The sequence below is a fragment of the Cydia pomonella genome, chromosome 14 (genome assembly GCF_033807575.1).
Source record: "Cydia pomonella isolate Wapato2018A chromosome 14, ilCydPomo1, whole genome shotgun sequence".
NCBI classification, from domain to species: Eukaryota; Metazoa; Arthropoda; class Insecta; order Lepidoptera; family Tortricidae; genus Cydia; species Cydia pomonella.
The window spans coordinates 9,077,895-9,149,983 of NC_084716.1; the positions used below are offsets into that span (position 1 = coordinate 9,077,895).

General features: G+C 37.8%; 6 protein-coding genes across 6 annotated transcripts; 2 read left to right on the top strand and 4 right to left on the bottom strand.

Moving 5' to 3' along the window:
- The first annotated feature begins 2,708 nt into the window (after nt 1-2,708).
- Nucleotides 2,709-7,752, top strand: LOC133524858 (uncharacterized). The gene is made up of 2 exons (XM_061861007.1): nt 2,709-7,320; nt 7,615-7,752. Exons 1-2 carry the CDS (start codon nt 2,788-2,790, stop codon nt 7,657-7,659), a joined length of 4,578 nt encoding a protein of 1,525 aa, XP_061716991.1. The 5' UTR covers nt 2,709-2,787; the 3' UTR covers nt 7,660-7,752.
- Nucleotides 7,753-15,350: 7,598 nt separating this feature from the next.
- On the bottom strand, nt 15,351-20,361 carry LOC133525205 (transcription factor Adf-1-like). The gene is made up of 2 exons (XM_061861495.1): nt 19,864-20,361; nt 15,351-16,102 (listed from the first exon to the last, which is right to left on the bottom strand). The coding sequence occupies exons 1-2, from the start codon at nt 19,994-19,996 to the stop codon at nt 15,351-15,353; spliced, it is 885 nt and encodes a 294-aa protein (XP_061717479.1). The 5' UTR covers nt 19,997-20,361.
- Nucleotides 20,362-20,934: 573 nt separating this feature from the next.
- Nucleotides 20,935-23,167, bottom strand: LOC133524860 (uncharacterized). Its single transcript, XM_061861008.1, has 2 exons — nt 22,580-23,167; nt 20,935-21,932 (listed from the first exon to the last, which is right to left on the bottom strand). Exons 1-2 carry the CDS (start codon nt 22,902-22,904, stop codon nt 21,889-21,891), a joined length of 369 nt encoding a protein of 122 aa, XP_061716992.1. The 5' UTR covers nt 22,905-23,167; the 3' UTR covers nt 20,935-21,888.
- Nucleotides 23,168-23,565: 398 nt separating this feature from the next.
- On the bottom strand, nt 23,566-25,162 carry LOC133525206 (piggyBac transposable element-derived protein 3-like). Its single transcript, XM_061861496.1, has one exon. The coding sequence runs from the start codon at nt 25,117-25,119 to the stop codon at nt 23,566-23,568; it is 1,554 nt and encodes a 517-aa protein (XP_061717480.1). The 5' UTR covers nt 25,120-25,162.
- A 25,915-nt stretch (nt 25,163-51,077) lies between these two features.
- LOC133524902 (uncharacterized) lies at nt 51,078-52,735 on the bottom strand. Its single transcript, XM_061861064.1, has one exon. The coding sequence runs from the start codon at nt 52,674-52,676 to the stop codon at nt 52,041-52,043; it is 636 nt and encodes a 211-aa protein (XP_061717048.1). The 5' UTR covers nt 52,677-52,735; the 3' UTR covers nt 51,078-52,040.
- A 7,193-nt stretch (nt 52,736-59,928) lies between these two features.
- On the top strand, nt 59,929-61,330 carry LOC133524898 (uncharacterized). The gene has a single exon (XM_061861058.1). It carries the CDS (start codon nt 60,278-60,280, stop codon nt 61,016-61,018), a length of 741 nt encoding a protein of 246 aa, XP_061717042.1. The 5' UTR covers nt 59,929-60,277; the 3' UTR covers nt 61,019-61,330.
- The last annotated feature ends 10,759 nt before the right edge of the window (nt 61,331-72,089 follow it).

Consider the following 72,089-nt stretch of genomic DNA (forward strand, 5'->3'; position numbering starts at 1 on the left):
TTGCCCTTTTTTTTCTACGTTTCCGACATGTTTATTTGTCTCCAAATGTCTTTTAATATTGCTTACCTTCGTTGGTATATCTTGATTACAGCAAGAGCAGTATACGTGTTTGTCACGTACCTCCAAAAATGGAAAATTGCCACAATATTCGAGTAAATATGACATTTTAGAGCGTTTTCTTATACATTAGTAAATATAAATTTTAGCTAAATATAATCGTGAAGATACAATAGCTAAACAATAACGAAGTCAATTTATTGTTCATCTGATTGACAATGTGTCAGTCAAAAACGTAGGTACTTACTCAATAAAGAGGTTAGAGGTAATAAAGAGGTTGATAAATGATAAGTGATAATTGTTTATGAAAATCAAAAATACTATTTGAAATCACCTATAAGTGGTTTGACGTCATCCGCACTTTTTGTACGACCCCTGCATAAGAATTAGGAGCATTTAAAATTTGAATGAAATCTGTTTGTTGGAACCCAAAACGGGACTCTATTACTAAGACTCCACTGTCCGTCTGTCTGTCTATCACCAGGGTGTATCTCATGAACCGTGATAGTTACATTGGGTTATTGCCACTAGTTACCACCAACTTGGTTTGGTCATTGTTGTCTAGTTCAGACGACGACGATGATAATGAATTTTGTAGTATAGTGGCAGCACCAATTCTAAAAAGACGAAAGAAAAAAGGAATAAATTGAACAGAAAAAAAAAACGTAGAATTTGGATGCAAAATGTTAATTACATAAGAAAACAAAACAGTGAATTCAGACTACTCAACGAGCTGCCAAATGACCAGTTTCGTACATATTTTAGGATGACAAGAAAAGAGTTTGAGTATTTGCATACTTTAATAGAAAATGACATTAAAAAGAAAAACACGAATTATAGAGAAGATATTAGTACAAAGGAGCGTCTTGTAGTAACATTAAAATAAGTCGTAAATCAATATGCTATAACACAGTAACAAAATGTAATTATCATTGAATTGGTGGTTTAAGTATCAGCGGTTTCTCGAGTGTTTTCGGCAGTCATTGAATCTTCTGGACCACGAGCTTACTCCAAACCAGAACCGCTGGGTTCAGGTGTGTGAATTGGGGCGTATTCAGAAGAATAATTTGTTTGATTAGTAGAAGGACGTGAGTTGTAAGCATTATTTGTGTAATAACCAGAAAACCAACTGTTTGTATTGGCTATATTATCTTCAGCATCCATTACCAATTGAAACAGCTTTCTTTTTATTGATGTTTGATAAAAATCTGCTTTGTACTTTGGTACATTGAATCGAAAAAGGCTTTCAATTAATCACCTGTTGTGAGTATTGTTAACGCGCCCCACTCGCGGACTCGCTGATCGGGTCCCCGCCTCCCGCGCTCGCTCCCCGCGGGCCGCCGCCGCCGGCCCGTCGCCTCATCGCGCGCCGGCAATTCATTCCTCCAGCGCTCTCGGCCAGAGCGCGCGCGCACACCGCTAATCAGTGCTCGCGATACACGTACCTATTTTTTATGTAATTTAATCGCTCAGACCAATATACAGTTTTAAAGTACAATTTGGTGTCGTCTTCATCATTTACGAACCTTCGTCAGCAAGTTTCGAGCCGGATTCGACGTAAAGCAACTTTAAAGACGCCGTTTCGACGAGGTCCATCAAACACAAAGAAGATAGCGCGCCTGGCCGAGACTACAATCGCCATTTATATAACATCGGAGTGAATCACCGCGAGCCAACCTAAGCTACAACTACTACAACAAAGCGAAATTTGTGAAGTCATCGTCCTGCCCGAGAATAAAGAAACAAGACATTCAAAACCAGAAAAGGGTTCCACAAACCAAGAACGGCTCCACATACCAGGAAAAGGGTTTGCAGTATTTATTTGTGAGTCGTTCCTATTTTATTTCTTATTGCGCAGGTATAATTTGACCACCTTTATTTGGTATTTATTTCTTTAATTTTCAATTTAATTCTCGTCTAGCTACTAAAATCACATTCCTGTTTCACGTCACCCAATTCTTAATCAGTTTACATCTTAGTTAAATCGTAATATTTTTTTAATATTCCTTTTTAATTTACAAGCTTTCTTATCAAGGTTAACATTCCCGTTCATATTTTGGATATTTTTATTACAGTTTTCGTAAAATTAGCTTAAAATTAGTAACCACATTTCAAGGCCTAATTAATTGTATTGCAACCATTTGTGCCAACCGTGTGCCATCATTGCTATATTTTAATATTTACTTGGAATATTCCAGAAATCTGCACGTGTTCGTATTTTTGTACCTACACGTAACCAAGCCGTGCCGGGGCCGGAGCTACGGCGTGCACGTGCACGTGTACACCTGCTTCCGTCAGTGTTCGCGCTTGCTTGCCTGCCTGCCTCCGCCACGCCACGCCACGCCATTGCCTCTCGCACGCGTGCTATTTGCAAAATTTCAAAATTTACGTATCGCTTCACACACTATATTATTTCACATTTTTTAATTTAAGCACTTGCTAATCACATTTTCCTATTGCAGCTGGAAATTTGAATTCTATCGCCATTTCTATAACTTTTAACTAAAATTTCACTTTCTATCACAAATCTTTTGTTTTCTCTAAAAACTTGAATTTTTAAATACTGCACGCATTGCCAAAATGGATTTAAAAAATCTTAAAAAAACACGTGCCTCTTTCAAATCAAAGCTCACCATATTTAAATCATATTAAGAGCCTCTTTTGTCATGCCATACGCTAAATAATTTGCAAAATCATGAGCTGAATACCAGATTCAATAAAATCCAAGATATGTACAATGATTTTGATTCAGTTCAAACTGACATAGAAAATTTGACGGAAATTCCAGGTGACGAGCACACAGAACGGGAAAATTTCGAGACAAGCTACTTCGGTGCCTTGGCTGCTGCGCAGGAACTGCTCAGCAGGCACACCGCGGCTGGTGCTGCTTCTGCGGCGCCTGAGGACAATCTGGTAACGGGTTCCAATGTCGTTACTGCACTCACAGGTGGGCCAAATATTAAATTACCTACAATTCATTTACCTACCTTTTCTGGGCGCTATCAGGACTGGTTAGAATACCATGATACCTACAAATCTCTCATACACGATAATCAATCAATTCCAATTATCCACAAATTTCATTATTTGCGAAGTTCATTGAAAGACGGTGCTTCACTCGTAATTAAATCACAAGAGTTCTCGTCTGATAACTATAAAGTCGCGTGGGATTTGCTTTGTGAACGTTACACAAACGATAGAATATTGGTAAATAATCACTTAAATGCATTATTTAACATAAACCCCGTGCTTCAAGAATCTTCAAGGGCCTTACGAAATACTATAGATTTAGTCAATAAAAATCTCAGGGCTTTGAAGACTCTTAATTTACCCACAGAGCACTGGGATATCCTCATAATCCACATGGTAACTAGCAAACTCGATTCAGCCACTTTGCGCGATTGGGAAACCGAGCGCAATAATATTAAAAAACTACCAACATTAACGGAATTTACCACTTTCTTAAGAAATCGCGCAGATTTGCTAGAAACCACGGAGGAGGCACAAACACTAAATAAACCACGTCGACACAGCGACATTACTCACAATCGTCCTAAATCATTTCTTGTAAACCATGCTCAAAATCAGACTCAGTATAAATATAAGTGTCCTGTTTGCAAAAATAATCACTCAATTTATCAATGTACTAAGTTTAAAACAATGCCAGTTGAATCCCGCATTAATAAAGTGAATCAATTGAATCTTTGCACAAATTGTTTGCGATCAGGACATGACGAACAACGTTGCAGGCTGAGCTCATGCCGGCTTTGCACACAAAGACACAATACCATGCTACATATAAACAATCAAGCAAAGGCAGACCCTAAGTCTTCCACATCCAAACCTAATGATTGTGTAGCATCACCAACTCTAAAAGAGCATACACAAGCTCCACAACAAATTACAAACAGTGCTGCTTTATGCTCCACGTTCGGTAGCCATCGTGTACCGTTATCTACAGCTGTCATCAACGTCAGCGACTATGATGGCCACACACACCAAGTTAGAGTTCTCTTGGACAACGGAAGTATATCTAGTTTCATTACCAAAGATCTTCAAGAAAAATTAAAATTACCTTCTTATTCCACTAGCATATCCGTCACAGGGTTAGAAAAGAAAAGATCAAGCATCACCGAACATTGTGATGTAACCATAACTTCACGTACGCAAGATTACACAGCAGAAGTCAATTGCTTCGTTGTCCAAGAGATCACTGATATGATTCCATTCACCAAACTAAATTGTGATTCGTTCACTATTCCCCCTCACATCCACCTAGCGGACCCGAACTTTCACGAGCCATCCGAGGTGCAGATGCTGCTGGGTCCAGAACTCTTTTGGGAGTGCCTTACATATAATCACATATCCCTGGGCAAGAAAAAACCCGTCCTAGTTGAAACAACACTCGGATGGCTTGTTGCAGGTTCTATACATACACAAAATTCTAAACAAAAGCAACCCTATACAGTCCATTGCAATCTAATCAACAACATTGAGCTCGATGCAAAACTAGACAAGTTTTTTGAACTAGAATCAGTTCCATCCACTCAACAAATCCACACTAAAGGTGAGAGTGAATGCGAACGCATATTTACACAAACAACAACCCGCCACCCAGATGGTAAGTTTGTTGTCACAATACCATTAAAAGAATCTCCTGAATGTTTGGGCGATTTTAAAACACAAGCATTACTTCGATTTCAAGCATTAGAGCGTAAATTCAAGCGCAATCCAGAATTCAAACAAAAATACATAGAATTTATTGACGAATACCTAAGATTAGGTCACATGTCAGAAAACACTGACATACATACCAACGAAACTTCATATTTTTTGCCACATCATGCAATTTGTCGCGAATCCAGTCTAACTTCTCGCTTGCGGACAGTTTTTGATGGTTCTGCAGTTTCTAGCTCAGGGAAATCATTTAATGACATACAATACGTTGGGCCGACTGTACAAGACGATTTGCTAAGCATATTAATTCGATTCCGACAGCATAAATTCGTAGTCACTTCAGATGTCCAAAAAATGTACAGACAAATCTATGTAACTGAAAGTCAAAGAAGTCTGCAGCAAATTCTGTGGCGCTCAGACACTTCACAACCAATCAAACAATATAAATTAAATACTGTCACTTATGGGACATCCAGTGCTCCATATCTTGCCACCAGATGTCTTGTACAGTTGGGTCAAGACTGCGCAGAAAAAAATGTAAGTGAAACAATCTTACACGATTTCTATGTAGATGACTACATCTCAGGAAATGATGACAAAGCCACTCTGTTAGAAACATGCAGAGGCGTCATTAAAACACTAGAAAGTGCTCATTTTCATTTAAGAAAGTGGCGTTCAAATGCACCATCATTACTAGATAATTTAGTTGCAGACAACAGTAGCGATGAACTATTTAAATTGGACACAGAAAATCACTCGAAAACCTTAGGTTTACTTTGGTCATGTCAATCTGATGAGCTGCTGTTCTCTGTAGCTGAAAATCTAAAACCCAAACCCACTAACAAACGCAGCATTCTATCCACCATTGCCACGATTTTTGATCCTTTGGGACTAATAAACCCATGTTTGCTACCAGCTAAACTAATTTTACAGTCCTTGTGGGCTAAAAATATTTCTTGGGAAGGTCAATTACCCGAGGACATCGAGGCTCAGTGGAACAATTTTGCTAAACAAATACCAGAAATAGTCGAAATTCGTATCCCGCGCAGAATAATATGTGATTTTTACGTCAAGGTCGAGCTACATGCTTTCAGCGATGCCAGTAATAAAGCTTATGCATCATGCATATACCTACGCTCAATTTCCAATACAGGACAGGTTAGTGTACATTTAGCATTAGCCAAAAGCAAAATTGCTCCACTGAAACAGAAATTAAGTACCCCACGCTTAGAATTACTAGGGGCCCTCTTATCGATACAACTAGCAAAAAAGGTAAAAAATTCACTGCGCTTGAATATCGATTCACAGCATTTTTGGTCTGATTCAACTATAGTTCTGTGCTGGATAAAAACATGTAAACAACAATTAAAACAATTTGTCTACAATAGAATCACAGAAATCAATAACAACTCTGACCCCACAGATTGGCACTATGTACCCACAACCTTGAACCCTGCCGACATAGGTAGTAGGGGTCAGAGCGCATCAAACCTGAAAAATTCACCTTTGTGGTGGGAAGGACCGCCCTTCCTTCATGAAACGGAAATACAATGGCCTACTCAACCTCAAAACTTACCTTTAGAAAATTTGCCTGAAGTCAAAATACAATGTCACGTTTCAACTGAACAATGCGAGGATAATTTTACCTCTAAATACTCAAACTTTTGTAAATTGCAACGTATTGTAGCATACATGAATAGATTCGTTCATAACTGTAAAAATATAACAAACAAGAATACAGGTCCATTAAAGGTGTCAGAGCTTAATCTGTCTTTACAAATGTTGTGCAAACAAGTGCAGACTGACAAATTTAGCGAGCAACTCTCGCGTTTGCTAAATAAGCGCCCACTTTCTCACAAAGATACTCTGTTGAAATTTAATCCATTTGTAGATACTTTCGGAATTATGCGAGTAGGCGGTAGACTTGCAAGTTCATATTACGATTATAACACAAAACACCCTATTTTATTACATGCATCGCATCACATCACTAAAATATTAGTACACCATTACCATCGAATGTTAATGCACACTGGACCACAGCTGATGCTAGCAACATTACGTCACAGGTACTGGATAATTAACGGCCGTAACCTTTGCAGACAGACTTCACAAAGCTGCATTACATGTTTAAGATATTCGGGTAAAACTCATCAGCCAATAATGGGCAACTTGCCACTGCAAAGGGTACAGTCCGAATATGTATTTGCTAACACATCCTGTGACTACGCTGGGCCAATCCTGATAGCGAGCAGAAAGGGTCGTGGTTGTCAAATGAAGAAAGCATATATAGTTGTTTTTGTTTGTTTGGCAGTGAGGGCCGTACACTTGGAGCTCGTCACTGATTTGACAGCCATGGGCTTTATTGCCGCTTTAAATAGATTCATAGCCCGCAGAGGCAAACCAGCCACCATTTTGTCAGATAATGGTACTTGTTTCATAGGGGCTTGTAACGAATTAGCAAAGTTCCTTAAAAATAATTCTGAAGAAATAACGTCATATTCAGCTTCAAAGGAAATAGAATTCAAATTTTGTCCTGCTTATAGCCCACATTTTAATGGTTTGGCGGAGGGCGCAGTTAAGCAGGTAAAACATCATTTAAAACGAGTTACCTCAATGGCTCACTTAGATTATTAAGAGATGGTTACATTTTTGGTTCAAGTTGAAGCTTTGCTTAATTCTAGGCCTTTAACCCCTATTTCATCTGATCCGTCAGATCTTACTCCTCTCACCCCTGCGCATTTTTGATAGGCCGAACGCTCACTATGATACCTGCTCCCTTGGTGCAAGACTCGCCGATACATACCCTAACGAGATATCAGAGAATAGAAGCACTAAAAGCGCATTTTTGGAATCGGTATTATAAGGAATTCATTTCAGAACTGCAGGTCCGAAACAAATGGCGCAGGGATGGAGGCCAGCTGAAGCTTGGCGAGATGGTTCTCGTCAAAGACGACCGCTTGCCCCCCAGCAGATGGCTGCTTGGGCGAGTCACCGCAGTCTACCCGGGCAACGACGGAGTCAGCCGCGTCGCTGACGTCACCACCACCACAGGGACGCTGAGAAGGGCCTACAACAGGCTCTGCCCGCTCCCACTGACATTGGACCAGGATGGTCCAAGGGGGCCAGCTTGTTAACGCGCCCCACTCGCGGACTCGCTGATCGGGTCCCCGCCTCCCGCGCTCGCTCCCCGCGGGCCGCCGCCGCCGGCCCGTCGCCTCATCGCGCGCCGGCAATTCATTCCTCCAGCGCTCTCGGCCAGAGCGCGCGCGCACACCGCTAATCAGTGCTCGCGATACACGTACCTATTTTTTATGTAATTTAATCGCTCAGACCAATATACAGTTTTAAAGTACAATTTGGTGTCGTCTTCATCATTTACGAACCTTCGTCAACAAGTATTTCTTTACGTAACTTGTCCCTCTGTGCCATTCGTTTCTCTCTGTTATCATCCACGTCTTTTAAGAATTTAATTAAGAAATCATCTTCATCGTTATTCACTGTTTCATCCTTCCTTTTTTTTGGTGCTGGTATGGAATCTGATCCTCTACTAACTTCAGCGTCTGCACTAGAGGTAGTTTCCTCCAAAACTGACGAAAAATCAGGAGTGGGTACAACATTTGTATCTCTTTCTGTATTAGTCATGTATGGAAGTAAAAATTCCATGTGACTCATGTACTTCCAAGGTTTAACTGCCTAACGAGTTTATCTTTCCCTTACCTAGCCTACATCCCTTATGCCACTTATCTTTTAAACCATTTTCGTAAAAAGAATAATCAGTGTTGCCAATTTGGCATAAAATATGCCAGATCTGGCATATTTTCACTCCCTTTGGCATCAATTTTTTACATTTGTCATCTGGCATATTTTTTAGCATATTTTGTCTAAGCCAAGTTTGCACCAACTTGGTAACAACAATATGCAACGCGGCGAATTTGTAAGGCGAAAAATCATCGCAATTGATTGAATCTTCTGCTGAATTGATAGTAGCTTGCTCACTATTTGATTGGGATTCATTACACGTGTTTTGACTTACTGGAATTGAATCTTCAGTATCTACTACTTTCTTGTTGTCTAAAAACTGCATACTGTCAAAAAATACATATTTATATATATTGCCACCTTTAGATCCTGACTTTGTATTCTTCAATGAAGTTTTGCACCTTACATATGCGTCTCGAGCAGTTTTCCAACGCTGTTGTACTTGCTTTTCTGTAAAATAATGAAATATTTTTATTTGTTTCAGATCCCTTGTGACTGCACAAAAATACACCGACCTTTATTTTAGCTACCGTCTTGGCACGGCAACTATTGGTGGGATCATAAAAGAAGTGTGTACAAGTATCTGGGAAGTACTTCCTGAAGAGTGCCTATCATTACCGAATACACAGGAAGAATGGCTTAAAGTCGCTGCTGGATTTCAAAACTCAAAACGTGGCAAACTTTCCTAATTGCATCGGCTGAATAGATGGGAGGCACGTTAGAATAATCTGCCCTGAACATAGCGGAAGTTTGTTTGCAAACTACAAAAAATATTATTCTGTTGTTTTATTGGCCATGTGTGATTCTAAATATCGCTTCACCTATATAAATGTAGGGCCATGTGGAACAGAATCCGATTCAAATGTGTTTAAAGAAAGCAGTTTATTTGCCAAATTACATAACGGGGAAATAATGTTACCAGCTCCGAAACCGTCATCATCGTCGCTGCTCATTAAGATGTCGGACAACATTGATTGAATATTATCTCTGGTAGACGTGGCAGCTTCATCTACTTCAAGTAATCTAGTTCTTTTCGCTGCCGGAGAACTAGTGCTGCCAGCTTCGTTAGAGTCACCAGACTCACCTGCATCACCCAACAAAGTTATAATTTCTGACTCTACCTTTTCTTTAGTAACTTCATTAAAAAAAATTGTTTTGGAACGCGGGTCCAGATAAGTAGCAATTGAATAATAGTTGTTAAGGTGAAGCTCTCCAAACCTTGAATTTAATTGGTCTATGGTAGATTTTATTAAGTTTTAGAAATTTTCATTTGTATCTGGTTTATTGTTTTCCATCTGTAACGTATGTTTCAGGGTGTGTATCAAAGGAATGACGGATGAAATGCTGGTATTACTGTCACTCATGTTTCTAGTAATTTCTTCAAAAGGTTGAAGTAAGGACACTATTTTTTTCAGCTGTAGCCATTCTTCAGGAGAAATTTGTGGAATGTTGTGTTTACCGGCATACAGGCACAGGGAATCTTGTATTTTGATCATCCGCTCCATCATATAAAATGTACTACTCCATCTGCAAATAAATAAATAAAAAATTAAAATATTTTGCGACATAATTTTATGGCATGTTGATATTGTCAATGATGTTAAGTAATAAATTTATCTATTTTAAAGCAGATATTAATAACAGTAAATAAATTCTAACCCGCTTTCACTCCTTTAATAAAATAAAAAAAACAATTGTGTTTCCTTTCTCAGGAGTCAATATGTCATCTATCTTTAATTCTAAATCAAAGACAGATACACAAAAAACAATTGCTTTAGATTTTATACTTAGTAATTGTAGGAACCGATTGCTGTACTTTAAAGTCTTTAAACTCTTCACTTAGTTATAAAAAAAAATATCTGCATTTCTATTTTTCAAGATATTATCAAAGACACATTACATAAGTAAGACATAGGTAATTAAAAAACTTCTTACCGTGTAGCACACTCCTGCAACAAGCATAAAGGTTGTTGGTTGAGTTGTTCTTGTTGTATTTTTTGCAGTTCACTTTGTGCAATTTGAGAGTGATTGAAGTGAGTGCAAATTCTTTTACATTTTGCTATTAAGTTCTTGACATCTTCGTCTGATTCTAACATATTACGCACACATATTTGTAATTGATGCACATTACAATTGATGTCAGGTATGTTGGCTAGTCGCATTGCTCTTACCATATTGGACCCGGCATCACGGATAAAGCAATGAATTTTGTCATAAATTATACCCCATTCCAGTAGCATTTCATTAACCCTTTACCAGGCTAAGGAAGATATATTTCCCACATACGGCACTTCAAACTTGTGTTCTATTTTCGATGAGTAAGACTGACATTCGATTTTCATTTTTGAACTGTCAGTCTGATAAAGGGTTAAATTTAACTTGGATCAAATCTCCTGTATGTCGGCCGTCGAATGACTGACATTTTAAAATTACTTTTATTCGTTTAAAATCTTCATCTATTCCGTGCGCGGTCAAACTCAACAGCGACACATTCGCACTTGGTTCACTCCATATATCAGTAGTAAATGATATTTTGTGAAACATTTTTAGCAATTTACTGATTTTTTCTGCAAGTTTTGGGTACAAGTCCTCACAAAGATATGTGGTAAAAAAACTGCCTGCCCCTTAATAGGTAATTTGGTGCGATGTATTGCATCAGCCTCTTAAATCCAATTCCCTCGACAAAATTAAAAGGAAGGTCTTGCAATGCAATCATTTCTGCAATTAATTTATCAATTTCCTGGGATTTTGGATTCGACGTACACCATTTTTGGTTCTTCGTTAAAGAATCCTTTAGTGTAAGTTGTTTTTTGGCCTGTTGTGAAGGCGTCGACGTCGAGGCGGTCGAAGACTGTACGGTATTCTTTAAATTGTCTAATCTCGAAAACTCTTCGTACTCATCTTCGTGAACCGATTTTAAATGACTTTTTAATGGAGTAGTCGTTCCGCCCTTTCTTGAGTATGTTTTCTCGCATATTTTACACTTTGCAGTGTTTGCGTCTACTTCAATAAAGTAGTTCCATATGGGACTTACTTGAGCCTTCATCCGCTTCACCGTCGAATGTTACTGTCACTGTCACACTAACTAACACTAACACTTTGAAAAAACACACTGCAGGCCGTGAACCAAAACAATAAACGAATGCACGGAGGCACACGCCGCGCGCCGCGGCTGCTGACTTTCGGCTCCGTTAAAACCTCCGCTTAAAATTAGACGAAACCGAAGCCGGAGCCGGAGGTGTTCGCTTCAAATTAGACGAAACCGAAGCCGAAGCCGGAGGTGCGAATTCAGCCGAAAGTTTCGGTATATCGGAGCCGAAGCCGAACCTCCGTAACATCCCTACTCTGTACCGTGGCAAGATGCTAGTATATTCTAATAAACTAGGTATACTTCCTCCGATTTATTATAGAATTTAGTAACTGGAGATCCAATGACAGCATTTTCTGTACAGTCGACGTCTCAGATATGTTTACACTTTTGTATCTTACTCCTTTGTAATAAGGTAAAATGTGTAAACATATCTTTGATGTCGACTGTACAATTCCTTAACTATTTTTATACCATGACTTAGAAATTGTGAAACAGGCCCCTACAGTTTTACTGACATTAATTTACAATAGTGACTAAATTTAAATGTTTTGTGTGAAAGGCATTTAAATGTTTTGTATGAAAAAAAAAACATAATAATAAAGAATTCGAAGTATACAAACAAAATAACGTTATTTTATTTACTTACCCGCAAGTTTCTTGTCTTTGTCAGGAAGATCGAAGAAGTTTGGAATTATTTCTTGACAAACTTCAAACCAAGCTTTTAATTTGGCATCACGGTCTTTGTATAGTTCACAAGAAAGGTCCCACAGTGGTGGACGAAGATGTACTTCAGTGATTAACCTTTCGGTATCGATACCGATATTCATTTTTTTGTAGGATGATACATACGCGCGTACGATCAGTCGCTCGGTCAGCGCTGCACTGAATGTATGTATATAGTCAAAGAGCATATAATCACTACGTTTTAAGAGACGGGACTTCCATACTAGCGAGTGGAATCCCTTTGTTTCGCAAATCATTACCAAAATGTACGACAAAGAACTGTCAAAGAACCATAGTACCAACATAAGCAATTTAAATAGTGTAGTACGCTACACGCTTGCGTTTCTTATCGATATCGATAAAATGGGGAGGGTTGAAATATAGACTCTCGTCTACAAATTTTGTACTCGAAATCAAGTTAGGATCGAGTCCACATTTAAGTTGTATGTTATATAGTGGATAGTTCTATGAGTGGACTAATACGTGGTCGAGCTTAATGTGGACTCGATTTTTTTTTTAGAACACCTTGTTGTTCTTCACCACTAGGAAGGATCAAAGTAGCACTTTTTTTCCCTACTAGGAGGGATCACTTTTTTCCTCTTTTTGCATACTTCTTAGGTTAAATTATTTAATTTAATTACCATTAATTAAATTTATTTACCATAATAATTTCCTCATAGGTGATGTGAAAAGCGGTATGTAAATTTATCACGTGGTAGCAAAAATATTTCCACCTTAGGGTGGTATTCCACCTATCCAATTTCTTGGTCCAATGTCATTGCGTTTCACTCTGTCATTAATCAAAATGTGAGACGCAATACACATTGGACAAAGAAATTGCATAGGTGGAATAACACCCATAGGCGTTAACAATTGAATCCCTCACTACGCTAGAATTCTATTTTAGAATACTTCGTTACACTCAGATTGTAATTATAAAATCCTTCACAATTTTTTTTTATTTTATTAAAAGCACTATTTTCAAAATGATCTGCAGATACATGTTTCAATAAATGTAACTTTTCTATGGGAAGATGTATCAGGTCTTCGTTCCCAACAAATTTAACCCACTGCCTGCATCTGAAAACATACAGCCTTGGTTATGTACAGTTTATATTCCAAGTGTTTGCTAATGAGATGATCAACTGATTATTTAGCGCTAATATGCATCTATAAATCAAATCAAATATGTTAAATAATGACCATTAATGCATAGATGATAGATAATTTTCCACTGAAAATCTTCGACGAATTAATTTTGTGTCATATTGCATGCAAGTTCTCAGGAAATTTCACATATTTTATTTAATTACTTACACTGATATACAAATAAACATACAATTATCGATAGTTTTAGTACATCCCTAGTTCACAACTAAAAATAATATATAATATCAAATTTTCGATGTGTTTAAAGCCTGCTGCACCAAAATAAGGTCAAAAGTATCTAAAGCAATACGTACCGGTCTTTATCCAAGGGAAATTTCGCCATAAAATCCCTTTTTTCGTGATTTTCTCGAGTGGCTCGCTTGCCACATATTTCACACTTAGTAAACCGTTTTCTCGGTGGCATTGTAACGAACTCGTTCTTTACTCTGATCACGGTTCACTATTTTCGATATTTTCACTAAATAATAAAGAAATTGCACGAAATACCCGAACAAAACATTGAAGCCTTCATAACAAACAAAACAATTAGGCTGACAGTTGACTTGATGTAAACTTGACAGAATAAATAGCACTGACGTTTTATTTTTCTTCGTTGGCAAAGATTTGCGAAACAAGTTCCATACAAAACTTATTTTGTTCCTAGTTGCGTCAGCCTGTATATAGTCACCACGCGCGTCAGTCAACCGACGTACGTCGGACCGACGAGCTCGACCGACGGTTGCCGAACGCGCGACGTAGCTGTTTATCAGCGCTGCACTGTATTTCGTCTTACATTTTCCTTGATATAGCTACGTCCAACCGATGTCAGCGCTGAGCGTCGGTCGAGCACTGTTTCCAGCCTTAGGCTTGATTTCCTCCTACACTGACGTCGGTCGCGTATGACATTTAAAAATTCCCGCAGTGCGAAACCGATCGCTGTGCGGAACAGTATCAGCCACAGTTGCCTGGTGAAACCCTTTTCCCATCGCCTGTGCCACGTACACGTGCGTACAGCGCAGCGGTTAGCTTCGCACTGAGCGCGCAATAGTGATCTATAACGCGTCAGCGCACCGACGTACGCGGCGCTGACGAGCGAGACCGACGCGTGCCATCAGCACTGCGTAGCAATAAATCTGCTGCGGACGTCCGCGTTGCAGTGCGGCGGCCCATTCATATTGTGGATATTCGTACGCGCGACCGACGTCATCGTAGGAGGAAATCAAGCCTTAAGGTCTCTGCCCACTATCCCGTAGCATACCATGACCGTGCTAGGAACGTATCCGGCACGGAAAGCAATCCGATACGCTCTATTTCGCCCACTGAAGCGGGCCGACAGCGTTCTGAACCCGTTTACAACCCGTATGTAACCCGTATTTAATCTGTATGATGCCCGTATGTAACAACGCAGAAATCCTTTCAATACACTCGTAAAGCATCGGTTCATTCTCGTACAAATATCAGTGTTGCGTAGACGCGTTAAAGTGGTGAAATATTGAAATAGTTATGGCTATAAGGAAACTAACGATTGAACAACTGGCAATGATTGCTATAATTTTGGATGAAGAGGAAGAGGAATGCCCAAAAAACACTCGACGCTACTGGATTCACAATTCTATAAAAAAACGCAAAACGGAAGGAGAATATTGGACATTATTCAGGCACTTAGTTGATGACGAAGAAAAGTTTTTTCAGTACTTCCGAATGTGTACATTCAAATTTAACGATTTGTTGAAAAAAATTGAAAATGACATTGTCAAAAAAAAACACAAACTTTAGAGAATGCCTGCTACTACCTAAAGAAAAGCTTGCTGTGTGTTTACGGTAAGTAAAAAACAATTTGTTTATTATGAATATTTAATCAAACTTTTGATCTAGTATTCATGGTAAAGATTTATGCTTGATTATTATTATTCCACTCGTCAGTGTTCCAAAACTCAGGAGACGGAGGCATAGGTGTAGCACTCGCTTGTACGCTCGAAGAAGTCGATGCTGGAGATGAAGCATAGGCATACGGTGGTGTAGCTGTAGCAAAGTTAGGTGGTGCGAGCTGCTGTAACTCCATTTCGGAAACTAAACTGAATATTTTGTTTTTTGCGATGGCTTGTAAGTAAGGAGAAAACTTCTTTACTGTATCTGATATGTGCAAAAAAAATCTGTCTAATTCATCGTCTTGTCGTGGAGATTTATTTTGCGCTTCTAACAATTTCGACATCAATACAGCGGATGCTGTTTGTGGTGGTTGAATTTTACCTCTCTTTATTGTCTTGGCCTTTTTTGCTTGACTGAGTCGTGGTTGTGAGGATTTGTTACTGGCAGTAATGTCATCTTCGTTCTGAATTTCGGTGGCCGTAATATTTTCTGCAGCAGCAATATCAACAGTATTATCGATCTCATTGTTGAAGTGATGGTTCTGAATTTCAGTTCCTGTATCGCTATTCGGCTGTGACTCTTCATCGTCACTTGTCAGCTCAACGGATTCTAAAGATTTTCTCTCGACAAAGAACGAAGCAACAAAAGCCATTTCATCTTCATACTTCCATTTCTTAATGTTTTTCGCTGCTTGTCCACTTTTGCCTTTTTTCTTATTTAGTGCTCGTCTGTATGCATCCCTTAGCCCTTGCCATCTTTGTTTGCAAGCTGCAGCTGTAAAAAATAATTACACGATTAATATTGATATTTTGTTTGCAGGTACTTAGCAACAGGCGATTCATTTACAACCATTGCTTTTAGTTATCGTTTGGGAATCAGTACTGTGAGACGTGCTGTGTTAGAAGTTTGTGATGCTATAATAAAAAATGTACTGCGAGAAAGTATCCCGTCGCCTGGCATCGAACAATGGGAAAAAAATATAGACGAATTTTGGAACAAATGGAATTTTCCTAATTGTGTAGCTGCTATACAGGGTGTCCCAGAAGTACCACGCCACACAAATCGGAGGTAGGTCAACTCCAGAGGAACACAACCAGCCTAACATGATCCCAGTAAAAGTTGCACCGTTTTCGAGTTATTAGCAAAATTCAGAATTTTGATAAATTTCCCGTTTTTTTACATTTTTAGTACCAGCATCGACTTAAAACGCTATTAAAAATAGTTTTTTTTATTTCTTTTAATAGCTGTTTAGTTAATTCAGAAGTGCAAAGTGCTATTTCGTCTATCACTAATGTAAAATGCTGAAAAAATCGATTAATCCTGATTTAAATAATCAAATAAACATGAATTTCAACTTTGACCGCCTACCATGGAAAAAAAATATTAGAAAGGAAACAAACAAATAAAAATACTAAATTAGGCATGTTATGCAGATTTAGAAATGGTATGACACTTGTACTTTCTGCGATAACATGAGGCATTCTTATCACATTAGCGATAACCCATCAAACGAACTTAAAACTGGAATTCCGAAAGCAGTCACTGTGTGGTACAAATAATGCTGCGTACAGCGATGGATCATCTGTTATTTGATCGAATTATTGTGCCTGGCTAAAATACCAACTGTTAACTTCTTATCTGGAGGCTAAAGAGTAATAAACTGCTGGATAAAACGTCGATGATAATAAAAAAAACTGTTGTGTCTTTTATTGATTTATTTGAACATTAAGTAGGTTAATAAGTATCACAGTAAATGTTCGAATTGTCTTCCGTGGACCCTAATGCATAACAAACATCTCCTCTTAAAACTTCGGCTTAATCTTCTTAAGTTGAATTCCGATATGGTACGGGCTGCGTCGAATACTCGTTGCCGCAATTCTGCTTCAGAGCGGATTGGTTTGGCGTAAACTTTGTCTTTCAAACACCCCCAATAAAAAAAATCAAGTGGGTTTAAATCCGGTGATCTTGGTGGCCATAAAATTCGTCCTAATCGCCCAATCCATCTCCTGGGGAATGTATCGCTGAGGTGCACGCGGACTAGCCGAGCGTAGTGTGCCGGGCAACCATCTTGTTGGAACCACATCTTACGTCTCAGTTCCAACGGCACATCTTCCAACAAACCAGGCAAGTCTTCTTGCAAAAATGCTAAATAATTTCTACCATTAAGAATAGGAGGCAGCTCGACCGGTCCTACAATTTGCCCATTAAGGATTCCACTCCACAAATTAATTTTAAATTGGTGCTGGGACCGATCTTCTCGTTCTTCATGTGGGTTTTCTGTCTGCCAACTATGGATGTTGTGCAAATTAAGATATCCATCTCTTTTGCAAGCCGATACGTCAGTCCACAATACTTCGTTGAAAAAATTCGGGTTTTGTCTACACATCTGTATCATTCTTCGGCAAAATTGGACACGGAGTGCGTAGTCGGCTGGAAGAAGTGTTTGGACTCGATGGATGTGGTAGGGGTGGTATTGATAACGCTTCAGAATTCTTTGTACCGAGGATTTTGAGATGCCAGTGCGGCGTTCCACAATCCGCACAGAAGTCCCTGGCTCCGCTCGTACTTCTTCCAATACCGCATCGTCGTCGACAGTCTGAGGTCTTCCTGCTCAGCCATTTCCTCCGGGTAGCCTTCCTTCTCGATATGCGTTGACAACTCTTAAAATAACTTCATGCGTCGGTCGATTACGATTTGGATATCGGTCTGCGTACAATGTTGCTGCCAATCTTGCGTTGTACGAAACATTGCCTTGATTTGAAACCCTCCTTGTTTCGCCATAAATCAAGTGCATGTCAGCGTATTCACTATGCAGGTACTGGTGATTCGCCATTGTTGTTAATCAGTGTCCAAGGGGTGCCAAGTTGTCGTTCAGATCCATAAACAATCCAGAAAAATAACAAATCAGAGTCCGGGGCAGAGCCAAGTCGATAAAGTTTAAGAAAGCAGGAATACAGAAATAACAGAGAACACAGGTATTGCACAAAGCGCAAGATAATCAACTGATGTGGCTTTAATAAGCTACTGCTATTAATAACTACTAATACTCATGTACTCCATCCCCCCTTTCTTTAATGAGATAAGACACAGCCTAAGAGAAGGCTTGAGAAATTAACATGTGCGTCAGAGGGAGAGCTATTGTTGGTCAATTTCAAAAGGGAGATAAAGATTAAAAAGACCACGATGCACAATACGATTAGAAGTAGCACTAATGATGTTTTTACTTAACAATGATAGCTTGCGCATTTGGCACAATCATTTGATCAGATAACAAATGGGTCATTATTGCGACTGCTTTCGGAATTCCAGTTTTAAGTTCGTTGGATGGGTTATCGTTATCGCTAATGTGATAAGAATGCCTCATGTTATCGCAGAAGGTACAAGTGTCATACCATTTCTAAATCTGCATAACATGCCTAATTTAGTATTTTTATTTGTTTTTTTCCTTTCTAATATTTTTTTTTTCCATGGTAGGCGGTCAAAGTGGACATTCATGTTTATTTGATAATTTAAATCAAGAGTAATCGTCTTTTTTTCAGCATTTTACATTAGTGACAGACGAAATAGCACTTTGCATTACTGAATTAACTAAACAGCTATTAAAAAAAATAAAAATAAACTATTTTCAATAGCGTTTTAAGTTGATGCTGGTACTAAAAATGTTAAAAAACAGGAAATTTATCAAAATTCTTAATTTTGCTAATAACTCGAAAACCGTGCAACTTTTACTGGGGTCATGTTAGGCTGGTTGTGTTCCTCTGGAGTTGACCTACCTCCGGTTTCAGTGTGGCGTGGTACTTCTGGGACACCCTGTAGATGGAAAGCATGTTATTATTTTAGCACCACCAAACAGTGGTTCTTTGTATTTTAATTATAAAAAAACATTTTCTATCGTACTTATGGCTTTAGTTGACGCTAATTATAACTTCATAGCTGTTAACGTTGGTGCTTTCGGCAAAGATAGTGATGGGGGTATTTTGTCAAAATCAAAAATGGGCAGAGCTATATTCGAAAATAAATTGAATATCCCCAGTAATAGATGTTTGCCGGGGACTAATGTCAGTGTACCGTGTGTAATATTAGGAGATGAAGCTTTCCCCTTAAAAAACAATCTTCTAAGACCTTATCCCTCACAACAGTACATAAACGATAGCAAGAAACGCCATTTTAATTATCGCCTTTGCCGTGCACGACGTGTTGTAGAAAATGCTTTTGGAATTTTAAGTCAAAAATTTCGTATTTATAATAGACGTATGCATTTAAAACCAGAATATGCCGAAAAAATTGTACTAACTACTTGCATATTGCATAATTTCATAAGACGCGGCGAAACTGTATCCTCTAGGGAAACTAATACTCCTGTACAGTTTAACAACCTAAGACACCAAGGAGGTAATGCAGTTTCTACCGCTTTTGAAGTACGCAATAAATTTGCCGATTTTTTCCAAACGGCTCAAGGGCAATTAGATTGGATATCTACTTTGTAATTAAATTACTTACTCAAATAAACGATAATTGAATAATAATTGACATACCTGGTTGTTTTAGTTGTTCCGAAATATCCTTCCAAGCCATTTCTTTTTTTACACTATCCATATACTTCGGATGTTGTAAATTATATATAAACTCATATTTACGTACACATTCTATTAGTTTTTCGTCCTCCATTTTTACACATCTATACGCATTCACGCCTCTCGTTGAACTAATTAACGGACTGGCAACAGAGCAACACTGCTACAACGCATTTAAAACGGGTTTGTAACGGTCATACTCCCCGCTCAGTCACCGTTTAGCCGCCTGCGCGCAGCGGTCTGGCAACGTCGCGTGCCATGCACGTAGCGTGTCCGCACCGGCAAAATATTCCCTCCGACGAATAGTTGACGGCCCGTGCATGGCACGTTGGCACGCTACGGTGTCGGCCGGTGACGGAACGGTCTAGTGGGCATAGTCTCATACTTCTCAATACAAAGAATAGTTTTTTGTCTGAAACGGTCCTAGTACGGTCATGGTATGCTACGGGATAGTGGGCAGAGACCTTTAACCCTTAATTTCGCAGGACAAAAAAATGTTAAATTTATATTTTCTATTGATTTATATTTCTTATTTATGCCATAAAGATGGCAAAAAAAAATAATTAAAAAAATATTCATTGAAGGCTTTCATGGAAATCGTATGTACAGTATAATTGACAAAAACCAATGCTCTTCAAACTAATCTCAAATAAAAGTGTCAATTATACTTAACAAGTTGCATAGTAGGACAAAAAACGAAATCAAAAACCATGTCTATTTTTACATATTTAATCAAAATAACACGACAGAGTGAGAAAGGCATGCATGAAAAACGTTTTCAAATTAAAAATGACGTTTCAAAACTGTTCAGTTTTTATGAAAAGTGTAGAAACAGTTGCGCTTTCGTACTAAACACAATCGTACGTTGCATTTAATGCAGTGTACATCAGTTCTACCGTTTTTGCAGTAAGAACACCGGCCGTATGTGTCCTGTTTGAATCAAAATGCGATTTGATTTAAAGAGGAACTAACTTTTATTGAAAGCTAAATTATTTTATTACGCTAGTACATTCAGTTATATCACAGAACGAAATAGGCCCTTGACAGCCCATCATAGACAAAACTCTTCTCAAATGTTGCAAGCAACAAATATTAAACATAAAGTTTACAGCTATGTTGAGACTTGTCTCGAACATAATTGGGCCGGGCAAGGTGAGCTAATTTACATTAGGTAGAGATCGAAAACAACAATTTAACAAGATATATACAATATTTCGTCAGGAGATAAAGGACACAGCTTTGTATTAGGTCTGACATACAATTTGTCACATTTCAACAAATTTTTCAATTAAATTTGTACTGTTTGAAATACTACCAGATTGGTTTATCTTGCCACCAACAACATAGCCAAATAAGGTGCTTTGCAAGACAAGTCCTTCAGGCAATTTGATACAATCATTTAATAATGAATTAAAATAAATATCACTTGCTAGTAGCAATGAAATTTCTGATGGTTCATTAAAGTTTTCATCAGAAAGTTTGACATGGCTTGGAAACTTTAGTGCTGAACAATCAACATATTGTGGTGGCAAATGTGCCGTTACATCTTTTACAACATGACAGCTAACCTTAAATTTAACATCTTGATATTGACAAGACTCCACAGTAATAATTACTGACCTATCCATAATGATGGTCTGTTTAGCTACACCAATTATATTTTCACATTCTGCCACAGTGGAGAAACCCAGCCTTTCTACAAGAGAAGTTGTGGCAAAGGATTCACTTGAGCCAGTGTCAAGCAATGCACGGCAGTAAACATCACGGCCAAATTTATCAACAATTTTAACTTTAATTGTGGGTAATACCTTTTTATTAGATGTTTTCTTGACACATGTCAAAACAATAGATGCTGCCACTGGTTGATTGGCACCTCCAGCATCCTCTGTATGCAAAAGGGTATTATGATGACCCTTACATAACTTACATTTGAACTTGTACTTGCAAGGTTTATCTGAGTGAGGGTTTATACAAACTGCACACATCTCATTCTCCTGCACAAAGGCCAAGCGGTCCTCGACGGAGGCTTCCTGAAATTTCACACAATTATAGATTGCATGGCCAGGTTTAGTACAAAATTTACAACCAGGTAATGATGCTACAACATTAGCAACCTTGGGGTAAGATTTAAATTTAGAAGTACCTACATTATCATTTAGGATACTCTTTTGAGGCAAACTATCCTCTAGCGCCATAGCACGCCTTTCTAAAAATGCAATAAACTCCGACATCGTTGGAAGAGTTTGTGGGTCTCTCTCTAAATGGAAAGCCCGGCTAGTATATTGATCTAGCTTTCTGGATAATATAGAAATGAGCAACATATCCCATTTATCAACTGGTTCCTTTAAGTTTCTAAGTGCATGCAGATGCTGCTGCACTTGTGATACAAATGACCTTATAGAGGCCGCAGTTCCCTTAGGCATGCATGGGATGTCTAAGATAACATATATATGGCTTATGATTAGCCTAACATTATTGTCATATCGCTTTTTTAACAACTCTAATGCCTCCATATATGAGACATTGACTAAAGGCAAATTTACAATGACAGATAGTGCTTCATCAGACAAAAACTTTCTTAGGTAAAACAACTTCTGTACATCTGATAATGTTTTGTTTTTATCAATCACTGCTATGAACATTTCATAAAAGGGTTTGAATAGGGTAACATCCTCACCATTGTACACTGGTATGTCAACATGGGGTAACTTTGAAGAAGAGACACCAACAGCTTGAACTGTATCTGACCCTCTTAGAGACCTGAGAGCCTCATTAATCTTCGCTATTGTGTTAAAGTAGCGGTCCTCAAAGTCACCTGCATCCTCTGTGTCCTTGTCATCAAGGCTCAATATGTCCAGTTGGATTCCCTCGTAATCTTTGAGGGAAGAGGCTAGCTTCTCTTTTCGAGCCTCCAAAGTATCAAGAGAGGCGGAATTTAAGGTATTGGGGTCGTTGACAAACTGCTCGATGCGAGTCATAGTTGCCTTGACTTGGCCGCGCATTATTTTTAACTTCTTGAGCTCCGCCGTTGTCGTATTTCACGAAACAAACGCTTAATACTATTTAAGCACAAACCCGCACTTTGATAAAACAACTTTGTTAATAATCGCAGCTGAAATATGTATATAAACACTTGCAAAAGTTGCAAAGCCCGTGAAGAAAATTCCAATTGAGCAGACGTCACTTTTGACAGCCAAAAGTCACTTTTACCGCCAACTCTGTCAAAGGCACGCACACACGCACGACCGATGATCCGTACTACCAACCTTACAATCTAGTCCCACCTGAGTTGACAACCTTGTCAAAGCAAAGATTCTCGTTGTACCGCTCAAATAAATCCGCCGGTACTTGCACAAAAATTCCTTTGTGCCGACGAACGGGAACTTTCCTGATGATTGTTGCAGCACGGAGTTAAACGATTTCAGGATAATATCAACCGAAATCACGATGATAAATTCGCCCAAACAATGGGTTGGGCGAGGTTGCGGCGGGCGGCGACAAGATATAGCAAGTCACCTTCGCCCAGCCAGCAAACGAAATACGTAGTAAAACCACGGAATCACTGATTCTAAACTTTTAAAAAGCTCGAAGGACCAACAATCGCATGTTTGAATCAAAATGCGATTTGATTTAAAGAGGAACTAACTTTTATTGAAAGCTAAATTATTTTATTACGCTAGTACATTCAGTTATATCACAGAACGAAATAGGCCCTTGACAGCCCATCATAGACAAAACTCTTCTCAAATGTTGCAAGCAACAAATATTAAACATAAAGTTTACAGCTATGTTGAGACTTGTCTCGAACATGTCCAAAAAGTTTGGTAAATGGTCTAAGCCATCATATTTGACATCATCAACAGGAAGGATGCGGTTGGGTTTTCGAATTACATCCGTTACTGTTGGTACTAAACCTGATGCTCGCTTATCTGCTTTGAGTAACCCTTGATATATCTGCAGCCGGAATTGCTTCAAACCTAAGTACTTCTTTATTCCTTTTCTCTTACTGTCTCTTCTATACATCAACCATGCATTGTTGACACATATGTCAATAATCTGTGAAAATATTGACAGGTACCACCTTCTTGTTTTCATTTCAGTGCGGTAGAGAGCGACTAGCATGTCTGCTAAATCTATGCCGCCCATATGGGCGTTGTAATGCTCCACAATGTTTTGATACTGCACATTTATTTTCTGTTTTTTAATTTTGCAGTATCTCTTCACGGTCGACAAAGGGTAAGCATCAGAATAACTGCTTGCCAAAACAACGCATTTGTTGTCGTTCCATTTTACGACTGCGACTTTGTTTTCGTTGCAGGTTGTCTGGCAAAACGCACCTCTGCCTTGAGCCTTTAACTCCTTGTCGGTCTTTAAGTGAGTTTGAGAGTCTCGCAGTCTATTAGACCGCATCGTACCAAGGCTGAAAATACCATACGTGTGCCTCAGATGGTATATTAACTCCAAAGAGGAAAAGAAGTTATCAAAATATACGACGCAAGGTTTATTTTTTATAGTTTTACAAAGTCGTAAAACTGCTTTGGCACCCCAACCTAAAGCTGCTTCTTCCTCAGTGAAACCGCAGTCTTCAAATTCATCTTGACCAGTATACAGAAAGAAATCATATATAAAGCCTGATGCACCAGCTCTAACAATGTTTTTAAATCCCCATTTTCTAGGTTTTCTTGGGTTATATTGTCTTTTTTTTCCGGCTTTCGTACCTTTGTAAGGTATTGTCATTTCGTCAATACTGAACCGCTTTTCTTCCTCGACAGCAAGACAATTTCGGCGTACTTTTTCTACCACAGAGCTAATTTTAAAGTAAGGATCATTGTTGGCATCGTCGTTGTCCACAAAATGGATACAACTCCTTAATAGCTGGTATCGCTTCAGGGTCATAATATCTGCGATCGGTGCATACCTTGTTTCGGTGCGCCAATAATCAAGGTAAGATGGCATGCTTACTATTCCCATCATAATCTTGATAGCTAAGAAACTTTTTAGTTCTTCGACCGTTAAATTGACTGATCGACCCCTTTTTTGCACAGAGTACAAGTTCGTCATGTTGCATATTTGTTCAAACATATCCTGCGAGAAAAAATCAAAGAAATAACTTAGAGCAGTTTTGTTGCCTTCAGGAAGTGGACTTTGGAAATTATCATCGCCTAACTCTGCACGATATTCAAACTGTTTTTTAGTCCATTTAAAGTTAATGTTCATTTTTTTTTTCTTGGCTACACGTTTCGGGGCTGTAGTCTGCCTTTTTGTACGGTTAGATCGCGTATTGGGTGTAACATTAGACTCACGCCGTGGCGTACGAGTAGTGGGTCGAGACTGGCGGCGGGATCTTTGAGGAATAGAAATCAGAGGGCTAACTGGCTCGACTTGGTCCAGTATAAATGAGGTAGTCACTGATGGTGGATTTTGAATTGATGACACGGAAGGAAGGCTTAATAATGACGGTGGCTGAACATAGTTTACACTTCCCGTATCGGATGGTGGATTCTGTGAAACTTGCGGAAGGGCACCTGTTGTATTAGTGTCTCCGTCACCGTCAAGTTCTTCAAATGGTGAACTAATGTTCAATCTCTCTAACGACGAATTGATTGACGGAGCACTTGACGAAGATGGCGATACATATCTTTCCGCAATGGCTTTTTTTTCTTGACTTTCGTCATCAGAGTCAGATGACCCGCTTACTTCAGACTCTGCATTTTTACTAGGCACTAACGCTAATATTCGTTTAGACCGCAAGCCCTAAAAAGAAAACAAAAAAGCATGCTATTCAAACCACCCCGATGTAAATGATACAAAAAAATATTATAAAATAATACCTATAGAAAAAACAGCATAATTGAAAGTTAGTACGTGCTAGTAGTAGTGAAACAATGACATTCTCACACATCAATCGCAGCAAATTATTATGGCAACCCAACAAATACACCCAAAATATTGTTACCAAAGCATAGCTTTTTGTCAAAAATACTTGACTAATCAAACATGATTTAACTCTCACACCATAAACTTTTGTCAAAAATACTGTACTAGTTCTTCAAACACCAACATCCCATACATAATGTTTTGTCCAAAATACTGTACTAGTTCTTCAAACACCAAACATGCCATACATAATGTTTTGTCCAAAATACTGTACACGTGTGTTTACGCACTTGTTACGCTAAGAATATGTAACATGCCGAGTAGTTATTTATTGTATAAAGTTAGTTAGGATATCACAACATGAAATAATGCATAAGCTTGTTAATTTTTGCGTTAAAATATGAATAAACACAATAAATACCTGGATACAACGCAGCGTCGACCGCTTGCTCGCCATTTTGGTTCACAACTGACAGTTGTCAGTGTTGCTAGTGCAGTAAATATTTTTTCCCTAATTTGTAATTATGCAAATATTAACATAAGATTTAAAATATGTCAAGTTTACTAAAAAAAAAATTACCTACATTTTTTCAAAAAGAGTGTACAGTATTTTGGTCTGTGCCAAATTAAGGGTTAAGCTTTTCGAAAAATACATCAATATTGTTGATTCATTTCTGGGTTCAAATATTAAGTGGCTTTGAAACTTTTTCATTATCATTTAAATTGACATAATAATAATTTTTGAGTGTGCACTCAAGAGAATTCTTGTTCGATATCTAAAAAAAAACATTTGTCAGGGGCTTGATACAAATTGAAGTGTACGGCATAAGGGGAGTATAATATCAACTCATAAGTCGGGTATAAATACTGAATGTTTTATTAGAAAAATGCTTGCCTTATATGTATACTACTTGCCTATTATGCATGATTTATTGGAATGTCTCAGGTTACATACATTGTTTGTGATCAATGGACCGTGAAAGTTATTTAAGGTTGAATGGTGCGTTTTAGAGGAAAAGGATGATTATAATTTATGTATTTTATGTTTGTCAGCTGATCAGGTGTGATCAGCTGTGCGGACCTCACTACAAAAAGAAACAGGTAGATAATGTTTGTGTGTAAACAGTCAGATAGGCTCTGGACACATGTCTACGTTACGGCACCGGCCGCCGTGTGTGACGGCACGGCATCCTGTACGGTGCCGTGTACGGTGTAACGGCACGGCGGACGGCGCACCGATTGGTACTTTTTGTTTTGCTGTTGCTTAGTTCGCACGTATTTGCAGCAACTATCGTTTAAAAAATACAGTTTCTTGTCTTGATATGGACCGCGAAAGTCGTATCCTCCTGCTCCTGCTGCTAAGACGACGAATGAAGAACAAACAAAAACGAAAATATTGGGTGAATCTATTTTCTTTAATTAACCATAATGGAGGTCATTTTAAGAGACAATATGAAGCACTAAAAATATGTGGGGATGACAAATTTTACGAGTATTTTAGAATGTCCATATCAACTTTTGAAGAACTACTAAACAAGATAGCATCTCGCATACAAAAGCAATACGTGTTCAGAAAACCTGTTGAGCCTATGGAAATGCTAGGGTTAACTATAAGGTAAGAAATAAAATAATTACTTAATATTGATTGTTTTATTCTAATCAATGGATTGTTTTAAGAGAAGTCATTTTCGGATTCATGAGTATCTGTGGAATTTGGCAGAATTTGATCCAAATTTGGTGATGTTTGGCGGCGATTTGGAGTGGAAGAATTATAAGCTGAATTATAAGATGGATTATAAGACGAATTATAAGATGTTTATGTCTGGTAACCACTGTATGACTGGCACGGTGGTTGATGAAAATCCATTTAAATATTTAAAAATCAACTTTGAAATGTCAAGGTCTGCTGGTCATAAGATAAGATATATCAGGGTTGTCTTGACTGTCACAGTCCCCATTTTACTAGCAATTATTTAGTTGAAGGTGATTTTTGATAGCTATTGTTTTGTATGTATTTACTGTATTTCAAGAGATGCGTGCAATTTTATGATACTAAAATAAATGCTTACGTAAAGAACTATATTTTTTATTTCAAAATGGAATTTCAAGGTGATGAACGATATTACAACTCTAAGACAACAAATAGGCCATTGACGGTTGTTGATTCCTTGTCATGAACAGTATTTAATTTATAAAATCCTTTTTAGATTACCATCCAAATAACAAAGGAATCTTCTTGGTATTTAGCGTGAATTATTTTGAAACAAGCGTCAACAGCATTTAATAACTTTGCAAATGTGTAGTATATGTCCCTTGCAACAATTAGAACAATTCGAAATTTCGGTTAGGTATAGTAGCACCAAAAAAATATAACAAAAGGCTCTACGATTATCAACGGTGATTTCAAGTTCAAAATCTGAGGCCAGTTGCGTTATGAATCCGACACGTATTTCACTTTTGGAGGGTCGCCATAGTGATTTCGTCTGGTTTATCAGAGGAACACTTGAAACTAAGTATGGCGGAGTAGAGCAAGCTGGCGTTATTCAACGTATCGGCCGATGCTGGTTCTAAAAAGAAAAATATAAAATTAATTTTGTCATATTAATATTACCTTAACAAATTCACACCTTAAAGAACGAACTAACTGACCAGAGGTTGCCGATAAATATTTGTTAACATTGAGCTTAATATATTTATCCCTTATTGTTGATTTTTTTCCTGAATAAAGCCTGAAACCTGAATTTACGTATTAAAGTGCCGCCACGTTACTCATAAATTGACCGCAATCTGTTATTTGTAGTAGCCGTCCAATTTTCCTCAACCAAGTGCCAGGGATCAAGATATTTTTTTTAGCCAAGACAGTTTTCCAATTGTCTCTTGGATTGTCTGACAAATGTGCTACAGGCGAATATACTCTAGAAGCTGATGTTGATTATGATCGAGACTTGGAGCTAATGTGCGAAGCCCGTAAAGCTTCAGGGAAGTTACTGCGTTTTGTGACACAAACACACGACGCAACGCAGTAACTTCCCTGAGGCGTTACGGGCTTCGCACATTAGCCGCAACGTATGGCGAATATAATAAAGCGCAGCCGACTCCTCTGGAAAGATTTCTTGTATTTGTAAAGACCAATAAAGTAGCTGATTATTGCTAAACTGCCTGTTGCTGTCCTTTTCAAACAGAGTTGATATTATTAACTTGACCAATAAACTTTGAGTCTTATCAAGTTTTCCTGCAGACCTTCCGTGCGTCATACGAGTATAGCTTTCACCTCAAGTGTAGATTCCAAAAACCTTAAATAAATATGTATTATATTAATTTAGGGTCAAATCAAATAGTGTTAACATTGAGTCAAGTACTATGATAGTTACAAAAAAATGTTTGAGAATGTGCAAATCAATCTCTTTCATATGATATCTCACTTGACCTAGTAGTATTTCACAAAAAATTAAAATGACATCAAGCATTACATCTGGGCTAGCCATTTTTATAACTACCTATTCTAAATTTCAAATGTATAGCATATATGTTGTTGGTGTCCTAAAGCACCCCAGACGTGCAAAGGCCCTTCACAAGCTAGCGCCACGCCTTCCTATCTTCAGCTCGTCTTCTGGCCTCGCTCCAGCTCAACCCGACCGCTCGTAACTCTCTTAGGACCGTTGCCAAGAGTGTACAGGACGCCCGGAGCCACGGCTTCCGTCCGGCGGTTTCCACGCGAAAGCTATGGTAGCATTATTCGTTTCCCCTCTTCGAATAGTATGTCCTATCCATCTCCATTTCATAGCATATAATATATAGTTCCTGAATATAGCGCTGTAACAGTCGGACAGGTAGACAGAGTCACACCATAAAAGGTTCCTCTTTTAGGGTTCCGCAAACAAAATTGCAAAAACGGAGCCCTTATAAAATCTATCCATGATAACGGGCTAGTAAGTATAGCAGTCTCTCTTTTGCATTTTTGTATGCAGATGAAAAGGACAAAAAAGGCAGTGGACGTAAACAACCTTCTGTACCGCGTAGTACCTCGCTGTCCGGCCCGGCTTACTTGCCGTCGCTCAATCGTCTTGGCATAAGGTCGGTTACAGCAAGGTAATCAGGGTTTACTTCGCCGGACGCAGAATTATCTCTGACAGCTATGCAGTCATTGTAATACGTATCACTTATCATCACAATGTAATCAAAATCACTCTTAGCCCATTCGTTTGGATCAAGTACATTTAATGATACACAAGCAACCGCCGCTATGCCAGTGCATTGTTTACCTAGAGATGAATGAGACCGTAAGTCACCTTGGTGAAATATTTTCACTTAATGTGACCGTAATGCTTTGATGTTACTGAGGTACCACCACTCTTTTCCGTATTAAAATTGTCAGCAATTTTAATTAAAGGACTAATTGAGTTAGTGGCAAAATGCACATGGACATCTCTGAGCCTCTAATCTTTGCATGTCGACGACCTCTTTGGAACATTCAAGGTTTTCAAAATTTTCTACAACCACAATTAAGCCGGCTTGTGCGGTTACTGGTAGCTGCTCAGCAAACCTGTGATAACTCGGGGCACATTCTAGGGATTTTATATCGATAAAAAAGATGTCGATATATAATAATACATGTGCCCATTGAAAATTCTCGAGAAATAATAAATAACGATATAAAATGATTAGAATAAAAACATTTAGTGCCAATGTGTAAATACTAACCTGGCAAAAATAAAATAAACCCTTCCAAAATACAGCTTTTTATGATTTAAGATTATGTACAAAAATATTTACTTTTTTGAATATTTAGATGTTGACAGTAACATCGATATATTTAATTGTGATGAAATATTTTGCTAAGTCACTTTAGTATAAGTGCCCCGAGTTATACCAGCTATTTCAACAACAGCTAATTCATGTAATATATCTGGTGTTGCAGGCGTCCATAGGCTTACCATCAGGCGAGCCTTGTTTGCCACCATCGTTGTATTAAAAATAAAATATAAAACATCTTTTGCAAATAAAATGTCCTATCCCTTGCACCAATTTTGGCTGAGTCGGTTATAAAGTTTTAAGATCTTTAAAAATGATAGTATCCGACATAAAAACCGTTCCTCAACGCTAGTCAAATTGGCCAATTCAGATGGTATTTCTGCGGGCAACATTTTGTTCCAAAATGAAGGAGAATTTTTTTTCTTATTTTAATATGGTTGTTACAGCAGGAGCATATTGTTATTGTACGTAGAACAACCAATTCTTCCAGTAACAGTGTATTATACATGTCTGCTTGTAAATTGAATCGCTGCTCTAACCACATAATTTCATAATCACATATCTTTTACACACAGCGTATAAAACATCTGGCGAAAACAAAAGATTCTTCTGTTGTTATGTCCCTATGAATCTGAATGTTATGTCGCATTGTATTAAGCTGATCTGAACGTCATTCAGGTGTTTCATTTAGTAACCGGTTGCGAATCAATCCAAGTAGGTGGACCCGTTGCTCCGCTGACTCGGCAGAAAGGCGGTCGACGGTGGGCGCGTTGCTTCTCCGACTCGATTAAAGGCGCTCGTGGATTAGGATGGGTGCGTTTGGTGAATTTGCCATTTTAGTTCAACAAAAATCAGTCCAAAATATTAGCAGAGTCACACAGTAAACAGGAAACAGTCCAATAATTCACAAGCCAAGTCACACAGTGAGCAGGAAAGTTCAGTAAACAAGCCAAGTCGCAAAGTAAGCAGAAGAAACAAGCCGAGTGAGTAGTATTTTCATTTTAATTTCTCTGTATTTTATGATATTTTTATTAATATGATTGACGTAATTCGTGAATATACTTTCACATTTCTTAATAGAATATAAAGTTCTTTATTGTTTATAATGTTTTTGTTACATACAAATATGTTCGCAAAAGGGGGTGTCCTTAATGTATAATGTCTTAAAGTTCTATACATTTATTTTAGAATAGTCACATTTCTGAACTCGGCATCATAAAGTCTAGGTTGTCTACTTTCGGAAAACGATATTTAAAATCTTGTGGCTCACTCATTCTCTCCAGTTTTATAAGATAATACCTAAATGTTACTTGCTGCTTGGTACTGCCAAAGACAAACTTTGCATGTTTTTTCATCAAATCTGTTAAGAGTCTCGCTATCTGTGTATAGTCCCTTATATACTTTCTGAAATATGAGGTCAATCCAATGAAGCTTTGGATTTGCTTAACATTAATAGGCTCGGGGTATCGTGTTACTGCTTCCACCAGCGGAATGACTGATAACCCGAAAGGAGCTGTAAGGAACTCCCATTGCCCAACAAATGAAGTATGCACAGACTCCTTACTAATTCTTAAATTGTAAAACCCATCCCATCAAATACATTTTCATGTAAAATGTTGCCAGGCTCGGACTATCAAGTTTCTAACTCAACAAGCCCTAACTTCACAAGCTCCACAAACCTTAGTCAAAATATATGGCTTGGTCATTTCGCTGCCGTCACATGAGCGTAAGGTGAAAAATTTATTCACTATAAATTTTTTTTCTTTATACAATACTTCTTCCAGTAACGAAACGACCAAGCAACATATTTTGACTAAGGTGTATAGTTCGTGAAGTTAGGGTTTATAGAGTTAGAAGCTTATCTACAAGTGATCTTATAACTTTTTGACAGTGCAAGATTTCACTTCTTTTTGTAAGCTGCTGATGACAATCTTCCATCCCCTGATTTAAAGGATTGGTATACCTATAATAATTTTTTTTATACATTTGTTTTCAGTGTTTGCCTACTTTGAACACTACTTCTATATTTCCTATTCCAAAAGCCTCTAAATTTATACTATTTTTAGCAACTGCAATTTTTCTTGCCACTTTCAATTCGATATATTGAGTGAAATTGTCTAGGGAGTTTACTAAATGATCTGAGCACCCTGAATCTACATAAAATTTTAAATCTAGTTCACCACTTACATTTCCACAGAGGAATGCCGTCGTTTCATCATTATTTTCGACGTAGTTGGTACTCCGTCCTTGGCTCGATCCTCTACTTCTCCCTTGGCTGCCACGACCACGTCCATCATGTTCCTCTGTATGATCCACTCTGTCCACGTCCTTGATTAAAGCCTCTTCCCTGGTTCCATCCACCTCGTCCATGTCCTTGATTAAATCCATATCCTTGACTCTATCCACCGCGTCAATGTCCTAGATTAAATCCATATCCTTGGCTCTATTCGCCTCGTCCATGTCCTTGATTAAATCCATGTCCATGACTTTGTTTCCTTTGAAACTTTTTATGGCCGGGCTTACCACCTGTAAAGCATTTGACTGTACTTGACAATACAAACTTGACTTGTCTGATATTCATTTTTTTTCTGTATCCTTCACTGTGTTCAATTTCAAATCCACGATAGTTTCCAAAGCTGTAACTATTGATTTATAAGATTTGGGCATTGATAAAAGTAAATTTTTTTTTCTTCCTCTGTCAGTTCTGATCCGGCTTCTTCCAGTTGTGTGCATATTTCCTGTATTTTTGTCAAGTATTCTTTTAACGATGTTGTATCTTTATATTTTATGTCACTTAGTTGTCTTCTTATAAACAATTTACTCCTTATTCCTTTTTGTTTAAAACATTCTTCAACATTTTTGAACATCGCGTATGCTGTTTCCTCCCTTACATATTCTAAATAACTGTCCGGCACAGCGGCAATCAAGATGGCTTGCGCACGCGCTTCCATTTTCTCATTATCTTTATTTTCAGCATATTTCACAGTTTGTATCGCCTCCAGGCACAAATTTTCCTTCAAAATACTTTTAATTCTAAAAGACCAATTGTTAAAGCCATCACCACTAAATTGTTGAATATTATATCGGTTATTTAAGTTATCTTTCGCCATCTTGTGTTCTTACTTCTCTTGTACTGACGCCGTATTTTAATTTCCCTTTTCTTACGCAATAACGATATCTGGGCCCATAACTAATGAAATATGTTATAGGGCGCAGGTTTTTCATCTAAATTAAAGATGTTTTTATACACGACACTTGTTTTATTGAGAAAGTTCGTACAGATTAAAAATATCATTGTGATATCTGTCATCGAGGGATGTTTGAGTTGCCTTTTTAACATAAAAATGTATTTTATAGTAGAATAGACATAAAACAAACCAGGGAATTGCTTACTCAGGCCAAGCGATATTATGTTTCATGATGCCTACTCTGTGTTCTGACTCTGTACAATGATTTACTACGCTGTAATACAAACACAATTGGTAATAAATAGTGATAAAAACGTAGAAAAGATACCAAGACGAACACAGATTTAAATTTATAACCTACAACGGTTACAAATTTAAGATATTACAAGGCACTTGTAAACGTCACTAAAGCACTTCACTTAATGTATACATTAAAATTAACACTAAAACTATTTAATTCACACCAAAATGGCTTAATATTACAAGAAATATCATTAAATATAGAATAATTAAAAGGGACCTAGCAAAATCAGCTGCTGATCCAGCAATTCTTTGAACCTTGCAACCAATACCAAGAAGATCCTCATTTAATGCAAATCAGATAAGAGACGAATTTACAAATTATTTCTTTAACGAGACCCGTTGACTGTTAACAATCAGGCTCATAATTCATAATTAAAGTTAATTTACTTACTGATCCAAATTATTGTTATGTGGAATGAAGAAAATAAATGCTTACCTGTGCCTCTGTATTTATTGCTGTTTTGCTAATAACGGTATTATACGACAAACAAGTTAAAAACGTCAAAAAACTTTCGTTTTATTCTGAAATTCTCACCATCCGATAATTTTCAAATATTATGTGTGTATATTAAACATAGTTTTGACAAGTTCAAAGTGTTTTTCAGTTTTGACTCAGTATTTCCATACCTGAGTAGCATAATACTGCAACTGCCATTTTCTCAATTTTACAGGAGAAGCGATTTTGTGGCAAAATAATGCCAGTGCGATGTTTGGGATGCCTTAAAATGAAACTAATCAAGTTTGAATAACGAAATGCTTTATTATTCGAAAGTTTGGCTATCTGAGATCAACATTAATAACAAAGGGAGATCAATCACTTATTCTAAGTAATATTTTTGCTGTAAAACAAAAAAACTAGGTCACATACCGTGTTCTGCTTCTAACAAAAAAATCAAAAACCTGTTTTATGATAAAAATACAAAAAGCAACCTTTCATAAAACAGAAAAAAAATTCTAAAATAAAAATTATAATACTTTCATAAATCGACAAATTCACAAAAATGTCAACACAAATAGAGAAACATCTTTCATAACAGTCATAATCATAATCATATTTCATAACAGCCAAACAAGATCTTAACTGAAGTAAAGTATGCTATCATGCACTTGTGCTACCGGTGAGGTAAACCTTAGTCTCCATCCGATTCTTCAATATCAGGAACATTACCGTGTGGCAATTTTTTATAATAGTTTTTAATTGTTGAATCAGTTATCCACTGGGTCAGCGTCATCAAGTCTTTATATTTTGGATTACTGATTGGACGCTCACGTGAGTTGACTTGAGGAAGTGTATAGGGCATTTGAAGCGGTTGCCTTGTGTTTCGCCTCAAATCAATTTTAGAAAACTCTGATTCGTCGAAGGATGTTTTATAGAATAACACCCCCAGTCCATCCTTCCGCAATTGGAACCAAACACATTTTGAAATAAGAAATCGCTCATTGAGCCAATTTTTGTGCCTTTGACTGAAGAGATTTGACAGTGACTTGATGTTTTTTCTAGTTACTTAGGTTCATGCTGTGCACTGTTAACGGATTTTTAGGCTTGCAAATTTTTACAAATTGCTCCTAGTCACGAGGTGTCATGATCTCGAATTAGGCAGTACCTTTTTTTTCTTTTGATTATGGAATGTATCATGTCCACTTCAGAGTGTGCGTGTCCTCGGAGTAAAAATTTGTGATTTATAGTCGTTAAGTTTGAATGAGCTAAAATCCATAAGTAGCAATACACTAGAATTATATTCCTATTTTTAACCTGCACAATTATCAGACCAAATAGTTATTTCTGTCACTGTAGGTACTAAGTAATTAAGCACCCATTCAATCAGACAAGACCCAATAGGGTAAGTATCATTACCCCCTCTTCCACCTAGGACCTCGATCCACATCATGCGGTAAGATTTGTTAGACGTGTCATCATGCATTCATTTAATACCGATAATTTCCTCAAATAAAATGATTGGGTATTTGTCAACAGAGGTGTTGGTAAACATTTTTGCATGTCTACCTACACGGAGAAAAAAGTCTCGTCCATGATACTTAAATACTGTAATCTGAACGAGAGAATAGGCGCCCAAAGTTAAAACGGCCGTTTTTGTTTTGCGTTCGTAGATCGACGAATCCAGCAACATAAAAACTTTGATGTATTCAAAAGGTACTTAAATACTAAATACAGTACGTAGCGGCCCCCTTTTTTAAATATCTATCGCTAAATTTAAACAATCACAATTATTTTCCAGTGGCGCTAGTGAGCACGTTGATGGGCTCTTAAGGCTGAGCCACGCCAGATGCGTGTACGTAGACGTGCGCGTCGAAAGTACGAATCTTTATAAGAGATGAGACACCGCTTGACGCGCACGGGTAACACGTCACCCAAGCGGTGTCATCTCTTATGAGGATTCGTCATTTACAACGCGCACGTCTACGTACGGTAGTGGCTTGGCCTTTAGGCGGGATGTAGGTTACTAGGACCAGGTCCAGGAGACAGAAGTCTAGAGTTGAGTGTATGCACCCAACCTCAGACTCATGAATCTGGGATCCGGAAACCTGGGTCACCCAGCATAAGGAATGGACGCTATGAGCGGTGAAAATCGGTGATCTGAAAGTAAATAAAACAAATATATCATTTCTTAAAAGTTCTATTTCAACTTTATCGATCAACAATCAAATTACTAAAATAATTATATCTTTTAAACCTACTAATATTCTTCTCTATGGTCATATATTCTATGGTACCTAGCTCAAGTAGAAAGAAAATATCAATTGTGATAGGTCGTGTAAATAACCCTATCTAACTAGTACTGTTGTTGGTTGAAATGTTACGCCCAACCTTGCGTATTTTTCTTTTCTTCGATTAAGAGTGTCTTGTACATCCATGGCCCGCTTCACGTGTGTGATGAAACCATCTCTACTTTCTTGTTTAGACTCTAAAGAGTTTAGAGACTTCAGAGGTTAATGATAGCAACATGAATGCTGAAATGGAGGTTGCTTCTTGGCTTGCAGACTGATATTAAAAGTTATTAATAATGAGTACAGTCAGCTGCAAAAAGATTAGTCCTTCAAAAATATCTTCTCTCAACTCTTAGACTGGTAATAATTTAGCGAAGATGTTTTTGTATGGCCTAATCGTGTATATCTTTTTGCAGCTGACTGTACTTACTTTCATCCCCCGAAGAGAATTACATATTTTCTTCTGTCATTTGTCTGTCTATCTCACCATTTCAGGATTCTCTTTTACAACATTTGGTTTGGAAAACTAAATATTTTCTTACCTGATGGTATCAAGTATCAACTCTTTATTCACGCTGGATATTGTTCCTGTTCTGTGGTGGTGTCATCATTATTTAAAACAACAGAAGATTCGCCAATGATAATGTCATTGATATTACTCAGCCTGTGGCTGTCATTTAGCACATCAACATCCAGAAATGAGAGTTCCATCTGAAATAAGCCATATATCAATACTAACGTATCAGGACCGGTTGACAACCGATCTGGCCTAGTGCCTATGAAGCCGGATGGTCCTGGGTTTGAATCCCAGTAAGGGCATTTATTTGTGTAATAATCACAGACGTTTTTTTCTGAGTCATGGGTGTTTTCTAAGTATGTACCTATTTAAGTATTTGTATATTATGTGTATTGTTGGCTGAGTAGGCCACATTACAAGCCTGTAATATTTATTTATTTATTTTATTAAATAAGTATTAGTTTTATTTTATCAGTAACAAAAATTCTTCTTTGTTTTACACAGGCGAAAAGCTGATAATTTAATAAGTTTGTTACCTGCATGGGTTTGTTTGTACAATTTTTTTTAAATCAGCTAAATTCTTTAAAAATTTGGCTCGGTCTCCAATTGGTTTTATTAATTCTTGACAGAGCTCATCGTCGAGCAGCACCAATGTATCGGCAGTAACATTATTATCTGAAAAGAGAGATATATTGTATATAGTTCCTGAATATAGCGCTGTAACAGTCGGACAGGTAGACAGAGTCACACCTTAAAAACCTTTTACCTTTTTTAGGTTCCGCAGACAAAATGGCAAAAACGGAACCCTTCTATAATCTATCCATGATAATGGGCTAGTATGGCGGTCTCTCTTTTGCATTTTTGTATGCAGATGAAAAGGACAAGAAAGGCAGTGGTCGGTCGGTTGTAAACAACCTTCTGTACCGCGTGGTACCTCGCTGTCCGGCCCGGCTTACTTGCCGTCGCTCAATCAAGTCTTGGCATAAGGTCGGGTACAGCAAGGTAATCAGGGTTTACTTCGCCGGACGCAGGATTATCTCTGACAGCTATGCAGTCATTGTAATACTTATCACTTATCATCACAATGTAATCAAAATCACTCTTATAGTTCAATACAATAAGCTGAAAATTTGGCATAATTAATGGAGAACTTTTATCTATCCGGATATGTAGGTTACAGCGTAAAGTTAAATTTTATCTACTCTCCCCCCCCCCTCCGCAGTGAGCGTCGCCCCCCCCCCTCCCCCCGCGCCCTCGAATATGTCCCGGAGCGTGATATTTTCCACTTAAAAAATAAACCGTAAACGATACGTAACAAGTCTTTAAGAACGAAATAATCCTCGATAAATTTACTATAAACCTCTCATACAAACAAAAGCGATATCACTTACAGTTTCAGCGCAATCTGCCACCAATTTTTCCATGACAATAATTTGTCCATTTTTATTTACTAATCGTTTAGTTTTTTCAATAATTTCACACTTTACCGCCAAGATATGTATGACAAAAGTAAAGAACAGAATATTTTTTTTTATAAAAAGGTATAAATTATTTCTAAAACCTTTCATTTACTGTTGCTATGCTATTTTAAAAATTTAATTCATTCGGCCATTCAGCGAAATATAAGCATTCGTACTCGTTAAACGGTGTTACTTTAAATATCATATACTTTTTATGTTTTCCTGTAATCTATTTTCTGTATTTTTTTCAAATTTTTAGGCCCAGTGTTTTAGGAGATAAGGGGGGGGGGGGGGCTGAGAACATGGTTAATTTTCGCCTATTTTTTTTAAATAACTTCAAAATTGATTAATTTAAAATTATGAAAAAAATATATTTGAGATTTTTATAAACTACCCTTTCATTTGATATGTCACACGATATAGCTTGAATTCTTTTTCTTTTTTCTCTAATTTACCCCCCAAAACTGGCCCCCATATTTACAATTGATTCATTTACGTTACACGTCCGTGTTTGGGTCATCAATTTACATATGTGTACTAAATTTCAACTCAATCGGTCCAGTAGTTTTGGAGGAAATTGGCTATGACAGACTGTCGGACAGACAGAGACACACGAGTGATCCTATAATGGTTCCGTTTTTCCTTTTTAGGTATGGAACCTTTAAAAAAGTTCTAAAAATGTACCCCAAAACGGAACTAAGTATGATACATGGTGAATGGTATGTTTAGTGTGGCCTCGAGAGTTCCTTTGATGTATTTTTTGTTCAGGTTTTTTCTTATCTATTGAAAATTGCTCAGGCCCTATTTTCTGCCGGAGAGAGATTGCAAATTGCAAATAAAACCAACTAACTTATCTTTCTTAATCTTAAGTTTATTTTTTCTTAGGTTTACTAATACTATTATTACTTATGTATAACTATTATGACATCTAAGTACTTCAAAAATCAGCATTATTCTTCTTCAACATCTAATTCGACTACGTTCACACAACTCGGGCCTCTACAATTTTTGCACATAGTGGTACATCTTAAATCGGCTTTCACGCATCCACATCGTTTACCACAGCCTTATTTGCAAGCACACGTTATTAGTTTTAATATAGAGGCTGGTGCTGGCGGCTCCGTATTTAAAATGGGAAGTAGGCAATTGACGGTTTTTTTCCAGCCCCATTCTTCCGGCGGTAATACGTTACTCCTCCAACTTTGCACTTGGTGAAAGACTCGCTGAAAATGATGTCGAGCAGACGACGTAGGCGGCAATTTTGCCAAAATAACAGCATTCTTCGCCTGTCCCACTAATTTGTTAAAGCAAACAAATCTGTGCTGGTTCAAATCCACTTCTTCGGGTCGAGCTTTGTATAGCGCAAGAATAGTGCGTTCGCCAGCCTTTTCGATCTCTTCATTGGATGAATTTGGATTGTTGTAAACGGCGGGAATGTAGTGCAAGTCCTGTCTCTTGTTAAACAGTTGTACTGTTTGCATTTTACCTTTTCCGTAGAAAGCTGACGTCGTATCACAGCCACTTACAGCGTGTAAGAAAAGGATTGACTCCTTGATATTGGGTACCAAATTAGAAGACTGTAAGTCTCGGGAACTATACATTCTTGTTTTTGTTTTCCCTTGAGCTTCCTTGAGCATAACTATGTTTCTATCTTCGGGAGTTAATGCAATTAGTAAGACCAGCAAGTCAATATCTTGTCCAACTACGACGACTTGCTTGTGCCGGTCAGATTCTGCAATGGCAGTTGTAACGGTGAGCAAATCAGCGTCATCTTTGGCAATACGTGTACGTAAGCCATTTTTGTTTAATTTCTCAATTAGCTGAGAAATAAATCTCTCTTTATTTTTAATGTTGGAGAGTAGTTTGGGTCTTGTGCTGTACAAGTCGTCTTTCTCGTTCTACACTCTTTGGGCTCAGATGATTTTCAGAGTACCCATCGAATACTATAACAACCAGTTGGCCGTAATGTCTTCGAATGAATGAGATGTAGGCATCGTATGCATCCTAGAAAGTGCCTTCTTTTGGCCATACAACCCGATGGAGAAGATAGCCACCGTTAATAACGTGAAAACCTTGATCCGCTGTGTCGATTGTTTGTTCGGGGAGTTTGTTGAATAAAGCATACAAAGCTGATTGCTTCGATTTCCGCATCAGTGAATTCTCTTCAAATAATGACAACGGAACTGTTGAAAGCTCGTGCACAAAACTAATTACAACTACTTAAAAATAAATTATAACTAATTACAACTACTTAAAACTAAAATAAAACTACGTATCTACTTTATAAATATATTTTATTGCTATAATTAATTCCTCAAACGGATCTAAGTGGTGTGTGTACACCCTTCGCCTCCAAAGTGACTCCATTAACCAATCGGTAAAATCATGTTTATGTTGCTTTTCTCTAAATATTTTCTTCAACCCTCTCCACTGGCTTTCAATCCTTTGAGTGTGTGTCCCATCAGGTGCCACAAATCTGTTCTCCGGGTCACTATGATTAACCTTTTTATGGATATACCCATGTTGAGGAAGGCAGTCATACGCTCTAATAATGCAAATTGTAATTGATTGTGAAAATATAAAAGTAGGTACTTTAGTCATAGTTAAGGATGAAAATGTAACACCCTCGAGGTAGGCTGAGGCACCGGCGCACCCACAGGTTCTTCCTCATGCTCCGAAGCTAGCCCGCTAAGGCCAGCAATCGGGGAATCGGGAACGAGCTAGCCCGCTACAGCCAGCCATCCCTGGCGGAGCCATGAATCTTGCGTTTTTCTTCGTATTGCGCCGCTCAGCCTTGCAAGACGGCGAAAGAAAAAAAACGATAATATTACATTTCTTCTTCTTTAATTGCGCCGTCGGCGAGAAGAAATGTATTAGGAAAATAAAGATTTATTTCAGCTGAAATAATGGGAGCACGTTACATTTCGAAGGTATTATGAAGAGTGTTTCTATAGTAACAAAAATCAATAATGTCATAGTTTTTAAATAAAGAACATTTAGTTTTTTATTTTTAATGTTGCTAACATTATTGCGCCTCGAGAATAAAATGAAATCCTATTAAATTAAAAGCGTATTAACATGAGCAACATTTAACATAAGTTAACAAGATATGCATAGTATACTAGAAGATAAGATAAACTTAAAGTTACATTTATGTTACGCACACGCTAAACATCATGTTATAATATTACATTTCAGTTCTATTTTACATTTACATTTTAAAGGCATGTTTAAGTTTAACATTTAATTATTAACATTTAACAAAATTAAATAGCACTAAGACCGAGCGCATATAAATCAACCCATAGCTTAGTAGATGTAAACAAAAGCTCTTTGTTTACACTAAAAATAAATACATATGTATACCTTCATAATAGTTTATAAATCTATAGGCAGTACACATATTTTTGTGATTGACCTATTATGAGTATGACCATTTGCCAAGCGTACTTCGACTGCGCGTACTATACCGTCCTTTCCTGGAAACAAGTTAGTTACCCTCGCCATGGGCCACTCGAGAGGAGGTGAATTGTCGCTACGCAGTATGACTAAACTATCAATAGCTACATTTGGCGTAACCGATTGCCATTTAGGTCGGTTTTGTAATTGATTTAAATAATGCTTACTCCAATACTTCCAGAAGGTTTGCTTCATACAGGTTATGGTAGACCAGAACCTAAGCAAATTAGTGGGTTTATTACTTACATCTTGTTCTGGGTAAGTATTTAGAGGAGCACCAGTAAGGAAATGTCCTGGAGAGAGATATGAAAAGTCTTCTGGATCATTGCTTACCGCTGTAATGGGCCGGGCATTAAGTACGCCCTCTATCTCAACAAGCACGGAATTAAGCTGTTCATAGGTGAGGAGACTTTTACCTACGACACGTTTAAGGTGGTGCTTCGCACTCTTCACTCCGCTTTCCCATATACCGCCAAACACCGGACTATAGCTAGGAATAAAATGAAATTGTATGCCCTTTTGAGCTGCGAATGAGGTCACAGTTTGTTTATGGGTTTGAGAAGCATGCAGGCGATACAACTCGGCTAATTTATTCCTTGCACCCTTGAATGTAGATGCATTATCACAAAAGACCTCGCTGGGCAGGTTACGACGCGCTATGAAGCGTTTGAAGCAAGCGAGAAAGCACTCGGTCGTTAAATCACTACAGAGCTCAAGATGTATAGCCTTGGTAGTGAAACATACGAACAGAGCTATGTATCCCTTTCCAATTACTGGTTTTCTGATGCGGCTATTCTTGACTGAGACCGGCCCAGCGAAGTCGAGGCCTACCCTCTGGAACACGCGCGAGGCAGTGACGCGTGCTGCAGGCAACGAACCCATCAGCTGAGCTGCTGCAGTCGCCTTCAGTCTGAAACATATTATACACTTATGTATAATCTTTTTTACAGTACGTAAACCATCTACTATCCAGAACCTTTGCCTTAGAGAACACAAGACTAACTTTTGTCCTGCATGTAGTAAACATATATGTTCATTTCTTATAAGCAAGTTTGTTATAGGCGACTGTTTTGGCAATATTGCCGGATGCTGTGCAGCATAAGGAAGCAATGCATTTTGCAATCGACCACCAACTCGTATGATGCCTTCGCCATCAAGGAAGGGAGTTAGTGGTTTTAAATTACCTTTAAGCTGCTTGCCAGATCGCAACATACTTAAGTCATCTGAAAAGAATTGAGCTTGCTCATGTTTAACTATTAACATGAGGGCCTTGTTGAGTTCGACTATAGTTAAGAAGCCTTTAAGATTCTCAGAAGTTGGTTTAACATTATTGCAAAACCTAAGGATATATGCAAGAACACGAGTCATTTTCGCTATAGTAGAGAACTTTTTTATTATTTGAAAGAGATCAGGGTCGTGCGTCGTGGTTGTAAGGCACAGAGCACTAGTATGATCAGGTTTCAGTTCTGGCAAATCGGTAGGAATGGGTGATTCTTCTGAAAAAATATAATTTTTATTATGCAGGAATATCGGGCCCCGCCACCATATGGCGTGGCCTGCGATATCTTGAGGCAAGAGACCCCTGCTGAGGCAATCCGCCGCATTGTCATTAGTGTTTACATAATGCCAATGATAGCCATCTGTCAACTCTTTGATGGCTCGGACCCTATTTGCGACGTATGTCAACAATTTTGCAACGTCTGTCTTTAGCCATGCCAGCACTATTTGACTGTCAGAGAAGAGATGGATTTCATGAATGTCTAATTTTATTGTCAGAGTGTCATGAACCCGTTTTACTAGACCAGATAAGAGCAAGCTAGCATTCAATTCAAGTCTTGCAGTACTAAGTAATTTCTTACATGGACTAATTCGAGACTTTGAACATAATAGCTCAGTACGTACATTATCATGCTCATCTATTGTGCGCAAGTACAAACAGCAGCCATAGGCCACTGACGAGGCATCAGCGAATCCAATCAGCTGATTGGCCACTGTTTGCTCTGACTTGACACAACGCGGTATGACTACTGGCTCCATCAGAGAGAGATCATCAATAAAGTCAGTCCATACTTTACGAATGTTATCTGGAGGAGTGGAATCCCAATTCAGATCATGAGCTGCCCATAACATTTGCATAATAACCTTTGCGCGAACGAAAACAGGACCTATTAGACCTAATGGATCGTAAAATTTGCTTATAAAGCTCAAAATGTCGCGTTTACAATCGTTTGAACTATTGTATGGCTCAGGGCGTGTGCTTTTGAAGACATCAGACTTGACATCTAGGTGAATGCCTAGCGTCTTCACAAAGGCATGATCTTTTTGGAGATCTACTTCTCCTAAGTAGTGACTTTCTTTGGGTACACTCTCTAAGACTAGCATGCAATTCGAGGCCCATTTGTGCAAGTGAAAACTTCCCAGATTGAGCATATTGACCAACTGTGATTGCGTTTGTACTAGTTCTTGTTCAGAGCTGCAAGATACTAGAATATCGTCAACATATGTGTTGTTTCTTATAGCTGACGCTGCCAATGGCATAGAATGTTCATTTCTTTCTGCAAGATCACTAAGACATTTTGTGGCTAACCAGGAACTTGGTTTCATGCCGTAAGTTACCGTGTTAAGTTGAATACACCTTATGTCATTATTTTTGGACTCTCGCCAAAGAATGTTTTGTAGTGATCGTTGAGCTGGATTTAAATTAACACAGCGGAACATTGATTTTATGTCACAAATAAAAAAGAGTTTGTCAGCTCTGAACAATATTAGTATGTCAAACAGATCTCTCTGCACCACAGGGCCATTTAGAAGCATATCATTCAAAGAAACTTTCTTATTTGTGCGCATTGAAGCGTCAAAAACACAACGGAGCTTTGTAGTCCGTGCTTCTAAGCGAATCACGGGGTGATGAGGGACAAAGTTCACAGGATCTTTAGTTAAATCATATTTATTTATGTCAATGTATTCTCCATGATTTAAATCAACATATTGATCTTTTTTTTTTTTTTTTTTTTTTTTTTTTTTTTTTTTTTTTTTTTTTTTTTTTTTTTTTTTTTTTTTTTTTTTTTAGGGAAAATAAAGATTTATTTCAGCTGAAATAAATGGAAGCACGATACATTTCGAAGGTATTATGAAGAGTGTTTCTATAGTAACAAAAATCAATAATGTCATAGTTTTTAAATAAAGAACATTTAGTTTATTTTTAATGTTGCTAACACCCACTAGACCCAGCTAAGCCACTGGGACCAGGAACGGGGTCGTCATACATCGACGCCGAAGGTCGCGAGAGCACAAGTGGCTCATCAGAGTCCAACACTTGCACTCGCGGAGTAGGCACAAGCGGCTCTATTGAGTCCAACACTCGCGCATTACTAGAAAACGCCACAGAAGAGGAGGAGGAGGTCGTGCCAAGCGGCTCACTTGAGTCCAACAATCGCACTTCACCATCACTCGACTCGGACTCTTCGGACACGGAAGCAAAGGGCTTCGGAGACGCCATGGTTGTTAACTTTGCAGGAGTACGTAAAAACGATGCGTTTCGTTGCTAACAGAATAAACACAAATTCGCCTTTTTTCATGTCAAAATATAATTTATAATTGAATAAAACACTACAATTGTTGTGCGTAAAACCAAATATTGCTTATTTCATTTAAAAAACAAAATTCTTATCAACAAATTTAAAATATAAAAGTAAAAAATTAACATCAAATAACACAAAATCCACCATCAACGAATAACAAAACGTAAAGTGACAGCTTTGCGATCTGACATGACAAATTACCATCTTAAAGATTTGCAATGGCGTGTTATTTTCAGATTTCTATGAAAACTTTAAAAAAAATTATCTCATGAACCGTAAGTTTCAGCGCCCTGAAATTTCATAATTCGCTTTCTATTTACGAGTTCTATCTACAAAAAAAAATGAACTTCCAAATCGACGGTCCATAAAGTAAAGATTATCCGGTTAATCTGTCTAGGAAAGATTCTTCTTCAACGTGCATGGCAACAGTACCAGTTTTGTTACGGTCGAGATCAGCAACTTCTGACGAGTCGAGTACGAAATTTGCAACCGGCCAATGCTCCTCATCCATCCTTATCTCCTTCACTCGGTTGGAAACAAAAACGCTCCAAGGTCATTCACACTTTATCCATGTTATGACAACACTTGAATCTGACCAGTAGTACACAGCACAATTGGGCAAAGCCAAAGATTCAACAGCTGTCACGGCGGATAGTCTACACGCTAATGTTGCAGCAATCAGCTCTTGTCTCGGAGTAGTAATTTTTTGAACTGGTGTCACTCTTGAGCGTGCTAGGACAAGGCTTAAATTAACGTTGTCACCCTGTTTTGACCGCAGAAATATACAAGCTGAATAAGCATCCTTACTTGCGTCGGAAAATACGTGCAAGGACGTTTCGCACTCCTGTATAGACACGCTTGTAAGTCGTCTAGGAATAACGCAGTCATTGATGGCGTAAGCTTGTTCTAGCCATTTTCTAAATTCCTTGGCCAAATCTTCAGGTAGTTCTTGATCCCAGGTCAGTTTTTTACACCACGTTGCCTGCAAGATCTTCTTAGGGATTATGGTCGTGGGGCAGGTAAAACCAATAGGATCGAAAACCCTTTGCGCTACTGAAAGTAACGTTCGTTTCGTTAATTTCTGTTCAATATTATTAAAGTTGACATTACATTGTAGGGTGTCATTTTTACGTTCCAGATCACACCTAGTATTGACGTGTTTCCGACGTTCTTATCTACCTAAAATGGGACTTGAGATCCAATCATCCAACCTCTAAGGTCAAATTTACCTTCTAGCATTACCTTTTTTGATTCGCTTATGAATTTGTTGAGCTCTTCCTCTAATTCCAAACTTGTGACGCAGTTATCCACATAAAACGATTTCTTCAATTTTGCCGCTGTTTCTTTTAGTGGTTCCGAACAATTATCAAGGTGATGATTAATGGTGGCTACGAGATGAAACGGACTCGATGTCACTCCAAAGACGACGCGTCTATGACGGTATGTGATCATCGTTCTATCTTCTTCGTCAATCTTGGACCACCATAGGAAACGAAGATAATCCAGATCCTCCGGTGCAACTCATAACGACCTTCTTCGTTGACCTTGATGGTTTCTTTGAAGGATCTGAGGACTTCTTCATCGCGCGCTATCTTAGTTGCTTGTACCGCGGGATCGTTGATACCTATCGCCTACAAAGACGACAAATCTGTAAGATCAAACTTTGTTAAGCAATGTAAAGTCGTCGTCGAGTTTGTCATGGAACTGTAAATCCCAGTTATAGGACCTTGAACGGTCCACCCAAATTTCGTCTTTATAAATAAATAAATAAATAAATAAATAAATATAAATATTATAGGACATTATTACACAAATGGACTAAGTCCCACAGTAAGCTCAATAAGGCTTGTGTTGAGGGTACTTAGACAACGATATATATAATATATAAATATTTATAAATACTTACATAGAAAACACCCATGACTCAGGAACAAATATCCATGCTCATCACACGAATAAATGCCCTTACCAGGATTTGAACCCGGGACCATCAGCTTCGTAGGCAGGGTCACTACCCACTAGGCCAACCGGTCGTCACCTTTATAGCAGTCAAGTTATTATCTAATTGAATTACGTCGCCTGTAAGTAGTAACCCAGAATAGTCAGCACCTCTCAATAAACTTACTTCGTCAGGAGAGTCGGTCATGGAGTCGTTCAAAATAATATTTTTTCGACGCAGTTGCTCTAGTATTACAGAAGATCTTATTTTAGGTAAATCCGAAGATTGCAGGTTCGAAGATTGTTTGCGGAGCAGAATACGTCACATCTACCATGACTACTCGCTGGACATTTGTAAATGGATATGGAGGAGGCATATTTACTTATTAATAACACGAGTTCGCTACAATGACAGGCTAACCAAAATTTGTTATGACAAGCAATTTCAATAATCTGTCAAACTGCATTTTATTCATAAATTATCGGTCGTAATAATCAAAAAGTTGAGTGTTTACTACGAAAGTGGTCCCAAACTCCGAATACAGTAGGTAGGGTTAACATGCTGAGCCTAAAAATAAGAGATAAAATTAAACCAATGATGTTAAAGGTAATGATTACTTTAACACATTCACTGCCAGACAAAAAACGGCGCACTACCCCAGAAACCGGTGGTCTATAGCTGCGTACAAAACAACAGGTCCAGCGGGTTGTCCGGCATCTGAACAAAGTTCACGAGCGCCCACCAGGTGAATTCCCGGCAGTGAATGTGTTAACAACAGGAGACCTAGCAGGGGTGTATAACACCAGGAAAATGAGTTACAAAAACTTATTTTGTATTACGTCTTAAGTGTCATCCTGTATATATCGTTGTCTGAGTACCCGCAACACAAGCCTTCTTGAGCTTACTGCGGGACTTAGTCAATCGGTGTAAGAATGTCATATAATATTTATTTATTTATTATTTACGTAATAGGTAAATATTGAAAATTATAAAGAAAGTTGTTATGCATAAACTTAGTAATGATAATGTTGGTAGGGATACTTACTTTTTTACAGCTGCCTGCAATTTCGTCAAAGTAGTGTTGAACATCATTTTTACATTGTGCCTTGGACATTGGTGGTATATTTCCTTCAATTTCTGTGTCACTTTCTTGTAACATATTAGCTAGTACTGCTTCTGCGCTTTGTTTTGAAATCAATCCGGTCCTCTTGACCTGACACTTCATAGTGAGCTATCATCAGGACAAGATGATTCTTGTTCTAACAACTCCTCCACTCTTCGTTTCGGCCAGTGTAATAATTTTTTTTGTTCTCATTTGTCAGAGATAAAAGACAGTATAAATTTTCCGCGTTCCTTAGTTTGAATTATTTTGAAGGGCATGTATATGCTGCAAAAAAACGAAGAAAAAAGAAAAAAACAAATTTAAGGAAACCTGTACGAGTTGATCCCTTTAAGCGGGATTTGCCGTAATATCTATATTTTTCTAAGTAGATCAAAATTGTAGACATTTAATACTTGCAAATTTATGTAAGTTTCTATTTTAATACCAAAAATATTCAATTTATTAAGGATTCATAATAATATTTGGGTTTTTTTAAAACCCTATGAAGTGATCATCTCTTACACCCGGGTGGACAAGATGATCCTTGCCATAGGGGTAAGACGATCCCGGTGATCATCTCACCCCATTTTGAGTAACTTTTTATATTTTTAGGGATATTAAGTATATTATTTATATTAGAGAATAAAAATTTGATTAAATCAAGTAAGCCAAGCCAAGTGCGAGTCGGACTCGCCCATGAAGGGTTCCGTACCATTTATGACGGATTAAAAAAACTACTTACTAGATCTGGTTCAAACCAATTTTCGGTGGAAGTTTGCATGGTAATGTATATCATATATTTTTTTTAGATTTTTCATTCTGTTATTTTAGAAGTTACAGGGGGGGGGGACACTTTTTTCACTTTGGAAGTGTCTCTCACGCAAACTATTCAGTTTAGAAAAAAAATATATTAGAAACCTAAATATCATTTTTGAAGACCTATCCCTAACTTCTAAAATAACAGAATGAAAAATGTAAAAAAAATATATGATATACATTGTCATGCAAACTTTCACCGAAAATTGGTTTGAACGAGATCTAGTAAGGTAGAATCCGGATATAACGACCTTCAAGAGACCGGCGATATTATGTCGTACTAACCGGATGACGTATAAAACGGATATTTACATATGTATGTAATTATGTATTATAAGTGCGAAAGTTTGATTTTCCTATTTAGGTAAATAAAACATGTTGTAGGAATCAGTTACATATGTTTATTTTAATTACATATTCTTATATGTACACACATAAGTAGTACATACCAAATTACAAACATAGGTACGTAATGTACTGTAATACTGTCACTAACGTAGGAAATCTGTTATTTGGGTTTGTTTTTGACAGACTTTTGTTCGGTAGTAAGAACTTCGGACTAGTGATGGGTAGGACATCAATTTAAAATGAGTTTGTATGAGTACCTCATTCTCTAAAATGAGGTGTTACAATGTCTTACTTCAAATGAGGAGAGGTACTAGCACTTTTGCAGCATCGACTATTCCATGAACTCCAACGGCAGCAAACCATATTTAATGTAAATACATATTTAGGCATTGCTAAACTTCCTTTTAAATATTTACTTGGAGTGCAATTCTGGAGGTTTAAAACAGAACTTTAACAACAGAAGACATACATTTAAGAATCAAACTAAGGAGTTAAAGTACATACATCCTATTGCAACTTAATTTGATGCTTTTATGAAACTTGTTCTAATTTAGCAGTTTATTATTTTTATTCTTAGATTGTTCAGTATCAATCCTTGCTACTTGATATCATTTTAAATTTAACATTCATATATTGAAATAAATACTAACCATAAACTACCAAACAAACAATTAACAAACTAAGGAGAAAAAATCCAATATTTTTTGTACCATTATTATATAGAAATTACTAACTTACCACCTCATAATTTATCAGTAATAATAGCATTGTAATATGATAACAAACGAAAGCCTCAATAACGTTCGCGCGGTAATGCCACCGGCGTGTAATATACACTTGATTTTTGTATGCAAAAGACACAAAGAAAGACCCACAGGTATATTTTATCGCGAAAACAATGTTAATATATTGTTATTTTGGTATAATTATAAGAATGGTCACTGATCACTATTTATAAAACACAACTAAAGATTACGAACAACTTTTTCGAGTTTCTCGTACTATAAATATGTCAAAATCATAAATGATCGAAATACTATACGAAGCACGTTAACAAAAAGTATTACAAATTCAAATCGTTAAAATGTACATGTTTATTTCACCTATACAAATTATATTTACTTTTTTATTAATAAACTAATGTAAAATATCATATTTTGTGTACGCCACTATATTATATTTCAATAATTTAAATAATATTTTGGTCTCTTAAACGATAACTGTTTCTAAGCTAGCTTCGTAAATGCCCAGTGAGACTTGGTTGGCATTTCAATCGCTTATCAAGTAACCATTTCACTGTCCAGTCTAATTGATTCAGATTATACATGACACCAGCAATATGAGTCTTGAGGTCAGGTTATACTGGTATGCGCGTTAGTACAATAATAGCTAACAAATATGGAGGCCTACCGCGAACCACGAAGTTTTGCTTTGCTGTCGCACTTACGTATGAAATTACAAGTGCGACAGAGAGAAAACACTTTCTTCGGTAGGTTCTTTGATGACTTAGATTTTTCGCTTTTGACAAGTAACTTAGCAATGCTAGGATCAAAATGGCGTAATATGTATGTAAGCTTGCGGACGCTTACGCTTGTTTTCTTTCGTGTTTCATTTTTAACGTATTTTCGATGAGGTGTTATTGAAGCACGGCTCGTGTCTGTCTCACTCCCTCTTTCGGTAAATCTAATTCATTGTTTCATTTTGAAAGGATTTTTGAGGGGATGTCACAGTGAGGCGAGTGAATGGTACAAACACAACGCATTTCTCGGTGGACCTTTTGTCCTTGCAATAAGGTTTGTAGTTGGGCAGTTGATAGTGTGAGCGATGAATGCGATGACGTCAATGACTCATTTCTTCATTTGAATGTCGGCGAGCACCGAGCGCCTCGCGACTCTCTTGCGAGTTGTGAGGAACGCGAGTGAGTTTGAAAGGCTGAGAGTTTTTTTTCAAATTTGAAGTGTTTGAATGGTTTGAGTGGTAAGAGCTGTGTGTGATGCGCGCGAGTAAATGAGTAAAATTAATTGAGGAGTGATGTATGACATTTATGCGGTGTGAAGTTCTGCGACAATTTAACTAAATGAGTGGTACAAATGAGGTGCCTCACGAGTGAGCAACTCAACACTACTTCGGACAGCATTGTGAATTCGTGACATCATTGTTTTCATATGGTCATCATCAAAGTTAGTCTGAACAAATACATTAAGCGTTTCCGCAGCCTTCAGAGCTTCAGATACACTTAAGGTTGGATAAAACTCTGGTTCGTCATCATCACCGTCGCTATCTTTGCTATTCGCGTCGTCGGCGATGATATTATCCACAATGTTTTCATCAGACGGCTCTTCACAAGTGGCGACAGCATCATCGACACGCGCATATTGTTCAAAGTCCTCGTTTGTTATGGGTAACTGATGCTTATCAATAGCCTTCGCCCAAATGCTCAGCGGTACGTCGTCTTCTTCGTTAAAATCATCTGAAGTTATGGTACATTCTACATTGCTTCGGACAAAACCAGCATGTTTGTAACAGTTAAAAATTGTTCCTTGCTTGAGTTGAGTCCAGGCATCTTGAATCATTAGAATAGCGTCAAGAACAGGGATCTTCGGGCACCCAACACTACTGCATCCGCCATCTAGAAACTGGATCATTTTTAAAACAAGGTTTTTACGGAAATGTGCTTTCAAAGCTCGAATGATCCCTTGATCCATGGGTTGCAACACTGATGTCGTGTTTGGAGGCAGAAATACTAGGGTTATGCTTTTCAAGTCTGCAACTAATTTAATTTTAATTTAAAATTTAAATTTTATATAACTTAATAGAATATTATTTTTATGGCCTGTATATGTAATGTACACACCAAAATTGTAAGCTACCACTACGGAAGAGCGGTGCTTCTTAATACAAGTATATTCATTACTTAAAAAGAGGCATCGGCACGGATGTAAAAAGCTACTTATAAGTTACGAAATAAATATTTTTCATTTTCATTTTTTCATTTTTCAATATGGGGATGTGCAGGACAGTTGTCAACTAACAGCAGGATTTTCTTATTCTTTTTCGTAAGTTCACGATCCCATGCGCGTGCCCATTTGGTAAAAATGTCACCAGTCATCCAGGCTTTTCGATTGCTCTCATAATCCACTGGCAAATGCTGTACATTTTTAAAACATCTGGGACGTTGAGATTTCCCGATTACGAGAAGTATTTTTTTAGCTGTGCCACTCATGTTGGCTGCCACCATCACTGTTATTCGCTCCTTTGATAATTTTCCTCCTTTAAATTTCAACGTCTTGTCTGGGGTTAATTTATAAAACAACCCGGTCTCATCTGCATTAAAAATTTCATCATCACTAAATTGAGCACGTAGAGTAGGCCAAACTTTTAATTACATATTGTGTACATCACTCTGTTGTACTGACAAAGACTCGCCAACAATCTTTCCACTGACGATGTTGTGTCTTACTTTAAAACGGTTTATCCAACTCATGGAACATATGAAATTTTGCATGTCTGTCTAGCAAAAAAATTTGCTTTCTCTTGTAGCAGAGGTCCATTAAGAGGTATTCCCCGGTCGCGCTGAAGCTTAAACCACTGTAACAATGCCTTATCCAAGTGCTCATGAGTAGAAGTTCTTACACGTTTGCATTTCAAAACATTGGCATTAAATAGCGGCTCGATCTTGTATTTATTCTTCTTTATTGTTGATATTGTAGAATGAGATACGCCAAATTCCTTTGCGAGGGTCGCGTTTGATTCACCAGCTTCTAATCTGTGTAATATTGCACTCTTTTCTTCAATTGTAAAACACTTTCTCTTCACAGAACTCATTTTATAGCGCTTTATGAACTTGTCATAACAGGTGACAAACACTAACTGTGATTTACGCGCGCCAATAAGGAGAATTGAACGGTGAAGCGCGCGGGGAATGTGAGGGGGGCCGAGGTATTGGTCATTCGTTACCTAAATTGAAACAAATCACGGCGCGTCGTTTTAAACGGACGAATTATCGTAAAAAATGGTCGCTATAAACGGTTTGTCGCTCAAACCGGAGTCGCACTAAACGGTTACATTTTTTCAGTATCTAACTATTAAACCGAACTTGAGTAAATAATATCGACGCTAAAAACGGTTAGTCGTTATAAGCGACGTCGTTAGAAATGAATTCTACTGTAGTTTTTTTAATGCGTCATAAAATTAAAAAAAAAAATCATCAAACCCATACGTGTGGGGTATCTATGGATAGGTCTTCAAAAATGATATTTAGGTTTCTAATATAATTTTTTTCTAAACTAAATAGTTTGCGCGAGAGACACTTCCAAAGTGAAAAAATTGGTGTCCCTGTAACTTCTAAAATAACAGAATGAAAAATCTAAAAAAATATATGATATACATTACCATGCAAACTTCCACCGAAAATTGGTTTGAACGAGATCTAGTAAGTAGTTTTTTTAATAAGTCATAAAATAAAAATAATTTTTTTTTTCATCAAACCCATACGTGTGGGGTATCTACGGATAGGTCTTCAAAAATGATATTGAGGTTTCTAATATCATTTTTTTCTAAACTGAATAGTTTGCGCGAAAGACACTTCCAAAGTGGTAAAATGTGTGTCCAAAGTGGTAAAATGTTGAACAAGATCTAGTAAGTAGATTTTTTTTAATATGTCATAAATGGCACGGAACCCTTCATGCGCGAGTCCGACTCGCACTTGGCCGCTTTTTTTTCTATTTTTGTGTAAACATCTTAATGCGTTTCATAGAATACATCTACTTACCAAGTTTGAACAGTATAGCTCTTATAGTTTCGGAAAAAAGTGGCTGTGACATAATCGGACAGACAGACGGACATGACGAATGTATAAGGGTTCCGTTTTTTGCCATTTGGCTACGGAACCCTAAAAACAGTTTTCTAAGTAGTGGTTTCAATGTACCACTTACAATAATACTTATATATAATAAACTGAGATCAATTATAACATTGTACTTTTTTCTTAATCATTACGTGAACAAACTATTTATTCATAATTCTTATAGAATTAATTAAACATTTTTGTAAGCTTATAAGTTTAAACGCCTTTTGGTCGGTGCTGTATTGTACATCTCACAAGTAAATTCATCAGGGCCGTCGCTATCTATCCCAGCACAAGCTTCATGACCCCATTTTCCACATGCACAACATTTAATCCACCCTTCACCCTTGTTATCGCTGGAATTTTTTTCCGTACAGTACAAACATTCAATATCATCTTCCTCAGACGACTCAGACGCGGCATATGTAGTTTTCTTTCTTTTATTTGACTTTTCTTTACCCACTCCTTTTCTTTTACCTTTTTCTTTGTTTTTAGGTGCAGCTTTCTTGTTGTTTTGCTTTTTCTGCTTTTTTTTATTTTCTTTCTCGGTGTTTTTGGCAGATTCATCCTGTAAGTGGTCTTTGTATGGAGTGCTAGTCGACGCTTTTTCTTTTTAGATTGCTCCTTTTGCCCACTATTTGCGGCAGTGGTTTTAACTGAGATGGTGTTACGACAAAACCTCCAGTGTAATTATCATCGCGAGCTGACTCACGGCTGTTAATGGTGCGACTCGAGGACGGAATTGGTGACAGAGGACTGCGTACTGGGAACTGTTTTATGACAGGCGATGGTGTTTTATGCCTAATAGTGAACTCTGTATCCAATCTAATATCAGGGCTTCCCAACTGTGAAAGGCCTTCATCTTCCAGATCAGTTGGGCGTTTATTCTCTGTACTTAAAATATCACGAGGATTTTCGGATTGTGAAGGACCTGGACGTCCCAGATCAGCCGGGAATTGTTGCATAGTGTCCAAACTCACAAGAGGGTCTTCTAAAGACAATGGACCTGGACTGTCTAGATCAGGACGGTGCAGCTGCCCTACCTCCAAGCTAATACGCCGGTTTTGCAACTGCGATAGGCCAGGACATTCTTCCAAATCATTCCGGCTTTCTGTCTCGGCGGGGATCTGCAACTCTTCTTCATCTATCTCATTTTCTGTTGTAGCTGCAGCAATAAAGTCAGCTTCAGTAAATACATGTGGATCTAGGGGACATATTCCAGTTTTCGCAAATCCATTGATGGCGTTCGTTGGAATTGCAGATTTTAAGTACGCCTCGCTGAAAAATTTTGCAATTTGAAAAACAGTCACTGGTCTACCAGGGTTGTTATTCATCCATTTTTCCAGTGCTTGGTTGTGAAAAACACTCAAGGGATACATGAAACTCACATCTAATGGTTGGAGTTTGTGGGTGCAGTGCGGTGGCAAGCAAACAATTGTTACATGATTTTCCCGAGCTTTTAGGTTGACTTGTAAGTTTTTGGTATGAGACAGGTGACCATCCAAAATCAGCATTACAGGATCTTCTTCGGTTGATTTTGTGTGGTGTAAGATGGTCAAACTGTGAAAAAACATCCAGTTTCATCCATCCTGATGAATTACACGCCCAAACAGATCCTGGAGGTGCACCATCCATAAGTTCAATCTTCATACGGACCCTTCGAAAGATGAACATCGGTGGAACGAAAATTCCAGAAGCTGACATGCAAATAACAGCTGTTGTAGTCACTCCCCTTTCAGCCGATGTTACTCGAGCTACTTGTTTCCGCCCAGTTCCTGCAAAAACCTTTGTATTTTTAGTTGGGACCGTACAAATGCTTGTCTAGTCAACGTTATAGATTCGGTGAGGTGGAAATTTTTTCTCATTCTGGATGTCTTTTAGTGTGGAATAAAATTTACCCACCACAGGTTTGTTGAATGCACGTGCTCGAGCAGTTGAAGTCGATTCCGGAGAACGAAGAGTAATATCTGGATGCCTCTTCCTAAATCCTCGTAACCAGTCATCGCCTGCCTTTTCTCCATTAAATGGGTGTGGAATATTATTCTTCATAGCTAATTGATATGCTAAGTATAGTATTTCTTTTTTTGTTAACCCATACATCCTTAGCTCCATGTCTTTGATGCTGTGTACACTTGTTTTGGATCTCGTGCTAGTTTTTAAGCCATCATATGTAATTGTATGTTTTTCATGATATTGTACGATATCTGTTTAGAATATAACTTCTTTCGAATATTACATAGAATAATGCAAAACTGTACCTATAACTTTTTCATCAGTATAAATCTTTGTGACTGAACTTATGACTTGTCTAAGTGATGTTGGTCATAAATTGGGGCGCCAAATTTCTGATCTGCCCCGGGCGGCAAACACATACGCTACGCCGCTGCGTCGCAACCACGTTTTTCAAACATGGGAATCATTCCGAGGACTAAACACCTGCAATAATATGGTCGACTCTATGGCGGAACGTCTACAGTCTATAGAAGACAATGCCAGAGGGCATAGGCGATTTTAAATGTATAGTTTTAAAAGTGTGATATAAGATAATATCCTATTGTGTACACAATTTATTACCTACCTTATTATTTAATATGGATTATGATGAAAACCGGACAAGTGCGAGTTGGACTTGCCCACCGAGGGTTCCATAAACTAGTGCCGTTTTTTTTGAGGAAGAGGGGAGCTCCGAAAGGAACTCCGAGGGGAGCACTCGCCAGCTTTCCCAGAATCCCGTAACCTGGTGCTTTCTTCAAAGACCACTATCCTTTGGCGTGATGGTGGTACGTTGGGAGTTACTGGGATCGGAGGCCTTGCCTTAATTGGCCGGCCCGCGAGAAGGACAACTCTATAAAACCCGACAGTGAAGTCGTAAAAACCTGTGCATACCTGGCGACCTGCATAGTACATAGCTGGCGCATTTTACCCGTTACCCGGTGCGTCAAACCCTTCGTCCCATACTCGTGGGAATCATATGGCAGATAATATTCAAAAACACTTTTAATAAAAAACAGGCCGGAAACACAAAAGACAATGGTCATGGAAAGGATAATGTAGACTTGGCGGCGGAGGTGGGCACCCGACGGTGCGCACCGAGACCAACGACTATGGCGAGGGAAAACGGACACCGATGGATACAGAGACGAATCAGGACACGCCCCGGAACGTCTCTGAGCCAGATCCTAAAACGGACCAGAAACCGCGACTCACCTGGTCAAGGACCAAAGCGGTGCGCGACAGGGCTGGACGCAGCCTTCCAGCAAGCACGGAGAGGGACCGGGAGCACAGCCGGTAGGGGAAGGAATAGGTCCCCCCCCCCCCCCCAGAAGTAAATGACAAGGCGGGCAAGCCCTATAAATATGGGAAACGTGCACACGACACGACGCTGGGAATCTGCAGCCGGATGTTGCCCCAAAAATAAACACTGCGCGTAGAGGAAAAGCTGGCAAGAGCTAAAGCACAACTGCGGAATACAGATTCAGATAAGTATGAAATGATCTTTGACTTACGCTCTACGCTCTAAAACGGTTGGATTGTCTACCTTATTATTGAGCAGTTGGTAGTAGTGTACCGCAAGTAGCAGTTTACGCCGAAACTCGAGTGTATCTAAGCCCACCATCCTCGTCACGAAAAGAGAGGGAAACAGAAAGGGATAGTACCCATATTGTCTTTTGTAGAGAAATCTCGCAAATGTTCTTTGGATCTTCTCCAACATCAAGGTGTACTTTTTCTCATTTGGATCCCATACCGTGGACCCAAATTCCAATAAGCTATGGACGTAAGTATTGTACAAAACTTTGGGTATGAGTCTACTTTTAAACTGGGAGCTGACTCTCATTATGAAACCCAAAGTTGGTTTTACCAAGTTCAAGGCAAGTTACACAACGCTCAAAATGTATATTTGCTGGGCAGCGAAAATGAATCGTTGAGGGTAGAAATTATCAACAAAGACTATAAATTTTGGCAGAAGATGGAACCGAAGTTGACAAAATTTTATATCGACTGCAGACTTCCAGAACTGATTGATCCTCGTCACCCTCGGAACATGCCCATCAGAAATCCAGCCTATATAGAAGTAGCAATCAAGAAAAAAGAAGTTGATAAAAATGATAAACAAGAAAAAAGCGACTAGATAACCTAAACGAGTATCTCTCAAAATATTACGTAGGGTTAAAATTATTTTCGTTGCCTTGTTTTTTGTCCCCTAAAATTCTATCAAGTGGAGTTTTTTGTATGGAGTGAAATTATGTTTTTAAATTTTCTCAAGAGAATTATAATCTACAGCTAGAAAGTCATGCACTCAACCTTTTTTTTATTTATTTGACAGAGTGGTCAGCAGAAATAAGAACGAAAATAATTTTGACTCATTTATTGAATAACTAATATCGTGTATTAAAGGAAAAATAATTTAACTATTTTATGGTCTGGCAAACGCAACTTGGGTCGGTGAGGGCCGGGAGGATTGTGCTTGTCCCTTTCTTTGTAGGCTCTGGTAGTGGCGTGGGTCGGAGACGGTATGGGCCTCTCTGTCTGTGTTTGGAATGAGACAGTCCAAACTATGTTTGACTCCATGTCGTTCATTTCTTGATTCATTCGCTCAATTAAATCGATTCAATTAAAGATGTTGGAAACAAATATAATGTTTTAGGTGACATTAATACAAAGATTAGTAATAATCTTTTAGTTTGCAAAAATATTATGTTCTTAATCAAACGATAAATATTACCTTTGTAAAATCTTTGTTGGTTCTTTTTCTACTAATTGAATGAATAAACAAAATCGGTGTCATGTATTATCGGCGCAACAAGTGCAACAACACTACTCTATGGAATCTTTTTCCATTTCCCGCCTCTTTCGGGTCGTTGTCGTGAAATTTATGCGGCTGCATAGTGGCGGTCCAGTTTCCAAAAAGGGTTTTAACTCAGAAAATCCGTCCTAATTGGTTCTAGATTGGTGTTTTTACAAGTGCATTTCGAGGTGACAGTGTCAAAGAGTTAAAGGAGTACAGTGAACTGCGGGAAATATACCACGGATCAAGGTAAATATACATCACGATCCACGTGCATAGTACCGGCGCGTTGCTATATTTCGGTGGTTCCGTTTTTTTTTTCCGGTTCCGGTTGTCATATTGTACACAACACAGTGCCGACGATCCGTGAAATTAATCACAAATAAATAGGAAAACCTAGCAGTTTCACAAACACATCACGGTGAATGGAAAACAAAGTGACAACTGAGTGTTACTTATTAAAAACAGTGCAAAAAATAGAAGGATTACACAACAATTGGAGTACAACAACCTACGGTCGTTTTGAGGTTAGAAGTGAAGTTCATAAACAAAGACCTTAATTAAAAACTGTCACCAACTCGTACATCAAAATCAACTGTCAGTATCATCCAGTGTTGCCAGCGAGAAGAAGTAAAACTCACCACTTGACATATACGGTTCGTTACACGCAAAATATGGATGACCAATTCCAACTACTGTTCGATAAAATGAAAGTTGAAATGCAGAAGCAAACAGAAGAACTAACTAATACAATTACGGAAAAAATTGATGAAAAACTAAAACCTATTCTAGAAGAAAACAAAAATTTGCAAAAGAAAGTTGAAAACCTGGAGAAAAAAGTGGAGTATTTGGAGAGAGAAAAAAAAGCCAACAACATAATCATTCATGGGTTGAAGGAAGAGGAGACATCCACGCTGGAGCTAGTTAAACAAGTGAAAGAATGCTTTTCAAAGGATTTAAATATAAAAATAGAGGACTGGGATATTAATAAAATATACCGTATTGGGAATAATAATAAGACTGGGAAACCCAAGCCTACGCTTCTATCACTAGTAAGTAAATGGAAAAAGAGTGAAATCATGAAAAATAAAAAGAAACTCAAGGAGATATATGTTACGGACGATTACTCAAAGGAAACTCTAGAAAAGAGGAAAGCCCTACAACCCAAGCTTACAGAAGAACGGGAAAAGGGAAATATTGCCTTTATAAAGTACGATCAACTGATAATCAAGAATACCATCAATACTAAAGATAAAAGAAAAAGGGAAATATCTACCTCCCCGCAAAACGATTCTCAGCCAAGGAAACAACAAACATTAATGAATGCATCTAATAATTATCGAATAAATGCGTTTGATATAATGAGAGGCCGTTCTCTATCTCTCTCCAGCAACTCTGCTACCAACGAACAATAGCAATTAGACACCGGCGACTGGAAACAACAACTAACTAAAAAACAAGACAAGAATACAACAGAAACAAACCCCCCAAGCCGACTGGTCCTCGTGGGGGGAAAAGACCAAAACCCTCTAAAGATAGACAAACGTAACACTGAAATATACATAGCAACCTTTAATACAAGATCACTGCGAACTACTGAAAAGCTTATTGAGCTGGAATTAGCCATAAAGGATATTAAATGGGATATAATAGGAATTAGTGAAATGAGGAGATATGGCGAAGGAATAGAAGAATATCAAGAGTACATCCTACACTACAAAGGAGAGACACCCGGCCTGTACGGGGTGGGATTCCTAATCAAGAAGAGCCTTACACACAGTATTGAAGAAATCAAAGGAATATCTGAAAGAATAACATTGTTGAACATCACATTACCCTTTAAAAAAGAAGAAAAGTGGTCTATCATACAAGCATACTCTCCAACCGAAACAAGTAGTAAACTAAAAATCGAAAAATTCTATGAAGACTTACAAAAAACTATTCAAAGTTCCCATAAAAACATTATAGTAATGGGGGATTTTAATGGACAAGTAGGAATGTGCGGCAACAGTGGAGAAGAATTCACAGTGGGGAAATATGGTCATGGCGAAAGAAGCAAAAACGGGGATCGGTTAGTTACCTTTGCTTTACAAAACAAACTCAGAATCCTTAATACTTTTTATAAAAAGAAGAAAACAAAACAGTGGTCATGGATTTCCCCAAACAGCTTATACAAGAACGAAATAGACTTCATCATGACTAATAACGCCAAAATGTTCCAGGATGTGTCAATCATACACCATTTAAACTTTAATTCGGACCACAAAATGGTTCGCGCTAAACTAAGCGGCATAAATATAAAGAGGAACAGGATGAAGCACAAGGATACTTCTTCGCTTACTTGCACTCACAATAAGGACCAACTCATAAGATATTTACAAGAGTCAATAGGAAAAGATAAGCAAGACAACATAGCAACCCAGGCAAAATATGACAAATTTATAAATATTTTACAATCAGAAACTAAAAAAGTAAATTCAATAAGTAAAAGCGTAGTTTCCACGGAGACACAACAGCTGCTACAAGAGAGAAAAAAACTACTACAAAGCAAGGAAAGTAAAGCTGACCGCCTCAAAATAGCAGACATTAGCAAAAAAATTAATGAACACATAAGAAAAGACAAAAAACTAAAAAGACAAGATACATTAAAAAAACATATTGAAAAAACCGGGGGAACAAAAAAGGCTATGAAAGAATTGAACTGTAAAAAGGATTGGATGCTAAAAGCAAAAACAAATCACGGAACCTATACAAGCAATAGAGAAGAAATGCTTAAAATAGCTACTGATTACTATAGAGACCTATACCAAAGTAACCACTCAAAAATAACGACAATTGGAAGTGACATAACAGACCCCGAGCCCATACCAAAAATATTGAAGGAGGAAATCATAAGAGCAATCAATACACAAAGAAGAGACAAGACCCCTGGAACAGACCAAATAACAAATGAACTACTAAAAGCTACTATACCGGCTATTACCCCTGCACTGACGGATATATTTAACGAAATTGTAGAAACCGAAAATATTCCTACAGATTGGACCAAATCAACTATAATTCTGTTACACAAAAAAGGAGATAAAGGAGAAATTGGCAACTATCGACCGATCAGTTTGTTATCGAATATATACAAGGTCTTTTCAAAAGTAATACTTTCCAGAATCACATCGACACTCGACGAAAATCAACCGAAAGAACAAGCGGGGTTCCGTAGCAAATATTCAACCGTCGACCACATCCATGTTTTAAAACAAGTTCTACAAAAGTACAGGGAATACAATAAAACCTACTATCTAGGATTTGTCGATTACAACAAAGCCTTCGATTCTTTAGAACATGATTACATCTGGGAAGCATTGCGTACTCAAGGAATCCAAGAAAAATACATACGCTTATTTAAAAACATATACTCCAAAAGCACTGCCCAAATCAGACTAGAAGCAACGGGAAAAGAGTTCTCTATAGAAAGAGGAGTCCGACAAGGTGATCCAATTTCTCCTAAGTTGTTCTCGGCGGCCTTAGAGATGATATTCAGAAATCTGGAATGGAATAATAATGGACTCAACATAAATGGCGAAAATCTGAATCATTTGCGTTTTGCAGACGATTTGATTCTATTCTCAGAATGTCCAGAAAATCTAGAACAAATGCTACAACAACTATCAGACCAAAGCATAGTAGCTGGCCTTTCAATGAACACAAACAAAACCAAAATTATGACTAACGGTTCACATAGTCACACCATCATGGTAAATAAGGAAAAAATAGACTATGTTGACGAGTATGTATACTTGGGTCAGCTAATAGCGACCAGTGATACTATGGCTAAAGAAATTGATAGAAGAATTGCCAACACTTGGAAAAGATTTTGGTCACTTAGTGAAGTAATGAAAAACCAAGACATGCCAATAAAGGAAAAAAGGAAAGTCTTTAACACATGCATCCTTCCGTGTTTAACATACGGTTGCCAAACATGGTCACTAACTGAAAAATTAACCAACAAAATTAAAGTATGCCAAAATGGAATAGAGAGAAGTGTAATTGGAGTAAAAAGAATAGATAAAATAAAATTAAACAAAATTAAAGGTATCACCAAATTCAAAGATGCGAACAAAGTATGTAAAACACTAAAATGGAAGTGGGCAGGACACATGATAAGAGAAAAAACTGATAAATGGACTAGGAAGATAACAGAATGGTGCCCAATAGGTTGTGAAAGGAACCAGGGTGGCCAATGGAAACGCTGGGAAGATGACCTCAGGAAAGTGGCCGGCCCAGGATGGACGAGACTCGCAAGAGATAGGGAGAAATGGAACTCTTTAGAGGAGGCCTTTGTCGAAAGACAAGCTGTTGTTACAAAACTCAGTCGTCGGAAAAGAAAAACCTAATATTGTTATCACTGTAGAACAGCAATAAAGGCTTATTTTATTTATTTTATTTAATAATCTTTTAGTTTGCAAAAATATTATGTTCTTAATCAAACGATAAATATTACCTTTGTAAAATCTTTGTTGGTTCTTTTTCTACTAATTGAATGAATAAACAAAATCGGTGTCATGTATTATCGGCGCAACAAGTGCAACAACACTACTCTATGGAATCTTTTTCCATTTCCCGCCTCTTTCGGGTCGTTGTCGTGAAATTTATGCGGCTGCATAGTGGCGGTCCAGTTTCCAAAAAGGGTTTTAACTCAGAAAATCCGTCCTAATTGGTTCTAGATTGGTGTTTTTACAAGTGCATTTCGAGGTGACAGTGTCAAAGAGTTAAAGGAGTACAGTGAACTGCGGGAAATATACCACGGATCAAGGTAAATATACATCACGATCCACGTGCATAGTACCGGCGCGTTGCTATATTTCGGTGGTTCCGAGAAGTAAAATTCCTTGTTGTTTGTTAATTTCAGTTTGTGGAGGATAAAGCACCGGTTTGATAGTTTGGAGGTTCGGTGTCGTGCATATGTATGGGAAGATAGTGAAACATTGCACAACACAATGGAGGACATACTGGCTAGCATTCTTCAAATGCGGAAGAACAAACTCAACATAGGTATATATTGAGGGCATTCAATCCAACGAAGCTGGCAATCTCATAATTGAAAATGCATTTGCTACAGTAAGACATTTGAATAACCTCAGTGATAAACTAGAAAAGGAGATACGCCACTACACGACTGCCTCGTCGAACCCTGACCTAGCTATAGTTAAAAATGCCATGGATCTGCAACTACAAGCCAAGGATTTAATCAAGAATATAGAGTCCATGACGCGACGGTTGTATCTGACCCTCATGATACAAGAACGGAACGCCTAATGAGTATCAAACTCCCAAAACTGCAATTACCTAAGTTCAATGGGGATCAGCTACAGCAGAATTTTGGGACCGGTTTGTGTCGAATATTGACAATCAGCCCATGGCAGAAGCTGACAAACTTAATTATTCGTGAAGTAATCTGGAGGGTAAGGCATTGGAAGCTGTAGCGGGCATTAGTATAACTAGTCACAATAATGCCATTGCCATGGAGGCGCTAAAATCGAGGCATTGGGTCAAACGATACTCTGATAGATTAACACTACATTGCGCTAACCAACATGGGACGAGCGGAATATTCAGCATCCAGTTGTAGGCGTACCATAGACGAGATCGAACGGCACCTGCCGGTATTGAAAAGTTAGGTGAGGACACTGCGGGAAACCACCTCACCTCCATGCTGACATACTTGCCAAATTTCCAGAACAAGTTCTACACCAGTATCACCTCATGCCCCAACAGTCGAAGGATACTTCTACATCAACGGTGAGACGGATATTGTGGTGGCTATGGAGAAGGCCCAGACTCAGTCAATTCCAAAAGGACTGGATACGAAACCTGAAGTTATTACAACGGAAGTCCTCCAAACAAAGGCTAAATATCCAGTACGAAATGATTCCAAATACAGACAAAGGAGAAATTTAAAGATAAAGGCGTACAATCCCATTAAAAATAACATACCTCAGAAGAAGACACGGTTACCTCGCATCTTTTGTAAACTTCAAAACCATAACAGTGTGGACTGCAGAAAGTATAGTGACATCGAGTCTAGGAAAAAACAGTTATCTGGTCACAAGTGTCTGAAACGGAACCATAATACCAACCAATGCCATAAGATGATAAAATGCTACCTCAATGCAAATGACACCTCCAACTACTGTGTCCAAAGCCAAAGGGTAAGGAAGATTCTCCTGACAGTAGGCACTCAATGGTAAAGTGATATATGGCAAATCTAAATAAGTACTTTTTTAACAGACAGCAGTGTCACAAATCATCAACCCCAACAACAACAAAATAAGCAAGCATAAGTGCAGCCTTGTTTTGGACTGTGGCTCACAGAGAAGTTACATAACCGTACGGTCTGCTTTCAGACTACAGCTATTACCAGATATTGAAGACCGACTCTTAGTGTTCACGTTTGAAGAAACAACTCCAAAGGAAATGCCAAGCCCTTCCGTAGACATTGTGTTAGAAACCAAACGTGGCACCCAGAAACAAGTAAGAGTAAATATCGTTCCACATATTAAAGAGAATTACCAGTAGCAAAGTTTGATCACTCAATGGTTGATCTAGTAGCCGATGACGATTCTATTGGGGAAAATGTGGACCTCTTATATAAGGAACGATTATTATGAAGGCTTGAGACGTCAAGGGAAGATACAACTTGATTATAATTTCTATTTGATAGATACGGACTTTGGCTGGCTGTACTCTGGAGATGAAAACTGTAACCGTGCTATCATCCCAGAAAATACTTTAACTGTGACTACTTACTGCCACTGTCACAATTCAAGCTGCCCTTATTTCATCGAAGCGGACTTACCCCTCAGAAATATTGACTTAAAATTTCTATGGTCTCTTGAGTGTATTGGTTTATACCAAGAGACCATATCCTCAATCATAGAGATCCTCAAGCATATAGGGCCCACTGTATAGGCTTTTCTTGCCCATTTTCTCATTGAAGCATCGTAAACAATCCTTCCACGTTTTCCTTCATTTTTTTACGATGTGATGGGCAAGGTAGTGCACAGGGTGCTCGGTGTCATTCCTGTCTGGTTCAACTATTTCAATGACATTTCCGTTTAGTTGCTCCTTCAGAATATCATCATATTTTTGTAGCGTTGCCGAATCCAATCTATTGACCAAGCTCTTCAGTCTCCCTAACGCCATGCCGAAATTGACAGGAAACTGAGGTGGATATTCAATCCATGGCCAGGTTACTTCATAACGGCTCTTGTTGTAATGTATGGTTTACTCTCTCATCCTGTCTAGCAGTTTTGGGAGAGTCATATAATGACTCAGCAGTTTTGGGAGAGTCATTTAAGTGATTTTTTTGCACAAAATCTTGACGTTCTTTGGGCGTCATGGAACCAAACTGCTTGCAGTGATAAACGTGATGCACTCGTCGTCGTAGCACACTCGATGTCACTCGTCTTGATTTTATTCTCGATAGCAGTGTGAAATGTTTTAACCTTAGCTGCGAGCTTAGCTGGTTGTGCAGGGCGGGACGTGTTGGTGTCAATCATCTCTAATGACCTGAATCTGTACTCTAAAAACTCACGCAATTGCTGCCAGGTGGGTAAGTCATCGCCGAGCATATTCAAATGCTGCTTAATAGATTCAGCGTCAAATACACGATAATTGCGTCCCAAGTACTCGTGTTAATGCCCATATTCTGCAACGACTTCAAACATGTTGACGTGGCGTCCAATAAATGTCGCACAGCGTTAGACTCCGTGTGTATTTTCTTGGTCGAAAATAAGCTTCTCATAACAGCATTACAGTTATATCCCTTGTTATCATAGTGTCGAACTAATTGTTTCCAAGCGTCATCATAATTTGCATCGGTAGTCGAAAATTTACTTAGTAAACTTAGCGCCTCTCCAGATAAATAGCTTTTCAAATAATGCATTTTTTGAACCGCCGTAATATTCTTGTTTGTGTGGATTAACGAGGAAAACATATCATAAAACGTTTGCCATTCTTCATATTTGCCACTAAAAGTCGGAAAAATAATGCGAGGTAATTTTACGTCACAATTAACATTTTCATTGGCAACGGCCATGTCACGAATTTGCAGTAATGATTGTGCACTTGGTTGCTAAACTTTGAACTTATCAATTTATTATTACCCCAGCACTATTACTGTCATCGCCGCCATCTTTGGTTACTCTTTGCGAAAACGTAAAAAAACAGGCTTTAGAGAAATAACTTGATCCCAAGGGAAAAGCGGAAACTGCCCACGCGGCTGGAGTGGAGCCGCGGGCAGTCGTTACTATAATTGTACTATATAAACAGATACATTTTCAATAAATATATGCTACTTACCAAATTTTTTGCCATCGAATTAAAATCTTTATTTTGTGAAATACGAGAAGATGTATTAACGAGTGGATCTTGTTGTTGTTCGAAATCCGTATCATCCGTATCAGTTTTATTCAACATTTGAGATAATTCTTTCTCAGCTTCTTCAAAAGTTTTGAAATTATTGCGTTTTAATGTACAGTTATAGGTGTTCCAGTCCGGCTGTGGTAGGATTGCAGGATTCTTGCAAAGTCGCTCGCCATTTTTTTTTGGCCAGTATAACTTTCCTTTGTTCTCCCAAGAAGCGGGCACTGTTGATAATTCAACCCGGCCTTTTTTACGAACCGAAACGATTTTGAACATGTTTCTGAAAAAAATGTATAATTTTTCTATAACACTTCAAAAATACTACAACACTATTACAAACAACAACAACACTATTATAAATACTAACATTATATAATAAATCTCGATGTTTACGTTTGTATCTTACTTATTGACTACACGAGCGCGACAAGTCCGGGTTTATAAAAAGTACTCTGTGTCGACAAGGAAGCTACGATAACGGGGACCTCTCTACTTAAAGTTACAATTTGGAATGAGTATAGTACTAAGCAACAGCGCAGCGAGCGTGGCCGAGCGCAAACCGATCGTAAGCCGAGTTTAGCCGAGCGCCCATTTGAAGCGTTGTGGTGGGAAAGGAAGTGCGATACTTTTGGTTGCGACTACTACAATGTGCTGTGTGTTTATATGTATATTTTAGTTGGTAATATAAACAATTGTCTAACTAAATATTACGCAATGCGTCATTCATAGTCATAGTAGTAATGTAGATAACTTTAAATACCTAATAGTGGGTCCTACCTACATTAGTATAGGTCCCATCAACCTCAAATATTCATAGATTTATTTTCTATAAAAAAGAACCCTAAAAAGCTGAATAAGAGTATACTGAATTATGTAATTTAAGACCTTTCTCTGAGAAATGTATAATTATTGTACTTTAAACCAAATAATATCTGGATATGTAGTCGCATGTGAACTATTATGGTGAAATAAGCTACATAATCACTGAAATAGACACTTTTATTCAAATTGGCCGTCCGCCATTAACTAACGTTCGACATAACCTCTTTTTATAAAAATCCTCAACATTTATCTTATGAAACACTTTGTTTAGTGTGTAGGAAACATAAGCAGTCATACAAAATTTGATTCTCATTATTTGCTGGGACTGAAATTTGATAAAAAGTAAAGATAATTTAATTTAAATATTATTTTACATTTGTTTACCTTTTAAATTGTAGCTTTATCTTAAGGCGCTCAAAAAATTTTATATTAATCATATTGATAATTCACAGTAAAGTGCCATGCGTTTATATAATTCACCTTAAACTAACTTAAAATATATGAAACAATTAACTTACCAAATTTTTGAAGACGTGATCAGCGACCATTAGAATTTTGTGAACTAAGTAACACAAAATAATCTCGTCACAATGAAAAATACATTTATATACTTTTTTAACTTGCATAATTTCTTTATAAAACTACTCCTGAGATCGGAATCTTGAATATCATTTGAATATCTGAACTCACAAATTAACAACTGCATAAAAGATGTATAATTTCTGGACTAAAGAAAAATCAGAATTTATGCAGAAGATATTCAGTGTGTTGTACATTTATTCAGCTGCTATGTGGCTATTAATCAAATGTTATCCAAATTGAAGCAAGATATTTTGTGCCCAAATTGCCTGAATATCATCTGTATAAGCGCTTACACAGAAGTTATACAAATACTTTATCCAGCTTAAAGTCAAAAGAATTGCTTTTACGCAAAATTTATTCAGCTAATCTGTGTTGGCTGGGAAGTGACCCGATTTCATTTCTCCCGACTGTAGTATCTAATATATATACCTAACTTATATTCTTATTAGTTACATACTGGATTTTAGCAGTATTATCTGAGAAGTGATGGTTCTAATTAGCATAATGTTTTCGTATTTATGTCAAGCCGCACTAGGATCGCTGCTAGACTCATGTGAGATAACAAGCGATGCAGCAGCTGTAGATACAGGCGAATATTGTACTCCTGATGGAATATGAAAATTATTTGAACCAAATTTTGACTGGGTAACAACCACCCTAGGATGGCTGCTAGACTCATGTAAGGTTTCAGGCGAAGCAGCGGCTGTACAGGCGAATATTTTACTCCTGATGGAATATTTAAATTATTTGAGTGGAAAATGTTTTTGGCGTATTGAGTTCAGTTTTCCGTATTTTTCACAAAAGTATGGAGGTAGAAGTTGAAACAGTACAATGTGCAACTATTGCTACTGCTTATTTACATATTTTTTAAGAAGAAACAAGGTAGCGCAGCTGCGGTATACCCCACCTGCAATTTGGAAAGACTACCAAGAAATGCATCTACATTGGCAAAGTTAAACAAAGACTAATTCATGCAGTACTTTATGTCCGACCGCGGAAGTCTGCTGTGGCAATCAGTTTATTTGTAATATTTTAACATTCGTTCATTGAAACAAGTTACTAATTTTTTTTTCATAAGACAGATCCCTTTACACCAAACATTACTTACAATCATCATAATACTGTATAGATTAATTACGCCGAGGCCGACAACTAAACGATGATAAAATGGAAACTGAAATATAATATTTTTATAGTAAGCTATCATAAAAATATTATATTTCAGTATAAATATTATCTACACTATTAACTATAACAAGCGCCAAGTAAGTTTTCTTTTAAGCGGAGGTTACGTAAGCATTTGATAAAACATGAGTTCGAATAATATCCATCATTATTATTTGTTTTTAGAACAATAATAACTGCATCAATAAATTGCTCTGATATTTAGATTAAGATGATATTTGTAAAATTTGACGATTTAAAAGTGCTTATTGCTAGGCCTATTTGAATAAAGAATATTTTGACTTGACTTGACTTGACTATATCTAAATACTCTACTCTAAAGTATGTATTCTTTAAATATGTGGTAGTTTATATATTGTTATTATTTATTTATATTGTTTATAAGTATGGATTGCTTTTTTTATTCTTTCAATATATTTCTTTCTCTGCACCAATTCTAGGTATCTCTGTTTGGCCCTATGGTTGACTGGTAGAGAATGCCATTTGGCAGTAAGTCCGCCATTTGTACATTGTTGTACATATTTTGTGCAATAAAGTTCAAATAAATAAAAAAAATACTAGCGGAAGTAACTTTCTGACACATTAGATTAGAAAGGCACTTCCGCTTGTTTTACACGTTACAACCTTTTGAAAAATATGCCCCTGGTCAAACTGTTAATACAAGTTGCTTTTGCAGAGCCGAAGTGTATGAAACACCCAACATTAAAAAAAAACATTTATTAAAAAAAAAATGATTCAGATAACAAGGCCCCATATTATATAACACACCCACATTACAAATACCTTACAGACTAGCATACATAACATATTATAAAATTACAACTAAACACTATTTAGGCGACAAAACGGCGTGGCTCCGTTGAATCGGCTGATCTTGTGTCGGATTCGGCAGTTTGCCCCGGAACCTCCGAAACACGACACCCTTCGGCCAGAAGATTCTGTATAGGGATTTCAATTGCTGGATCCAGCATTCAGCAATCCAGCTGGATCCAGCGCATTATCCGGTCTGCTGTCACTTAACTTTACAAAAACTTATAAAAGCCATTGTGTTTAAACGTTCTCGTGCTCCCTCGCTTAAGCAGATATTACACTACACGGTATTCAGGGACCCTAGCCCTAACTAAGGGTGGTGTAATAAGAGTTAGAAAGTAAGGGTCCCTAACTAGGGCGACCGGACGGGCCCGGCAGCCTTGCTCCCTGACCGCCATGACGATCGAGTAGTGTAATAGGGCAGTTAGGGAACTCAGTCGTAGCGCGGCTAGCGTGGAGTGCGCATGTGCAGGTAGTGATAGTGAGTGATTCGTGCGACCCCGGCCGCCATTTTGATTAGACGCCATGTGTACGAATAAAGAAAAAGAAGTTTTATTAAACATTATAGAGATATGCCGTACCTTTGGAGAAAAGACCACAGTGATTATATGAACAAAGACGTTAGAGCCGAGGGATTCAGTTTTGCTGGATATCTACAAAAAAATC

Coding starts and splice junctions, on each gene's coding strand:
- LOC133524858 (XM_061861007.1), top strand. CDS start 2,788: ATGTACAATGATTTTGATTCAGTTCAAACTGACATAGAAAATTTGACG. Junction 7,321..7,614: donor CGGAGGGCGCAGTTAAGCAG/GTAAAACATCAT, acceptor AATTCATTTCAG/AACTGCAGGTCCGAAACAAA.
- LOC133525205 (XM_061861495.1), bottom strand. CDS start 19,996: ATGGAGGACGAAAAACTAATAGAATGTGTACGTAAATATGAGTTTATA. Junction 16,103..19,863: donor GGAACAACTAAAACAACCAG/GTATGTCAATTA, acceptor TATTTTTTACAG/CTGCAGCTTGCAAACAAAGA.
- LOC133524860 (XM_061861008.1), bottom strand. CDS start 22,904: ATGCGCGGCCAAGTCAAGGCAACTATGACTCGCATCGAGCAGTTTGTC. Junction 21,933..22,579: donor TGACATACCAGTGTACAATG/GTGAGGATGTTA, acceptor GTGAAATTTCAG/GAAGCCTCCGTCGAGGACCG.
- LOC133525206 (XM_061861496.1), bottom strand. CDS start 25,119: ATGAACATTAACTTTAAATGGACTAAAAAACAGTTTGAATATCGTGCA.
- LOC133524902 (XM_061861064.1), bottom strand. CDS start 52,676: ATGGATCAAGGGATCATTCGAGCTTTGAAAGCACATTTCCGTAAAAAC.
- LOC133524898 (XM_061861058.1), top strand. CDS start 60,278: ATGGATGACCAATTCCAACTACTGTTCGATAAAATGAAAGTTGAAATG.